This window comes from Triticum aestivum, chromosome 1D (assembly GCF_018294505.1).
Source record: "Triticum aestivum cultivar Chinese Spring chromosome 1D, IWGSC CS RefSeq v2.1, whole genome shotgun sequence".
Taxonomy (NCBI): Eukaryota; Viridiplantae; Streptophyta; class Magnoliopsida; order Poales; family Poaceae; genus Triticum; species Triticum aestivum.
Window position 1 is genome coordinate 123192237 of NC_057796.1, and position 72089 is coordinate 123264325.

Genomic DNA, 72089 nt, shown 5'->3' on the forward strand with positions numbered 1-72089 from the left:
GCATCTTGGACAAGACCGCCGACAATGCGGTTCTTCGCTCTCAAAGAGTAAAGAAGCCCAACCTTGCTCTAAAGGCCAAGGCTAGTATGGAGGAAGAGGATGAAGAGGAAGAAGAGGAGGGCAACCTCGAAGATACGAAGTATGCCTATCATGAACACATGGCTCTTGCTTCAAGGCAATTTTGGAGCAAGAAGAACACGAGGCCAAACTTCAACAAAAGCAACTCAAGTGGCGCAAAGGGCAAGCAACGGATGAGGACTTGCTTCAATTGTGGCAATGTGAGCCACTTTGTTGCGGAGTGCCCTTACGAGAAGAGGGAAGACAATGGTGGCAAGCTCATTAGAAAAGACAAGGCCAAGTCGTTCCCCAACAAGAGCAACTTCACCAAGAAGACTCCCTTCAAGGCGTTGGTGGTTCAAGAAGAGTACAATGAGGATGATGACGATGATGAAGATAGTGAGTCGGTTGCCATGGCCTCCGTTGCCATTGCGAAGACTCCACGGGTGTCTCTCTTCGACTCACCCAATGAGAACATCACCGCCAAGTGCCTCATGGCTAAAGCCACCAATAAGGTAACCTCCAACATCAAAACTACCATCATTAATCATCCTTCTTCGACGGATAGCATTGATGAACATGAGGGAACAAATGTGGAGGAAAATGAGTTTGAGATCTTTATGAGTAAACTCAAGGGTAAATCCAAGAAGCACTTCGTTGCTCTCTTGGAACAACTTGGTGAAGCCAATGACATGATCGAGGCTCACGAAGATACCATCTCTAAGATGGAGGGGCATAGTCGTGACTATGCCGATGAGATTTCGGATCTTTCCAATGCTCTTGACGAAGAGCGTGGTCTTCGTTTGGCTCTTGAGGAGTCATACAACGATGATCATGCTAAGTTAAAGAAGGATCTTGATCATGCTCTTGTTGTGTCTCGTGTGCTAAACTCCGAGAAGGCAAAACTTGGGGTTGATCTTGCTAGACTCAAAGAGGAGTTTGGCATTCTCGACAAGGCTCACAAAGTCTTGAAGGGTGTTCATGCTAGCCTCAAGGAGTCTCATGATCAACTCCAAGTGAAGCTAACAAAGGAGAAAGCCACCTTTCCTCATATGGTGTTAATTGATAATGCAAATGCTACTAACCCGTGTTGTGAGCATGTGCATCTTGTTGAGGAGAATGCTAAGCTAAAGGAGCAACTTGAGAAAGGCCTTATGTCATGCATACAAGGTGAGAAGAACCTCAACGACCTCTTGAGCAATCAAAAGGAAGTTGTGGCCAAGGAGGGGATTGGGTTCGCACCCAATCCCAAGAACAAGAAGAAGAATGACAAGACCAAGCGACCTCCTCCTCTCAAGCAAACTTTTGTGAAGGAGGGAGAGGGTGCTTCCAAGGAGAAGAAGAACAATGCGAAGGGTGGAGGTGTCAAGAAGAGCAATGCCACTCCTTCCAACAAAGCCGGCGACTTTAATCCTTCTTATGTGTTATGCCGTGCTAGTGATGGGCATGTTTATGCCAAATTCGTTGGTTCTCCTCATGAGTACATTGAATGGTCTATTTGGGTTCCTAAGACCCTTGTTGCTAACATCAAAGGACCCATTACAAAATGGGTACCTAAAACCAAGCATTGATCTCTTGTAGGTGTTTGCTTCCGGTGGGGGATCATGGTTGCTCGATAGTGGAGCTACAAATCATATGACCGGAAGCAAGGACTTGGTGGTGGACGTGCACAAGAATCCATCTATGCCCACCAATGTCGAGTGGGGTGATGCCTCGTCTTCTAAGGTACTGGGACTCGGCAAAGTTGCCATTTCTCATGATCTCACGATCGAGAAGGTCATGCTAGTTGAGTCCCTTGCATACAATTTACTTTCCGTTCGTCAACTTGCTATCATGGGCTTTGCCACCTTCTTTGATATTGATACCGTGGCCCTCTTGTGGAGCAAGACTCTTAAAGTAGCCTTTGTTGGGCATGTCGAGAACGGTCTCTATGTGATTAACTTTTCGGAGCAACCCACTAAGACCGCGACATGCCTAATGGCTAAAGTTGACGTGGGGTGGCTGTGGCATCGCCGTTTAGCCCATGTCAATATGAGATCTTTGCAAAGTCTTCTCAAGGGGGACCATGTCCGTGGACTAACGAACGTTAGTTTTGCCAAAGATCGTGCTTGCAGTGCTTGTATCGAAGGAAAGCTTCATGAGAAGGCTCACCCTCCCACGACTCTTATTTACTCGAAGAGGCCGTTGGAGCTCCTTCATTTGGATCTCTTTGGGCCTCCATCCTTTGATAGTCTTGGGGGTAGAAAGTACTGCTTGGTAATTGTGGATGATTATTCTAGATACACGTGGGTGTATTTCTTCAAGAGGAAGAGTGAGACCCAACAAACAGTCATTGACTTTGCAAATGAAGCCCAACGTCAACACAATACAAAGATCTTGACAATAAGAAGTGACAACGGCACCGAGTTCAAGAACTACACCTTGGATGAGTTTCTCAGTGATGAGGGGATCAAGCATCAATATTCCGCACCTTACACCCCTCAACAAAATGGTGTTGCGGAGAGGAAGAATCGGACGTTGATGGATGCGGCAAGGACCATGATGGCGGAGTTCAAGTCTCCATACAACTTTTGGGCCGAAGCCATCAACACCGCGTGTCATGCTTCAAATCGGCTCTATCTTCGCAAAGGCTTGAACAAGACTCCATATGAGATCCTCACCGGTAACAAGCCCAACCTCAAGTACTTTCGGGTGTTCGGGTGTAAGTGTTTCATTCTCAAGAAAGGTGTTCGTTTGTCTAAATTTGAGACTAGAGCTCATGAGGGCATATTTGTTGGTTATGCTACAAACTCCCATGCTTACCGTGTTCTCAATAAGTCCACGGGACTTATTGAGGAGACGTGTAACGTGGAGTTTGATGAAAATAACGGCTCCCAAGTGGAGCAAAGTGGTACTTGTGATGTAGGTGATGAAATTCCTCCCCAAGCCATAAGAAGAATGGGTATTGGTTATATCCTACCCATTGAGGAACCCCTTGTGGCCGAAGGAGAAGGACAATGCTCCACTCAAGTGGAGCCATCACCAACCCAAGACCCACACGCTTCCGAAGAACAAAGTGAAGGCCCTCAACCTCATGAACAAGATCAAGGGCAAGATCAACCTCAAGATGGTGGTGATCCACCAAATGATGCCCAAGGTCAAGTTCTTCCCCTCGAGCTAGTTCAAGATCAAGAACAAGCTCAAGACGATGCTCAAGATGATCAAGTTACCCCTCCTCACTTCACTTCCGAGGAGGAATTGGAGCGTCGTGCCGCTAAGATCGCTTCCAAGCTCACCACCAAAGGTCATCTCATGGAGAATGTGGTTGGAAGCCTAAGAAAGGGGGTAAGCACTCGTAGACAATTAGCAAACTATTGTGAACATCATGCGTTTGTTTCTTGTGTCGAACCCCAAAAGGTTTATGAAGCGCTTGAGGACCCGGATTGGCTCAACGCCATGCATGAAGAACTCAACAACTTCGAACATAACCAAGTGTGGAAGTTAGTGCCAAGGCCAACCGGGAATCATAATGTCATTGGAACCAAGTGGATATTCAAGAACAAGCAAGACGCTCATGGAATCATTGTTCGCAACAAGGCTCGTCTGGTGGCACAAGGCTACTCCCAAGTCGAGGGTATCGACTACGGTGAAACCTTTGCCCCCGTTGCTCGCCTTGAATCTATTCGTTTGTTGATTGCTTATGCTTCTCATCATAATTTCACTTTGCAACAAATGGATGTGAAGAGTGCCTTTCTTAATGGTCCCATAAATGAGTTGGTATATGTCAAACAACCCCCCGGGTTCGAAGATCCCTATTTCCCCGATCATGTGTATCAACTCCACAAGGCGCTCTATGGCCTTAAACAAGCCCCACGTGCGTGGTATGAGCATCTTACGGAGTTGTTACAAGATCGTGGATTCGAAATCGGGAAAATCGACCCCACTCTTTTTACTAAGAAGGTCAAAGGGGAGTTGTTTGTGTGCCAACTATATGTTGATGATATTATTTTTGGTTCCCCTAACAAAGCTTTCAATGAAGAATTTGCCGCTCTCATGACCTCAAAGTTCAAGATGTCTATGATGGGAGAGTTGAAGTTCTTTCTCGGATTCGAAATCAAACAAAGAAGAGAAGGAACCTTCATCAACCAAGCCAAATACACTCAAGACATGCTAAAGAGATTCAAGCTAAGTGATGTCAAGCCGGCTTCCACTCCAATGCCCACCAAGTGCCAACTTGACATTGATCCCAATGGTAAAGCGGTGGATCAAAAGGTATATCGCTCTATGATTGGATCCTTGCTTTACCTTTGTGCATCTAGACCGGATATCATGTTGAGTGTGGGAATATGTGCACGGTTTCAAGCCGCACCTAAGGAAAGCCACTTTGTGGCGGTCAAGCGAATCTTTCGATATTTGGCTCATACCCCAAACTTTGGCCTATGGTACCCAAGAGGAGCAAACTTCAAGCTTGTAGGTTTTTCGGACTCCGATTGGGCGGGAGACAAAGTGGATAGGAAGTCCACTTCCGGAGGGTGCCAATTTCTTGGTTGCTCTTTGGTAAGTTGGTCTTCCAAAAAGCAAAGTTGTGTGTCTCTCTCGTCCACCGAAGCGGAGTATGTGGCGGCCGGAAGTTGTTGTGCACAACTCTTATGGATGAGGCAAACTTTAAAGGATTACGGTGTCATTTGTGACAAAGTGCCTCTTTGGTGTGACAATGAAAGTGCTATCAAGATTTCTCTCAACCCGGTGCAACACTTCAAGACAAAGCATATTGAGATTCGGTATCACTTCATCCGGGATCATATTAGGCGAGGGGAGATCGAGCTCAACTATGTCAACACTCATGATAACCTTGCAGATATTTTCACGAAGCCATTGGATGAAGCAAGATTTCGCGAGTTAAGGCATGAGCTAAATATCATTGATTCGAGCAATGTGGTTTGAACCTTTGCACACCCCTCACATTCATTGTGCTTTCTTGTCTAGGTGTAGGCATGGACGTAGGGGGAGTGTTGTTCTCTCAATGAACTTTCCCTCCCCCCACAATGCATAAACTGATCTCACTCTTTCACATTAGCCATTTTTGATGGTACTTGTGCTTCATAGACGAGCTTTGGTCATGGGCCCAAGGATAATTCTTCGCGGTGCCATACCAAGTGACTCAAACATAGGTGGCCTCGGCCACCGCCCTCTCGTATAGAGGTGTGTGATTCTTGTTCTCTTGCTAGTGCTCTTGTTGGTCTTCTTGCCGTTGTTTCCCGTCTTTCGTTTTGCACCATGTGTGTTGAGTCTGGTTTGTGTTGCGCTGGGCGGTACTACCGTTGTGAAGGAGCGGTACTACCGCTGGAGCGGTACTACCGCTCAACAGAGCGGTACTACCGCTTATTCGGCTAAGCGGTACTACCGCCCCTCACCACGGTACTACCGCTGAGGGGCGGGGCCAGGGGGTTAAGTCGTGGGCAGGGGTGGTTTCCTCCACCCCATACCCATTTGCTTCGTCCCCTGGTTCCTCTTCCTCTCTCCAGCGCCATCTCGCCGCGGGAAGGCTCCGGCGGCCCTCCGTCTCCGGACCATTCCTCTCCATTTCCTTCGGTGGAGTCGATCCCCACCTCGTCCTCTTGCCATGGATGCCGGTATTGCCCCCGTTCCTCTTCTCTTCGTGTCTAGTTTTCAGATCTTGCGTTTTAGGGGCAATAGTAGTTGCATCTCTAGATTTTTGGCCAAATCTAGGCTTGAGTAGGTTGGAGAAGGCAACTAGACTCTTTGGATTGATGTTTGGTAGGTTTATTTTTGAATTTGGCATCCCCGGTAGTGCCGGATCTGACCACGGCAGTAGGGATCCGCCGTGCCCCGTCTCGAGAGGTACTACCGCCCATATGGCACGGTACTACCGCTGGAGCGGTAGTACCGCTCCACGGAGCGGTACTACCGCTTATGTGGATAAGCGGTACTACCGCTGAGCAGGCACGGTACTACCGCTGGATGCCCAGTTCCATTGTTTCCTACCACATGTTGATCCATCTTTGTTGTGTTTATTTGGTTTTGATCGTTTCTACTGGTTGTTTCTTGTGTCCGTGTGTTTGGTTCCAGGTGATGAACATCCTGAGCAGCAAGTCCGTCGTGTCAACCCCAGGCGTTCAACGTCGAAGTGGTACCGCTCATCTGAGACTGCAGGTGGTTCTTCCAGTGCTCCACAGCCGGCAGGGGGTGCTTCCTCAACTGCTAATCCTCCTCGCACGAAGAAGATTGCGAGCCGACCAAAGCCAAGTGGCAGGAAAGTGACTGAGATGTCTAGCAGGGAATTCTGGGACAGGCGTCGGCGCAACCCCTATGAGGAAGAACAAGAACCCAATCTTGTCAACCGCCCGTTCTGGAACCGGTTTCAGTATTCCACATACTTTGATGTGATCAAGGCTAAGAAGAATCTCTTTGTCAATGTTCATTCCATCAACACGGATGCTATGGAGAAGGACCCTGAGTACTTTGGTGATGCTCTACAGATGTGCTCTCAGTTGAACATTCTCAGGATCATGCAGTTCAACAAGGACTTTGATGCAGATTTGCTGGCACAGTTCTTTGCCACTGTTCACCTAGGGACTGACGCAGACAGGACTCTGACTTGGATGACAAATGGAAAGGTGCTAGCTGTCAAGTGGCAGGCCTTCATGGGGCTGCTTGAGGTGGAAGATCAAGGGCTCGAGACTCCAGTTGGTTTTCGTCCTCACCAGAATACCACCTCCACTCACAAGCAAGCCCTCTGGCCCTACTGTACTCGGAAGGTCCACCCTGAGACCAGGAAGGAAACCTATGAGTTGTCTACCTATTTGGACATCCTTCACCGCATCTTCCGCGAGACTCTCTTCCCTCGTATTGGGAATCTGGACATGGTGCACTCTTACCTTGTGGACATGCTTCTCTTCTGCCAGCGTGAGAAGGACGCAAACACCGGCGAGTCTCTGGACATCTCTCATGTCATGTGGTCTGAGCTTTTGGCGGCTGTTTCTGAGCGCAAGTGCCCAATTTATGGTCCGTTCATCATGTTGCTTATTGAGAGGGCCTGGAGACGTACCTATCCTGATGAGCAGCTGGAAACTGGAGAGTTGGTCTCTCATGAGATCAAACGTCTGAGGAAGAAGGATAATTGGGGTAGATCTGGAGCTCCATCTTCTGCTGCTGCCATGGAGACCGAGGACGAGGCTGATGCCGGGGATGATGATGAGGAGTATGTGCCACCTGGGACAGAGCCTTCTGCAGCAGAGCCCTCTTGGGCAAAGAAGCTGAAACGCAAGATGAAGAAGCTGTTCTGCATGGAGTCTCATGGTCAGTACATGACTCATGTGGCTGAGAAGAAGGCAAGAGGACGACACAAGGAGCTGATGCGTCAGATGGGTGCGACGGTCACCAGCGGCTCAGAGGGTCAGATTACTGAGGAGGAGGAGTGGATCCAGCAGCACTGTCCATGGACCGACTCAGATGCCGAGCAGTTTCCGGGCGCGGACGGTAGTGCAGATGATCACGCAGAGTCCTGATGTTCGAGATCCTCAGCATGCTCTCACCTGGAGCCGTAGGTTAGCTCTTTGCCCCTTTTGGTGTCTCGATGCCAAAGGGGGAGAGAGTTTAGGGATTTGCGTCGTTGTGTTGCGAGTGTGTCTTTGCCTTTGTGCTTTCGTTATGTGCTACTTTGTGCTTTGCTTGGAACTTGCGCTTTGCTTGGTTTTGTGTTCAGTAAGGCTTTAGTTCGCGTCATATGGTGTGAGACATATGCTACCCTATCATTATAATATCTTTATCTTTGTCTCTAGTCATTTGATATCTCTTGAGTTATATGCTTCATTGATATCTCTTGAGTTATATGCTTCATTATGTTATATATCCTGCTATCTTGTTTCTCGCTTAGGTTGTTGGTCTCTAAAATACAGGGGGAGTGTTGATCCTAGTATGTGTGTCGTGCAGCTCAAAGCACCTATCTTGATGGCACACATCTAGGGGGAGCCCGTCTATATTTTAGAGACTTGGGGTTTGCTTATGCCCTTTGTTTTTTCCCAGTTGTGCAAATCCCGTATTGTCATCAATCCACCAAAAAGGGGGAGATTGTAAGGGCATATTTATCCCTAAGATGTTTTGGTGATTGATGACAATGCTTTTGCGGACTAATCGTGTGCGTTGAGTGTTTTTCAGAGATTCATTCTTTTGGGCACGAGACGATATCCTCCCCTCGGAGCTTAAAGCGAAGACGGTGTAGTCCTTTCGGATTAGTTTGGTGGACTAGTTTCATAGGGATCACCGTACTATCAAGAGGGGGTCCGTTTTGGAAAGGCTAGGGCGGAATCATCACGTACACTTCCTTTGCCCCTCCCTCCGAGCCTTTCCGTTTCGATGATGGGCTTGGTTCTCCTTTCTTTGTGCCCTCTCTGGTCCCAGCGGTAGTACCGCGGGCCAGAGCGGTAGTACCGCTTGGGTGGTACAAGCGGTAGTACCGCTCTGGAGCGGTAGTACCACCCAGAGCAGTAGTACCGCTAGTAGCTCCGTGTGTGTGCTATCTCTGGTCCCAGCGGTAGTACCGCGGGACGGAGCGGTAGTACCGCTTGGGTGCCACAAGCGGTAGTACCGCTCTGGGCGCGGTAGTACCGCTCCAGAGCAGTAGTACCGCTGGTGGCCCCAAGCCGTAGTACCGCTCTGGTCTCGTGCTAGTACCGCCTCGATTCAAGGGCTCCTTTTTCGTGTCGGGTTTTACGGTACTGGCCGCGGCTGTGGGGGGCCGTAGTACCGCTCTTGTGCGGTAGTACCGCCCTCCCTCCGCGGTAGTACCGCTGTGGACCAAGCGGTAGTACCGCGCTTTTGGGCGGTAGTACCGCTTATTGTTGCAAGCGGTAGTACCGCTGGCACAGCGGTACTACCGCTCTCTTCGGGGCAGAGGGGGGTAACGGTTGGTTTGTTCCCCCCACTATATAAAGGGGTCTTCTTCCCCAAAGTTGACTTACCTCTTCCCCCAAAAGCTCCATTGTTGCTCCAAGCTCCATTTTCGCCCGATCTCTCTCCCTAGCCAATCAAACTTGTTGATTTGCTCGGGATTGGTTGAGAAGGCCACGATCTACACTTCCACCAAGAGAAATTTGATTCCCCCCACTTATCCCTAGCGGATCTTGTTACTCTTGGGTGTTTGAGCACCCTAGACGGTTGAGGTCACCGCGAAGCCATAGTCCATTGTGGTGAAGCTTTGTGGTGTCGTTGGGAGCCTCCAATTAAGTTGTGGAGATTGCCCCAACCTTGTTTGTAAAGGTTCGGTCGCCACCTTCAAGGGCACCAATAGTGGAATCACGGCATCTCGCATTGTGTGAGGGCGTGAGGAGAATACGGTGGCCCTTGTGGCTTCTTGGGGAGCATTGTGCCTCCACACCGCTCCAACGGAGACGTACTTCCCCTCAAAAGGAAGGAACTTCGGTAACACATCCTCGTCTCCACCGGCTCCACTCTTGGTTATCTTGTTCCTTTACTTTCGCTAGTTTACTTGTGTTATATCTCTTACTTGCTTGCGTGCTTGTTGTCGTTGCATCATATAGGTTGCTCACTTAGTTGCATATCTAGACAACCTATTTTGATGCAAAGTTTAATTTGGTAAAGAAAAGCTAAAAATTGTTAGTTGCCTATTCACCCCCCCTCTAGTCAACTATATCGATCCTTTCAAGCTTGACCACCTTCCTGAAATTAAATTCAGGTCTATATAGGGGCCTAAGTTCCTCCAAACCATCAAGATAAAACACTACCTCATTGCATTTTGAGATCAAAACTTTCAGTTTATATATATTAAGCTGCCATTTTTTAAGAGCTCCTCTCAGACATTTAAACTTATCTGCAATCTGAGCAGTGATGTGAGACTTATGGGATGGTTTCTGCCAAGATTTTTTTTAACACAATCCATAAATCCCTCTAACTCAACACAACAATTTTCAAATCTATAGATTTTAGATTTTGGGATGAAAGTTTTGATGGTCACTACACATGGCACATGGTCAGATGCTGTTCTGGCTAAAGGCAAAACTTCAGTCATAGGGTATGAGCAGATCCAATCAGCAGATGTGAAAAACCAGTCCAGCTGCTCTAAAAGGGGATTATCCTGCATATTAGACCATGTATATGCCCTCCCCTTTAGAGGCAGTTCCAGCAGCCCAAGATGTGCAATGATTTCATTGAATATAAACATATCATTCAAGTCCCCTCCAGGCAGGTTTCTGTTATCAATTGATCTGAGGAAATTAAAATCACCAAGCACAAGCCAGTTTCCCCCAATGGAATCTGCATATTATATAGCCAACTACAAAATTATCCCTGGCTTCACCTTGACATGGGCCATAAACAGAAGTTAAAGTCCACTGTTCATTATTTTGCTTGGAGGTGAATTGAACTATAACCGCAAATTGTTGGACTTCAATCAGATTTCCCCGGAAAACAAAGGAATTCCACACAATTAAAATACCCCCAGAAGCACCCACAGAGGGAGAGAAAGCAAAGATATCAAATCTTTTAGGGCAAAAAGATCTAATAGACCTAAAATCAAAAGAAGAGCAATTGGTCTCTTGCAAACAAGCAATGGCACACTGACTTTCATCCAGCTTCTGCCTGACAGCCCTTTGCCTAGCATCAGAGTTCAGACCCCTCACATTCCAACATAGCACACTCCAATTCTTACATGCATTACTCATTAAAACAAGTCTGAGAAGAGAACTGAGTCTGATGACATACAATGCCACTAATAGAACACAAACCACATGTCCAGCATGACTTAATCAAATTATTACAGGGTACTGCATAAGGCAAAAGCCCTGCCAAAATAAGAGTAAAAGATAAACCCTGCCCCCCCCAGAAAACCAACTGGCAACTAAACATTAGCACCAGTGTTAGTGGGAGTAGAAGGATCAGCCATAAGCTTCTCCACAGTGATCAAGTCTTCAGTAATTCCCAACTCATGACCAATTTGCTGCAGCTTGTTGATGGGAGTTGGAGGTGGCAGATCATCCATTTGCTCATCTTGCAAGTTCTCAGATAGAGTAGCTGTAAAAGGTTTTGCCTTTGGCTTCCTCCTCTTGGACTGCATTGGTAATTCCACAAAGGTGGGCTTAAAACCATCCCTCTGCACAGAGCCATGAGTGCACCTTCTAACTGAAATTTCCACTACAGGTGTATGCGCCAAAGTCTTCCTGGGCTTCCTAGCCTTTCTCTGTTCATTGGCAGTGGAGGAAACATTAAGTTCAGTGTCCTCAATGGGCTGCTGTGTCACTGTATCATGGCTGTCAATAGTCTGCATAGCTGGAAAGAGGGCCCTAGCCACTGGTCGATGCACCTGCTCTGTAGTGTCATTGTGTGTCAACCTTAGGACTTCAAAACCTGAATCCCAACTTCTTTTGGAGAGCAATGCTGACTGAACAGGAATCATCTGTATGGGCTTAGGAATGTCATATATAAAGTCAGAATGGAGAATATCCTCAAAAGCCCTCCTGAAAGCTATCTCTGGTGGCAATTCAGGTCCACAAAAAACCTTGCTAGCCTTGCTATTGGAGGCCATTAACAAGGAATCCTCAAGTTCTTCCACAATAGGAAAATCCTCCAAAACAGGCATTGCAGGTTGATAAACCACTAAGGACCAATCATCAGGGTTGTAGTTTGGAGCATGTTGGACAACCTGGTTCTGGTGATGATCCTCAACTGCAGGCTGATCATTCTTCATGAGGCATAGCTGGATTATCCACATCATAAACAAGCACAAAATTTGGCTGGATGTTCTGCTGCTCATCAGAAACAAAGTGAACTTCAGAATGATCAAGCACCATCGATTCTTGCTCAACCTCCTCCTCTTCCTGATGTACTTCTTCCTCACCCCAAACAACATTTCCCCTGTTATTGTCTCCCATGTCAGGGTGCTCAGGTGGAGGTGGTGGAACATCATTCCAGCCCAAAGCAGGGTATGGTTCTTAGATAATCTTTCAAGTATTTGATCAATAAAAGGCAAAGGGTAATGATCTTTTCTAGTAGCTTTATTTATTTTTCTAAAATCAATTACCTTTCTATAGCCTGTAACAATTCTTTGTAGGATAAGTTCATTCTTATCATTAGGAACAACAGTAATACCTCCTTTCGTAGGGACACAATGAACATGACTTACCCATCTACTATCAGCTATAGGATAGATTATACCTGCTTCCAGAAGTTTTAATATTTCCGTTCTTACCACCTCTTTCATCTTCGAATTTAACCAACGTTGGTGATCAACAACTGGTTTAGCATCAGGTTCCATATTAATTTTGTGCTGACATAGAGTGGGACTAATGCCCTTTAAATCATCAAGAGTATATCCAATAGCAGCTTGGTGCTTCCTTAGAACTTTCAATAGTCTTTCTTCTTCATGTTCTGAAAGGTTAGCACTAATAATAACAGGATATATCTTCTTTTCATCAAGATAAGCATATTTCAAAGTGTCTGGCAATTGTTTTAATTCAAACATAGGATCACCTTTAGGTGGAGGTGGACCTCCTAGAGTTTCAATTGGCAAATTGTGTTTAAGCAGAGGACGTTGTTCAAAGAAAATCTTATCTATTTCATTTCTTTCATGCATATGTAAATCATTTTCATGGTCTAGCAAGTATTGTTCTAAAGGATCAGTAGGTGGCACAGCAATAGAAGCAAGACCAATTAATTCATCCTTACTAGGCAATTCTTTTTCATGATGATTTCTACTAAACTTGGAAAAATTAAACTCATGAGACTCATCACCAAAGCTAACACCAACAGTTTGTTTCTTGCAATCTATCTTAACATTAACTGTGTTTAAGAAAGGTCTACCAAAGATAATGGGGCAGAAGTCATCTTGTGGGGAACCAGGAACAAGAAAATCAGTAGGGTATTTTATTTTCCCACACAAGACTTCAACATCTCTAATAATCCCACAACATGATATGGTGTCTCTATTTGCAAGTTTAATAGTAACATCTATGTCTTCTAACTCTGTAGGTGCTCTGTCTTTCCTAATTTCTTGATACAAAGTGTAAGGAATAGCACTCACACTAGCACCCATGTCACATAAACCATGATAACAGTGATCTCCTATTTTAACTGAAATGACAGGTAGGGCAACAACTGGTCTATTTTTATCCCTTTTTTCGGGTTTAGCAATTCTAGCAGCTTCTGCACAGAAGTAAATAACATGCCCATCTATGTATTCTTCTAAGAGATCTTTAACCATAGCAACATTAGGTTCTACTTTAATTTGTTCATCTGGTTTAGGTGTTCTAACAAAACTTTTGTTAACCACAGTTGAAACTTTAGCATGTTCCTTTATCCTAACAGGAAAAGGTGGTTTGTCAATATAAGCAGTAGGAACAACTGGATCAACATTATAGAGTATAGTTTCTTCTTTAACTGGTACCGGTTCTTTAATTTCTTCTTTAATGGGTGGGTGATATGTAAACCACTTCTCTTTAGGAAGTTCAACATGAGTAGCAAATGATTCACAAAAGGAGGCTACTATCTCAGATTCAAGTCCATATTTAGTGCTAAACTTTTGAAAAGCATCGGTATCCATAAAAGATTTAACACAATCATACTTAAGCTTTATACCTGACTCTTTACCTTTGTCGAGTTCCCAATCTTCAGAGTTGCGTTTAATTATTTCCAAAAGATCCCACTGGAATTTGATAGTTTTCTTCATAAAAGAACCAGCACAAGAAGTATCCATCATGGTTTGATCATTATGAGAAAGCCGAGCATAAAAGTTCCGAATAATAATTTCTCTTGAGAGCTCATGATTGGGGCTTGAATATAACATTGACTTAAGCCTCCCCCAAGCTAGAGCGATACTTTCTGCTTCACGAGACCAAAAATTATATGTATAATTCCGATCACGATGAACTAGATGCATAGGATAATTTTTTTGGTGGAACTCCAATTTCAAATGATTCCAATTCCATGATCCAATATCATCGCATAGCCTATACCATGCCAATGCTTTTCCCTTCAAAGATAAAGGGAAAACCTTTTTCATCACCTCATCTCTAGGTAAACCTGCAAGCTTGAACAATCCACAAATTTGTTCTACATATATCAAGTGCATATCAGGATGTTCTGTTCCATCTCCTGCATAAGGATTAGCTAGCAGTTGTTCTATCATACCCGAAGGAATTTCATATTCAATATTTTCAGTAGGTGCAGTAGGTTGAGGGGTAGCTAATTGTGGTTCCGGACGAGGTGAAGATACCCCGAACAAACCCCTTAAAGGATTGTTTTCCATAGTAACAAGTGACAATAAATTTCAGCACACTATATAAATGTTTCCTTACCGAATTCCACTTACCAAAGGCGCTTCACTCCCCGGCAACGACGCCAGACAATAGCCTGGATGACCCACAAGTATACGGGATCAATTGTAGCTCTTTTCGATAAGTAAGAGTGTCAAACCCAACAAGGAGCAGAAGGAAATGACAAGTAGTTTTCATTAAGGTAATGTCTGCAAGTGCTGAAATTGTAAGTAGCGAGTAGTTTGATAGCAAGGTCATTTGTAATGAGCAAGTAATGATAATTGAAACAAGTATGCAGAAAGGTAGCCCAACCCTTTTGAGGCAAAGGACAGGCCAAAACGGTCTCTTATAATAATCAAAGTGTTCTTGAGGGTACACGGGAATTTCATCTAGTCACTTTCATCATGTTGGTTTGATTTGTCTTCACTACTTTGATAATTTGATATGTGGGTGGACCGGTGCTTAGGTGTTGTTCTTAATTGAACAAACCTCCTACTTATGATTAACCCTCCTGCAAGCATCCGCAGCTACGAGAAAAGTATTAAGAATAAATTCTAACCATAGCATTAAACTCTAGGATCCAATCGGTCCCTTACGGAATAGTGCATAAACTAGGGTTTAAGTTTCTGTCACTCTCACAACCCACCATCTATTTACTACTCCACAATGCATTCCCTTAGGCCCAAATATGGTGAAGTGTCATGTAGTCGACATTCACATGACACCACTAAGGGAATCACAACAAACATACCATCAAAATATCGAACACATATCAAACTCACATGATTACTTGCAACATGATTTATCCCATGACCTCAAGAACGAAAGTAATTCCTCACAAACAATAAACATGCTCATGATCAGAGGGGTATTAATATGCATAATGGATCTGAACATATAATCTTCCACCAAATAAACCATATAGTAATCAACTACAAGATGTAATCAACACTACTAGTCACCCCCTAGCAACAATTTATAGTTCTGGTCACAAGATTGAATACAAGAGATGAACTACGGTTTGAGATGAGATGGTGCTGGTGAAGATGTTGATGGAGATTGCCCTCCCCAAAATGGGAGAGTTGTTGGTGATGATTGTAACACCCCGGTGTAATGATGCTACAGTAACCCTGGGGTTAAGTTAATCATTTTGCTTAACAAGTGTTTGATCACCCTTGGTTCTCTCTCATTTCAAATTCCAGTTGAATTCAATTTCAAATTCTGAGTGAAATTCAAAATTGCTCAAACATGAAAACTAAAATGTTCATCATGTGAAACATATTCTTCTGGTAATATTGGTGGTGAACCAACATTTTTGCAAAGGGTTTAAGTGGACTAAAATACGTAAAACAGTGACCTAAGCAATAAATTAAATGCCTTTTTAATTTATAAAATTGGCAAACTATTTCAAAAGTCTCACAATATTTTTGTGGCAGTGCACTTTAATTCTTTGAAATTGTTTTGGCCAGTGGCATAATTTTGCAAAGTCATTATTGGCTAAAAAGAAAATGCAAAAGCTGCTGAAAATAAAAAGAAAACAAAAAAGGAAAAAGGAAAAGCAGAGAGAGAGAAAGCCCCTGCCCCACTTGGGCTTCGGCCCACCCGAGCCAGCTGGCCCAGCAGGCCGGCCCACTCCCCCCTCACCGGTCGCTCCCTCCCCTTCCTGTTCCTCTGCTTCGTGTCGCTACAGGGGCGAGGTCGACCCCGACCACCTCGCCGGCCTCGCCGGGAGAGGATAAGGGCGACGCCTCGGGCTCCCCTCGTCTCCCCTCACCCACTTGCCCTCTCCACTTCCCCTCTTCCTCACTCCCACTCTGCCGATCTGGAGAAAGGGGCCGACGCTTTCGTCGCCGTCGCCGCGCCACCATCGCGGCCACTGCCGTCCCCGGGCGCCTCCGGCGTGTCCACCTGCCTCGCCGGCCTCTGCTACGCCCTCCCCGACCACGGGCTCGGGTCGGAAGCCACCAGGGAACCCACTGCCTCCCCGTCTTCAACCTCCGTCCGCCACGGGCGCCGCCATCTTCCTCCTCTCCGGCGACCCCTGCTGCTACTAAACCTATCACCGGCCTCCGTGTGCCGCTCGGTGAGCCCCTCATCCTTCTCCCTCTCCTTGTTGACTTTGGCGCGCCCCCTAGCTGCTTTCCCCACGCGCGCCCGAACGCAGCGCCGCGGAGCTCGTCGCCGGCGGGTCTCCGGTGACCAATTGGTCATGGGCGTATGCCCGTTAGCTTGACCGCATCGTGCAGCACCCGCCTAGCTGGTTAGTTTGGCCGCTCGCGCGCTCTAACGCCGCACCCGCTCGAGCCCGAACTCCGGCGCCGCTTCTGCTCGTCGCCGGTGTCGTTCCGGTCGTTCCCGGCCCAAGCCATCGCCTCCATCTTGCGTGCGACGTCGAGCCGCGTCGAACGCATCTAGCTACGACCCCGGAAACCCCCTGTGCGCGGAACCCGACCCCTCTCCCGACGTGCGCCGCCGCGGGAGGCTCGCCGGAGCAACTCCGGTAGCCAGCGCCGACGTGGCCGGCCGGGGCCACTCCCCTGGTCACTGCCTCGTAGGCCCTGGGGGCCCCGTTGACTGGGTCGACCCAGTCAACGTGCTGACTGGGCAGGCCCCAGCCACTGACGTGCGGGCCCCACCACTTAAATAACTAATTAAAACGATTTTATAATTAAAAGTAATTAGTTTAGCTAATTAGTCACTGACATGTGGGACCCAGCTGCTAATTAACCACGTTTAATTAAAATAACCCACTGTTAGCCCTCTGTCTATGACATGTAGGACCCACTGGTCAGTTTGACCTGGTCAGCGAGTCTGTTGACTGCTGACGTCATCAGCACGTCATGCTGACGTCATTTTATCTTTTCTGTTAATTTAAATAAATCCAGAAAATGGTTTAATCTTTGAAAATTCATAGAAAATAAACCGTAACTCGGATGAAAATGTTTTCTATATGAAAGTTGCTCAGAAAAATCCAACGAATCCGAATACGCGGTCCATTCATCAGTCAGATGCCTCTAACTATCTGAACATGGAACATTCCCCCTCCGGTCATCTGTGTGACACAGGTCCGGAACCGGGAAAACATTCACGGTTGAATTCCCCCTTCACCTATATCATGTAGCCTTACGTTAGGTCACACCCGTCACCGCATATTGCCATGTTATGCTTTGTGATGCTTTGTCTGCTTTATATTTACTGTTTCTTCCCCCTCTTCTCTCCGGTAGACCCCGAGACTGATGCCGCCCCTGTGATCGACTACGTCGACGACGACCCCTCCTTGCCAGAGCAACCAGGCAAGCCCCCCCTTTGATCATCCCGATATCGCCCATTCCATTCTCTCATGCTTGCATTAGATTTTGCTACTGTTATTGTTTGCTCCTATTCTGATGCATAGCCTGCTTTTGTAACCTGCTCATTGTATCTTACCTGCTTATCCTAAACTGCTTAGTATAGGTTGGTTAGTGATCCATCAGTGACCCCCACCTTGACCTTGTTGCCCCTGCTTCATCATCGAAGACCCGATCAACGGGATCGAAGACCAGGCCCCGGCATCGCACATCACTTTCTCCTTAGTTGCTCGACACTGCTGGGTTACTATCGAGTGCCGAGGGTGAGACCTCTACAGCACTTCTGATGTTAACCCTGTAGTGTAGCTATTCGGTCGTGGTCATCGAGGGTGATTCCGCCTTAACCACTTCCGATACGACTCTGTCGTGCAACCCCTCAAGTGTGAACCTCGGGGGTGATTCCTCTTACGTTCACCTTGATGATTACATCGAGTGGAATTCACCGGGGGTGATTCCTCGGGTTTTCCCCTTGATGTTTGGACACACAGTTACTATGGTTACTATGACTTTACACTGAACCACGTTACTAGAGACGGGTCGGCCCTGAGGGGTACCCGCGCGAGCTTAATTGCGAGTGATGTGGAGTCGGGTTGACCTGGAAGGTGCCCGCGAGATAATTACGAGGCGTGGCCGGGCATTCCTAGCCCTTGCCGCAATTCCTCGAGACGGGGCGACGGGGTCACATCTTTCGTGAGTCTCTGCTTGTTACCGCGCGTTCCTAATCCACTACGATTTGGATATTTGATCCAAGGGGCCTCTGGCCTGATTAGCACTAACCATCACGTGGGCATAGTATGGGCGTTCTGCGTCGTATGCATCAGCCGAAGCTTAATAGACGTCAAGCGACTGAGCGGCGCGCGCCGGGTTGGACTGGTAAGCTCCTACCTTTTTAAGGAGGTAGCTAGGTCTGCTCACCGGCCGCCCACGCAACGTGCAGGAGTTCCCGGGGCGATGGCCCATGACCCCTGGGGGCATAGGTTTAGTCCGGCGTGCTTGACCTCTCTATTAAGCCTAGGTCGGGTTGCGGCGTATTGTTTGGCCGAGGCCGGGCATGACCCAGGAAAGTGTGTCCGGCCGGAGTTAATCGAGCGTGGTGGGTAAGTTGGTGCACCCCTGCAGGGAAGAAAACATCTATCGATAGCCTGTCCTACGGTAACGGACACTTGGAGTTGTATCCCGATCGATACAACTAGAACTGGATACTTGTGATGAGACTTGGATATGAGATTGGATTATAATTGGAACTGGATAGTATGGCTCTGGGATTGCTTTCTCGCAGGGAGTCGAGAAAGGATCTCTGGCCGAGGTTGATAACACTACTACTACTTTAGTTATGCTACTCTACTCCCTCCTGTTGCTGCAAGATGGTGGTTTCTAGAAGATGCTAGTCTTCGATAGGACTAGGCCTTCTCTCTATTCTGGCATTGCTGCAGCCCAGTCCACATATACAACCTTCCTTTGATAATGTTGCATATGTAGTGTAGATCCTTGCTTGCGAGTACTTTGGATCAGTACTCACGGTTGCTTTGCTCCCCCTTTGCCCCTTTCTTCTTCTTTCCGGTTGATGCAACCAGATGTCGGAGCCCAGGAGCCAGATGCCACCGCCGATGCCTGCTACTACGTGGAGACCGCTGACGACCAGGAGTAGTTAGGAGGCTCCCAGGCAGGAGGCCTTGCCTCTTCGATCGTGTTGCTTTTGTGCTAGCCTTCTTAAGGCATCCCTGTTCAACTTATGTCTGTACTCAGATATTGTTGCTTCCGCTGACTCTTGTGTAATCGAGCTCATGTATTCGAGCCCTCGAGGCCCCTGGCTTGTAATATAAAGCTTGTATTATTTTAATTTGTGTCTAGAGTTGTGTTGTGATATCTTCCCGTGAGTCCTTGATCTTGATCGTACACATTTGCGTGTATGATTAGTGTACGATTGAATCGAGGGCGTCACAAGTTGGTATCAGAGCCGACTGCCTGTAGGTAGCCCCCTTTCCAACTCCTTGGCCGAAGTTGAGTCTAGTCACTGAAAAACTTTTACTAACATTGGCTGTGTGGCTTACGGGCCCACGTCGCCATTGGGTGGTATTAGGATCTTTTACTCCTCATCTATACTCTGGGACTCTGATCTCTCTTCCATTCGGGTTAAACGAATTTACTAACTCTAACATTAGGATCCCGTGACCACATTCACCCCAAAGTTGGATAAGCCATAGTTATTCCTTAGAATAGTATTCTGAATAGTACACACACTGTCGTGTTGACTACGAAGTGGTATCCATCGTACCTCTTTCATTATGCATGTTTCATCATGAATGGTCCTTGTCTTTGCAAATGCTCAATGCTGAACTACCCCCCTGTTACATGTTAGCAGGATGGTTAGACCCGCTGGTCGTGGCCGTGGTGCCAACGATCCACCACCGCCCGAATTCTTTGCCGGAATGATGCAACAATTTGAGCTGAACCGCCAGTTCATGGAAGGAATGATGGCTCAGTTTCCTCGTCCGAATATGAATCAACAGCCAACCCCAGTAACTCTGCAGGACTTCATGCGCCTCAACCCAACTATCTACCGCAGCTCAACTCAACCCCTTGATGCTGATGACTGGCTCCGCGACATCACGTATGAAATGGAGTCTGCTAGTGTTGCCCCTGCCAGCTATGTCACCTTCGCATCCTTCTTCCTCAAGGGTCCTGCTGCTCAATGGTGGGACAGCCACAGGCGTACCCTACCTGCTGGAACGGTCATCACTTGGCCGGATTTCCAAGCTGCCTTCCGTGCCCGCTTCATTCCTCAGGGAATCATGGACAGGAAGAAGCGAGATTTCCGTAACCTCACCCAAGGCAACAAGTCTGTAGATGCTTATCAACGGGAATTTCTGGACTTGTCACGTTATGCTGAAGAAGACATTGCAACTGATGCTCGTAAGCAAGAGAAGTTTCGTGATGGACTTCACCCTGATATCAAGCTAGCACTGCTCGTTCATGACCTTGCCGACTTCGCCACCTTGGTGAACAAGGCTATTCAGGTTGAGACTGGTCTTCAGGAACACCAGGGATCCCTCAGGCGCAGCCGTGACGCTGGCTCATCTTCGGGCCCGTCCGCGCAGAAGCGTCGGATATGGATCCCCCACAGCATGTATCGTCCAACTGCACCCGCACCAAGACAGTCCTATGCTGCACCTCGTCTGCCTCCTCCACCGCAGAGGCGGCCTCTTCGAGATGTACCATCCCAAGCTCCTGCTCCCGATCCCAATGATGGTATGTGCTTCAGATGTGGCCGCCCAGGCCACCTTGCTAAAGAATGCAATCAGAAAAAGAGCCAGTTGGCTCTGCCTTCAACTGGCCGTAACAATCAGCCCCATAACAACAATGCCAGACCTTATGGTCGTGGTCAGGCTAATCATGTTGATCTGAATGAAGCTCAAGACCAGCCTGCCACTGTGATGGGTACTCTTCTCGTTAATTCAGTACCGGCTTCTGTTTTATTCGATTCAAGAGCATCGCATTCATTCATGTCAGAAAATTTTGCATACGCACACGACATTCGATGCGAGCCCATGAACACCCCGATAGTGGTACGCACCCCTGCGGGTCAGTGTCGAACTACCATGATTGGTCGTGACGTCCCCGTTGAAATTGAAGGGTTGGAATTCCTTGTTTCTCCCATTATCCTGGAGTCTTCCAATATTGACCTCATTCTGGGAATGGAATGGTTGAAAGCGCATACTGCCTCTACCGTTTGCGCCACCAAGGTCGTTCACCTCCTACATCCTTCCGATGAGATAGTAACCTACCATGCTCAGCTTGTTCAAAACGTTGAAGCACGACTTTATGCTTTGAATGTGTTGAACGCAGCACCTCTTGAGGGAATTGAAAAGATTCCAGTCGTTCGTGACTTCCAAGACGTATTTCCAGAAGAACTTCCAGGAATACCCCCTGCCCGGGCTGTCGAGTTCGTCATCGACTTGAAACCAGGCACCGTTCCTATTGCCAAACGACCCTACAAGATGCCACCTCATGAACTCCTTGAACTTAAGGAGGAAATCGACAAATCTCTTCGCAAGGGTTTCATTCGTCCAAGTTCCTCTGCTTGGGGAGCACCTTCTCTCTTCGTCAAGAAGAAGGACGGAACGAACCGTTTGGTCCAAGACTACCGTCCTATCAACCAAGCTACAATTCAGAACAAATATCCCCTTCCTCGGATCAATGATCTGTATGATCAACTGGCTGGTTCATCGATTTTCTCTAAACTCGACTTGAGGTTGGGTTACCACCAGATCCGTGTTCGTGAAGAGGATATTCCAAAGACCGCATTCGTCACTCGTTATGGTTCTTACGAGTACACCGTCATGTCTTTTGGCTTGACCAATGCTCCAGCTACATTCTCCCGTCTGATGAACTACATATTCATGGATTACCTCGACAAGTTCGTCGTAGTCTATCTGGATGATATCCTGGTATATTCGAAGAACAAAGAAGAACATGCTGAACATCTTCGACTTGTTCTAGAGAAGCTTCGAGAGCATCAACTTTATGCCAAGTATTCCAAGTGTGAATTCTGGTTACCTGAAGTCACCTACCTTGGTCATGTCATCTCCAAGGATGGTATTGCCGTCAACCCAGAGCGCGTTCAGGCTATTCTTGACTGGACCCCTCCGAAGACTGTCAAGCAAGTCAGAAGCTTTCTCGGACTTGCCAGCTATTGTCGCCGCTTTGTCGAGAACTTCTCAAAGATTGCCAAGCCACTGACCAATCTGCTTCACAAGGGCGTTAAGTTCGATTGGACAGACAAATGTTAGGAAAGTTTCCAGGCACTCAAGGACAAGCTGACTTCTGCCCCAGTGCTTGCTCCCCCTGATTCTCGCAAGGACTTCGTTATCTATTGCGACGCTTCACGTCAAGGATTAGGCTGTGTCCTAATGCAAGAGCGCAAAGTAATTGCGTATGCCTCCCGTCAAGTGCGTCCTCATGAAGAGAACTACCCAGTTCATGATCTCGAGCTTGCTGCGGTTATCTTTGCACTGAAGCTATGGCGACAATACCTTCTCGGTAATCGTTGTGAGATTTTCACCGATCATCAGAGTCTGAAGTACCTGTTTACTCAGCCAGATCTGAACCTCCGTCAGCAGCGATGGATGGAAGCTATTGCTGACTACAACTGCGGTATATCCTATACCCCTGGCAAGGCTAATGTAATGGCCGATGCCCTGAGTCGTAAGTCTTATTGCAACAATCACATGGTCTTCAAAGCTCAACCCCGCCTTTATGAAGAGCTATGCAAGCTGAACCTTCAACTAGTTCCACAGGGTTCTCTGAATAACCTTGTCTTGGAACCAACTCTTCTGAAAGCAATCAAGTCTGCTCAAGCCAAAGATGCACATGTTGATCTGATGAAAAAGGATCTTGCATTAGAGAAATCCAGAGATTTCTCACTTGGTGAAGATGGAACCTTATACTTCAGAGATCGCATTGTAGTACCCCGGTTCGAGCTTATGACAGAGAAGGTGATGAAAGAAGCGCATGACACCCCTCTCTCTATTCATCCGGGAAGTACCAAGATGTATCTAGACATCCGTCAGAAGTACTGGTGGTCTAATATGAAGCAAGACATTGCTCGATATATTGAAGAATGTGACGTTTGTCGTCGCGTCAAAGCAGAACATCAGAAACCGGCTGGACTTCTACAACCACTTCCGATTCCTGAATGGAAGTGGGATAAGATCCAAATGGACTTTGTCACTGGCCTTCCCAAGTCTCAGAAAGGTAACGATGCTATCTTTGTCGTCATCGACCAATTCTCGAAGGTTGCTCACTTTCTGCCAGTCAAGGAGACTATCACTGCTAGTCAATTAGCAAACTTGTATATCTCCAGAATTGTGTCACTCCACGGCATTCCGAAGGAGATCAGTTCAGATCGCGGCAGTATATTCACTTCAAAGTTCTGGGATAGTTTCCAAGAGGCAATGGGAACTCATATTACCTGGAGCACTGCTTATCATCCCCAATCCCAAGGCCAAGTCGAGCGAGTCAATCAAATTCTTGAAGACATGCTTCGGGCTTGTGTTATTTCTTTCGGCAAGAAGTGGGAAGAATCTCTCCCTTATGCGGAGTTCTCTTATAACAACAGTTATCAAGCCAGCTTGAAGATGGCACCCTTTGAAGTGCTCTATGGACGTAAGTGCCGAACCCCTCTGAATTGGTCAGAAACTGGGGAACGGACGCTCATTGGTCCAGACATTATTCAACAAGCTGAAGAGCAGGTTCGCATTGTCCGGGATAATCTCAAGGCGGCCCAGTCCCGCCAGAAGAGCAACTATGACCGGAAACACTGGGGTTCAACTTATCAACCTGGTGAACAAGCTTATCTGCGTGTCACTCCTTTGAGAGGCACTCATCGGTTCGGAGTCAAGGGCAAGCTAGCTCCGCGCTACATTGGTCCTTTCCGCATTCTGGCCCGTCGTGGGCTGGTGGCTTATCAACTTGGAGTTGCCACCTCAGTTCTCTCACGTCCATGACGTCTTCCATGTGTCACAACTTCGTCGTTGCTTCAAGGATCCGGAACGTGAAGTGGATCTGGAATTGATTGAAGTTCAAGATGATCTCACATACAAAGAGCATCCGATCTGCATTCTTGAAGAAGCTGAACGTCGAACACGCCAGAAGGTTACCAAGTTCCTCAAGGTGCAATGGTCGAATCATACTAAAGAGGAAGCCACTTGGGAACGCGAAGATAACCTCCGGGCTGAATACCCCGACCTGTTCCCTTCTACCTCTTAATTCTCGGGACGAGAATTTCTTTTAGAGGAGGAGAGTTGTAACACCCCGGTGTAATGATGCTACAGTAACCCTGGGGTTAAGTTAATCATTTTGCTTAACAAGTGTTTGATCACCCTTGGTTCTCTCTCATTTCAAATTCCAGTTGAATTCAATTTCAAATTCTGAGTGAAATTCAAAATTGCTCAAACATGAAAACTAAAATGTTCATCATGTGAAACATATTCTTCTGGTAATATTGGTGGTGAACCAACATTTTTGCAAAGGGTTTAAGTGGCCTAAACTACGTAAAACAGTGACCTAAGCAATAAATTAAATGCCTTTTTAATTTATAAAATTGGCAAACTATTTCAAAAGTCTCACAATATTTTTGTGGCAGTGCACTTTAATTCTTTGAAATTGTTTTGGCCAGTGGCATAATTTTGCAAAGTAATTATTGGCTAAAAAGAAAATGCAAAAGCTGCTGAAAATAAAAAGAAACAAAAAGGAAAAAGGAAAAGCAGAGAGAGAGAAAGCCCCTGCCCCACTTGGGCTTCGGCCCACCCGAGCCAGCTGGCCCAGCAGGCCGGCCCACTCCCCCCCTCACCGGTCGCTCCCTCCCCTTCCTGTTCCTCTGCTTCGTGTCGCTACAGGGGCGAGGTCGACCCCGACCACCTCGCCGGCCTCGCCGGGAGAGGATAAGGGCGACGCCTCGGGCTCCCCTCGTCTCCCCTCACCCACTTGCCCTCTCCATATCCCCTCTTCCTCACTCCGACACTGCCGATCTGGAGAAAGGGGCCGACGCTTTCGTCGCTGTCGCCGCGCCACCATCGCGGCCACTGCCGTCCCCGGGCGCCTCCGGCGTGTCCACCTGCCTCGCCGGCCTCTGCTACGCCCTCCCCGACCACGGGCTCGGGTCGGAAGCCACCAGGGAACCCACTGCCTCCCCGTCTTCAACCTCCGTCCGCCACGGGCGCCGCCATCTTCCTCCTCTCCGGCGACCCCTGCTGCTACTAAACCTATCACCAGCCTCCGTGTGCCGCTCGGTGAGCCCCTCATCCTTCTCCCTCTCCTTGTTGACTTCGGCGCGCCCCCTAGCTGCTTTCCCCACGCGCGCCCGAACGCAGCGCCGCGGAGCTCGTCGCCGGCGGGTCTCCGGTGACCAATTGGTCATGGGCGTATGCCTGTTAGCTTGACCGCATCGTGCAGCACCCGCCTAGCTGGTTAGTTTGGCCGCTCGCACGCTCTAACGCCGCACCCGCTCGAGCCCGAACTCCGGCGCCGCTTCTGCTCGTCGCCGGTGTCGTTCCGGTCGTTCCCGGCCCAAGCCATCGCCTCCATCTTGCGTGCGACGTCGAGCCGCGTCGAACGCATCTAGCTACGACCCCGGAAACCCCCTGTGCGCGGAACCCGACCCCTCTCCCGACGTGCGCCGCCGCGGGAGGCTCGCCGGAGCAACTCCGGTAGCCAGCGCCGACGTGGCCGGCCGGGGCCACTCCCCTGGTCACTGCCTCGTAGGCCCTGGGGCCCCCGTTGACTGGGTCGACCCAGTCAACGTGCTGACTGGGCAGGCCCCAGCCACTGACGTGCGGGCCCCACCACTTAAATAACTAATTAAAACGATTTTATAATTAAAAGTAATTAGTTTAGCTAATTAGTCACTGACATGTGGGACCCAGCTGCTAATTAACCACGTTTAATTAAAATAACCCACTGTTAGCCCTCTGTCTATGACATGTAGGACCCACTGGTCAGTTTGACCTGGTCAGCGAGTCTGTTGACTGCTGACGTCATCAGCACGTCATGCGGACGTCATTTTATCTTTTCTGTTAATTTAAATAAATCCAGAAAATGGTTTAATCTTTGAAAATTCATAGAAAATAAACCGTAACTCGGATGAAAATGTTTTCTATATGAAAGTTGCTCAGAAAAATCCAACGAATCTGAATACACGGTCCATTCATCAGTCAGATGACTCTAACTATCTGAACATGGAACATTCCCCCTCCGGTCATCTGTGTGACACAGGTCCGGAACCGGGAAAACATTCACGGTTGAATTCCCCCTTCACCTATATCATGTAGCCTTACGTTAGGTCACACCCGTCACCGCATATTACCATGTTATGCTTTGTGATGCTTTGTCTGCTTTATATTTACTGTTTCTTCCCCCTCTCCTCTCCGGTAGACCCCGAGACTGATGCCGCCCCTGTGATCGACTACGTCGACGACGACCCCTCCTTGCCAGAGCAACCAGGCAAGCCCCCCCTTTGATCATCCCGATATCGCCCATTCCATTCTCTCATGCTTGCATTAGATTTTGCTACTGTTATTGTTTGCTCCTATTCTGATGCATAGCCTGCTTTTGTAACCTGCTCATTGTATCTTACCTGCTTATCCTAAACTGCTTAGTATAGGTTGGTTAGTGATCCATCAGTGACCCCCACCATGACCTTGTTGCCCCTGCTTCATCATCGAAGACCCGATCAACGGGATCGAAGACCAGGCCCCGGCATCGCGCATCACTTTCTCCTTAGTTGCTCGACACTGCTGGGTTACTATCGAGTGCCGAGGGTGAGACCTCTACAGCACTTCTGATGTTAACCCTGTAGTGTAGCTATTCGGTCGTGGTCATCGAGGGTGATTCCGCCTTAACCACTTCCGATACGACTCTGTCGTGCAACCCCTCAAGTGTGAACCTCGGGGGTGATTCCTCTTACGTTCACCTTGATGATTACATCGAGTGGAATTCACCGGGGGTGATTCCTCCGGTTTTCCCCTTGATGTTTGGACACACAGTTACTATGGTTACTATGACTTTACACTGAACCACGTTACTAGAGACGGGTCGGCCCTGAGGGGTACCCGCGCGAGCTTAATTGCGAGTGATGTGGAGTCGGGTTGACCTGGAAGGTGCCCGCGAGATAATTACGAGGCGTGGCCGGGCATTCCTAGCCCTTGCCGCAATTCCTCGAGACGGGGCGACGGGGTCACATCTTTCGTGAGTCTCTGCTTGTTACCGCGCGTTCCTAATCCACTACGATTTGGATATTTGATCCAAGGGGCCTCTGGCCTGTTAGCACTAACCATCACGTGGGCATAGTATGGGCGTTCTGCGTCGTATGCATCAGCCGAAGCTTAATAGACGTCAAGCGACTGAGCGGCGCGCGCCGGGTTGGACTGGTAAGCTCCTACCTTTTTAAGGAGGTAGCTAGGTCTGCTCACCGGCCGCCCACGCAACGTGCAGGAGTTCCCGGGGCGATGGCCCATGACCCCTGGGGGCATAGGTTTAGTCCGGCGTGCTTGACCTCTCTATTAAGCATAGGTCGGGTTGTGGCGTATTGTTTGGCCGAGGCCGGGCATCACCCAGGAAAGTGTGTCCGGCCGGAGTTAATCGAGCGTGGTGGGTAAGTTGGTGCACCCGTGCAGGGAAGAAAACATCTATCGATAGCCTGTCCTACGGTAACGGACACTTGGAGTTGTATCCCGATCGATACAACTAGAACTGGATACTTGTGATGAGACTTGGATATGAGAATTGGATTATAATTGGAACTGGATAGTATGGCTCTGGGATTGCTTTCTCGCAGGGAGTCGAGAAAGGATCTCTGGCCGAGGTTGATAACACTACTACTACTTTAGTTATGCTACTCTACTCCCTCCTGTTGCTGCAAGATGGTGGTTTCCAGAAGATGCTAGTCTTCGATAGGACTAGGCCTTCTCTCTATTCTGGCATTGCTGCAGCCCAGTCCACATATACAACCTTCCTTTGATAATGTTGCATATGTAGTGTAGATCCTTGCTTGCGAGTACTTTGGATGAGTACTCACAGTTGCTTTGCTTCCCCTTTGCCCCTTTCTTCTTCTTTCCGGTTGATGCAACCAGATGTCGGAGCCCAGGAGCCAGATGCCACCGCCGATGCCTGCTACTACGTGGAGACCGCTGACGACCAGGAGTAGTTAGGAGGCTCCCAGGCAGGAGGCCTTGCCTCTTCGATCGTGTTGCTTTTGTGCTAGCCTTCTTAAGGCATCCCTGTTCAACTTATGTCTGTACTCAGATATTGTTGCTTCCGCTGACTCTTGTGTAATCGAGCTCATGTATTCGAGCCCTCGAGGCCCCTGGCTTGTAATATAAAGCTTGTATTATTTTAATTTGTGTCTAGAGTTGTGTTGTGATATCTTCCCATGAGTCCTTGATCTTGATCGTACACATTTGCGTGTATGATTAGTGTACGATTGAATCGAGGGCGTCACAATGATGATGATGATGATTTCCCCCCCAGGGACGGAAGTTCCCCCGACAGAATCGCTCCACCAGAGGGCTAAAGAGCTCCTGCCCAAGTTCCGCTATGGATGGCGGCGCTCCGTCCCGAAAGTCTTCTTCTATTTTCTGTAGGTCAAAATGACTTATATACCAGAAAATGGGCACCGGAAGTGGTTCGAGGAGGCCACAACCCACCAGGGCGCGCCAGGGGGGTTGTGCCCACTTGGTGGCCCCCTCTGGTGTTTATTGGCTCCAGTATTTCTTAAATATTCCACAAAAAATCCTCGTGGAGTTTTAGCTAATTTGGAGTTGTGCAGAATAGGTGGCCTGACGTAGCTTTTTCAGGTCCAGATTTCCAGCTGCCGGAATTCTCCCTCTTGGTGTGTACCTTGCAAATTATGAGAGAAAATGCATTAGAATTACTCCAAAAAGCATTATTATGGATAAAAACATTATAAATAACAGTAAGAAAACATGATGCAAAATGTACGTATCAACAACCAGTTCAGTATCAGTGCTAATTTGGATCCGAAATTGGAAAGCGCGCTCATCGAGTTCATCTGTGAGAACCGGGACATCTTTGCATGGAAACCTTCAAACATGCCAGGTGTACCGAGGGAACTCGCTGAGCACACTCTCAATGTTGATCCAAAGTTTAAACCGGTCAAGCAATTCCTTCGTCGTTTTAATGAAGAGAGGCGCAAGGCCATTGGTGAAGAAGTGGCCCGACTCTTGGCGGCTGTGTTTATTGTGGAAGTTTTTCATCCTGAGTGGTTGGCTAACCCGGTGCTGGTACTTAAGAAGAATGGCACTTGGCGTATGTGTGTGGATTACACAGACCTTAACAAGGCCTATCTGGCTGACCCTTTTGCTCTCCCCCGTATTGATCAGATCATTTATGCTACGGCGGGTTATGAGCGTTTGAGCTTTTTGGATGCTTACTCTGGTTATTATCAGATCAAGATGGCAGTTAAGGACCAGGAGAAGACATCTTTCATCACTCCCTTTGGAGCCTTCTGCTATGTGTCTATGCCTTTTGGGCTCAAGAGTGCCTAGGCGACTTATCAGCGGTGTATTCAAAATTGCCTTCATGACCAGATTGGGTGCAATGTTCACGCTTATGTGGATGATATTGCTGTGAAATCCAGGAAGAAGGAGACATTGATAGATGATTTGAAAAAGACCTTTGACAATCTTCGGGTCTACAAGATGATGCATAACCCGGCCAAGTGTGTCTTTCGTGTGCCAGCAGGCAAGCTCTTGGGTTTTTTGGTTTCTGAAAGAGGCATTGAAGCTAACTCGGAGAAAATCAAGGCTATTATTTCTTTGGCTAAACCGGCATGTATTCAGCGTCTGGCGGGTCGTATTGCGGCCTTAAGCCAATTTATAAGCCGTTTGGGCGAAAAGGCTATCCCTCTGTATCAGATGATGAAGAAGACAGATCACTTTGTCTGGAGTGATGCTTCCTATCAGGCGTTTGAGGCATTGAAAAAGCAGTTGGTTGAGCTGCCAATCCTTGATGCACCTATTGATAAGGAGCCCTTACTGTTATATGTGGCTGCTAATAGCCGAGCCGTCAGTGTGGCAATTGTTGTGGAAAGGAAGGAATCAGGCAAGGAGTATCCGGTTCAGCGGCCGGTTTACTATGTCAGTGAGGTACTCATTGAATCTAAGCAGAGATACCCACATTGGCACAAGCTGGTTTATGGGGTGTTCATGGCTAGTTGTAAATTGAAGTAGTATTTCTTCGGTCATCCCATCACTGTGGTCAGTTCTGCTCCTTTGGAGGATATTATTCAAAACAGAGAAGCCACAGGTCAGGTAGCCAAGCGGGCCATTGAGCTTGGACCCCATGGTTTGAAGTATATGCCTCGGACAGCTATCAAGTCTCAAGCACTTGTGGATTTCATTAATGATTGGACCGAGTTGCAGATGTCTAAGGAGAAGCCGGATAGCACATACTGGACTATTCACTTTGATGGATCCAAGCAGTTGAGAGGCTCGGGGGCTGGAGTTATTTTGACTTCCCCACGAGGTGATAAATTTTGCTATGTTTTAAGGTTGATGTTCCCTTGTACTAACAATGCATCTGAGTATGAGGCCTTGCTCCATGGTCTTCGGATGGCTAAAGAGATGAATTTCAGCCGGGTGAGGTGTTTTGGTGACTCTGATTTGGTGGCTCGGCAAGTTTCAAGCACTTGGGATTCCAAAGATCCACTCATGGTGGCTTATCGCCGAGAGGTTGATGCTATTGCTGGTCATTTCAAAGGTTATCAAGTGGAACATGTTGATCGCAGGAAAAATAAGGCGGCTGATGCTTTAAGCCAGCTAGGGTCCCAGCGCAAGCCGGTACCACCTAATGTTTTCCTTGATATTATGCATAATCCTTCAGTTAAATTGCCTACGGAGGAAGATCTTGTTGTTCCTGACCCAAAGGCGCGGTTGGTAGCGGCTCTTCATGCTATTCCTGATTCGACCGTTCCATACTTGGCTTATATGACCCGGGGCGAGTTACCTGAAGATGAAACTCTGGCCAGGCAGATAACACGGCGGTCTAAGTCAATGACTATTATCAATGGTGAGTTGCACTGATGCAGTGTCACAGGGGCGTTTCAACGTTGTGTTTCTCCTGAGGAAGGTCGTGAGATTCTACGAGAGATTCATGAAGGAGATTGTGGCCATCATGCCGGCTCTAAATCTCTCGTGGCTAAGGCTTTTCGTCATGGGTTTTATTGGCTAACGGCTCATACTGATGCAGAGGATTTGGTCAGTAAATGTGTTGGTTGTCAGAAATTTTCAAGACGAGCTCATGTGCCGGCTCAAGAATTGAGGATGATTCCGATTACTTGGTCGTTTGCAGTCTGGGGGCTGGATATGGTTGGACCTTTAAAAGATCCAAGGATAAAAAGACCCACCTTTTGGTGGTGGTTGACAAGTTTACAAAGTGGGTTGAGGCAGAGCCGGTCAGCAAGTGTGACGCAGCGACGGCGGTTCAATTCATCAAAAAGGTGATTTTCCGGTTTGGCTACCCTCACAGCATCATCACTGATAATGGCACTAATCTGTCTAAAGGTGCTATGAAAGAATTTTGTCAACATGAACATATTCGTCTTAATGTTTCATCTGTGGCCCACCCCCAGTCCAATGGTCAAGCTGAAAGAGCCAATCAAGAAATCTTGAGAGGCATAAAACCCCGGCTTACGGTCCCTTTTCAGAGGACGTCGGGTTGTTGGGTGGAGGAGTTGCCCTCAGTGTTATGGAGCATCAATACTACCCCCAACAGATCTACGGGTTACACGCCTTTCTTCATGGTTTACGGAGCAGAGGCGGTTCTCCCTAGTGACATCCATCACGACTCACCCCTTGTGGCGGCTTATGTTGAAGCCGATAATGAAAAAGCACGTCAGGATGCTATTGACCTTTTGGATGAGGAGCGTGACCTTGCGGCGGCTCGTTCGACGATTTATCAGCAAGATCTGCGTCGTTATCATAGCCGTTGGGTTAAAACCCGGACCTTTCAAGAAGGAGATTTGGTCCTCCGGCTCATCCAGGATCAAACTGACATGCACAAGTTGTCCCCACCTTGGGAAGGGCCCTTTGTGGTTAGCAAAAATCTGAACAATGGGTCCTACTACCTCATTGATGTTCGAGAGCACAAGGACTCATGCAAATCCGAGGACGAGACTCGTCGACCATGGAACATTGCTCATCTTCGGCCTTATTACACCTGAGCCACTGGCTCTAGTGATGTACATACTTCTACCAATGTATATATTATGATTAGTATAATAAAGCCGGCATCCCTGATAATTCAGGGCCTCTGTCATTTCATTTATGAGAATCTGAGTCTTTATTGTCACTTCATAAGGTCACTTGGGGGATTCCTGCTCATTGAGCATAGCTATGACTACCCTCTTGATTCGGCTTGTACGCCTTGTTTGCAAATAACTTAGGGGGCTTCCTGCTCATTGAGCATAACTATGATTACCCTACTGATTCGGCTTGAACGCCTGGATTGAAATATTATTTGGGGGCTTCCTGTTTAATGAACCGAGCTTTGTTTACCCTTTTAATTGGCTTGGATGCCAGGTGTATTCACCAGAAATCTGGGTTATCCTGCCTTTGTATGCCAGCCACTCCGACCAGGTAATCTTGGAATGACTCGCCGTACTCTTGACAGACAATCTTATAAAGACCCTGAACTTGTCAAAGTTAAAATGGCAATTGGTCATGTGAGGCCCGACTTATACGTTTGAATTAAGGATTAACTCAGTGGTTGTGTGACCCTTGAATAGCACTTGGTATTGAGGCTTGGCAGCCTATGAAGGCCTTGTTTTTCTGGTTTACATTTCCTTTGAACATTGTTTGGGTTCATCTTTTGTGCTGTATTGATATATGGTTGGAAATTGGTTAGGGCCATGTCGCCTTGATCTTTATGATTAATATTTGTATCTATCCGGAGTTTTGTTAACCCGGCCTAGCTTCGGACAATAAGTCGCCAGTGTGTGTTGATTATGCGCTTGGAGTTTTGCGCTCTAAGTTTTTGGGATGTTACCCTTGCTGCATATGGCGTTTTAAGCCGGCAGTATGAATAAATTGCACAGGGCGCTGTTCACTAAGTCTTTGGGCTGTTACCCTTACTGCATATGGCATGGTAAGCTGGCAGTATGAACAAATATCACAGGTATGATATTTACTTGTTATGAATATATGAGGTTTTGATAATCCCGCCCTGGTTATGGACTATACAATCACCAGTGGATTTTCTGTGGGGTATTATGACCCGCCCTGGGGTAAACATCCAGGGCACTTGTTATCTGCTTGTGTGCAGGGAATATGATAAACATGGTTTGCATGATTGATGACATTATAAGCATAAGTGGCTGATAACCCACAAGTATAGGGAATCGCAACCGTTTTTGAGGGTAGAGTATTCAACCCAAATTTATAGATTTGACACGAGGGGAGCCAAAGAATATTTGAAGGTATTAGCAACTGAGTTGTCAATTCAACCACACCTGGAGATTAATTATTTGCAGCAAAGTGATCAGTAGCAATGTAGTATGATAGTTTTGATAATAGTAGCAGCAGCAACGGTGACGGTAACAATGATAGCAGTAATTTTGTAGCAAGTGCGACAGTAACGATAGCAGTAGTAACTTAGCAAGAACAATATAAGATAAATTCGTAGGCATTGGATCGGTAATTTGTTGGATGATATTCATCATGTGACAGTCATAACCTAGGGCGATACGGCACTAGCTCCAGTTCATAAATATAATGTAGGCATGTATTCCGTAAATAGTCATACGTGCTTATGGAAAGAACTTGCATGACATCTTTTGTCCTACCCTCCCGTGGCAGCGGGTCCATATTAGAAACTAAGGGATATTAAGGCCTCCTTTTAATAGAGAACCGGAACAAAGCATTAACACACAGTGAATACATGAACTCCTCAAACTACGGTCATCACCGGGAGTGGTCCCTACTATTGTCACTCCGGGGTTGCCGGATCATAACACGTAGTAGGTGACTATAACTTGCAAGATCGGATGTAGGACATGGATATAATGGTGATAACATAAATGGTTCAGATCTGAATTCATGGTACCCGGTCCCAAGATGACAAGCATTAAGCATGGCAAAGTCATAGCAACATCAATCTCAAAACATAATGGATACTAGGGATCAAGCCCTAACAAAACTAACTCGATTACATGATGAATCTCATCCAACTCCTCACCGACCAGCGAGCCTACGAAGGAATTACTCACTCCCGGCGGGGAGCATCTTGGAATTGGTGATGGAGAAGGGTTGGTGATGACAAAGAACGAAGATACCCCTCTCCGGAGCCCCAAACGGACTCAAGATCTGGCCTCCCGATGAAGAACAGGAGGTGACGGCGGCTTCATCTCGTGGATCATGATAATTCGTTCTCCCTGATTTTTTTCTGGGAAAATAGGATTTTATAGTGTCGGTTTCAGGGTCTGCGGGGCCACCAGGTGGGGACAACCCACCTGGGTGCGCCTGGGAGGGCAGGCGCGCCCTGGTGGGTTGTGCCCACCCAGGTGCCCTCCTCCAGTGTCTCTTGGCTCCAGAAATTCTCTTTTATTGTATAAAAAATCCTCGCAAAGTTTCGTTCCATTCCGAGAACTTCTATTTCTGCACAAAAACAACACCATGGTAGTTCTGCTGAAAACAGCGTCAGTCCGGGGTTAGTTGCGTTCAAATCATGCCAATTAGAGTCCAAAACTGGAGGAAAAGTGTCAGGAAAAGTAGATACGTTGGAGACGTATCAACTCCTCCGAGCCTAAACCTTTGCTTGTCCTCAAGCAATTCAGTTGATAAACTGAAAGTGAAAAAGAAAAACTTTTACGAACTCTTTTGCTCTTGTTTGCATAGATAAGGTTAAACAACACCCAGGTTTTCAGCCAACATTATAACTAACCATGCCGGCAATAACTCTTAAAAATTATATTAACGCATATCAATAACATAATCAGCTAGCGAGCAATAATAAGATATCTCAAACGACAACACGTTATCAAGACAACCATTATATAATATGACAATAGTGGTATCTCGCTAGCCCTTCCTGAGACCGCAAAATATAAATGCAGAGCACCTCCAAAGTTCAAGCAGCGACTAAACATTGTAATTCATGCTAGAAAAGATCCAGTCATGATGCACCCAACATTATCTACACACAATGCATAAGCATGACAGCAGTGCTCTCAGGTTCTGGCGCTTATTTTAGAAGGTGATGACTCAACATAAAAGTAAATAGATAGTCCCTTCGCAGAGGGAAGCAGTGATTTGCAGAGGTGCCACAGCTCAAGTTTTTAAACAGAGGTAAATGATATTTTGAGACATGCACCCTTATCATTTACTTGACGACCATCAGTTATCAATATCTTCCATGCTAAGCAAGCTAGTGGCGGTTCCCAAGCGATAAAAGTAAAGGTTTTGACTCCATTGGGAGTTTTTGTTTGATTATTTGTAAGCTTTTTCTGTTTGCAGTTTGGGACTGGGCATCCCTAGTACTGCCCTTTTCTCGTGCGATGGTGTGTGAATAAACACTCGACCTGAGAATAACCCGCTTAGCATGGAAGTTACCAACCACCTCATGTCATTCCATGAACGATCTAGGCACACAAAAAGGATATTTATTAGAAGTTTTTAGAGGTGGCACATGCAAATTTACTTAGGACGGCAGGGTAATACCGCATATAGGTAGGTATGGTGGACTCGTCTGGAATAACTTTGGGTTCAAGGTTTTTGATGTACAAGCAGAATTCCCACTCAGTACAGGCGAAGGCTAGCAAATAGGTTGAGAAGCGGCCAGCTAGAGAGCAAAAACGGTCATGAACATGCATTATGCATAAGTAACATTGGACACTAGCATGAGTAGGTTATGAACACCATGAACATAAATATCATAGAGGCTATGTTGGTTTTGATTCAACTACATGCATGAACATGTGCCAAGTCAAGCCACTCGACCATTCAAAGGAGGATACCATATCATCATACTACATCACAATCATTTTAACGCAATGTTGATATCCAAGATAAATCATTATCCACTCCCAGCTACTTATGCATGGCATGAGAAACTATAATCTCTAATTGTCATTGCAAACATGTTTAATCATAATTGGCTGAATCATGGATACTAGGTTAAACATATTTACAAAAACAGAACAAGTCAGGTTCATACCCGTTTCTCTTTGCCATGGCTAGTTCATCGAATATCGTCATTATTGCCTTTCACTTGCACGACCGAACGATAGGGGAATAATAGTAGTGCAAGAGTGCCGTGGACTAAGCTGGAATCTGCAAACATTTTATTCAACAGGATAAGACAAGGTAAAATGGGCTCTTTATTAGGTCAACAATTATTCTTATGAGAGCCACTCAACATTTTCATCGTGGTCGTCTCCTTGGTATGTCTCGAAGAAAAAGAAATTCAGAGAAACACACTGAAATATTTTTGGAGTTTTTAGTTTTCTTGAACAAGCAAATAAAGGAAAACGCAAAAACGAGAAAAAACTATTTACGCGGGAAAGCTCCCAACAAGCAAAAGAAGAAAAAAGAAATATTTTGGATTTTCTTTTAAGTATTACAACTAAGCATGCAAAGAAAGTAAACTAACTACAACTAATTTTTTGTTTTTCTAAGGTTTTTCAAACACACAAGAAGAAAGCAAGAAAATAAATTTAAGCATGAATTATACAATGAAAAAGTGTGAACACCGACAACTGGAATGATATGTGTGAACATGAATGTAATGTCGGTGAGAAACACGTACTCCCCCAAGCTTAGGCTTTTGGCCTAACTTGGTAATCGATCAGTAGCCTGGATAGTAGTCGGAGTGGTAGCTCACGGAGGCTCTAGGTGTGGATGCCTCGGCCTGCCGTGCTGCCTCCACTGCCGCGTTGTGAGCTCGGGCCTCGCTCCCAAGAACAAAATATCTTCCTTTGCTGTGATAGTCAAAAAGAGCAGGCGCAAGCAAATATGTGTGCACAACAGATTCTTGGTTAAATAGCAGATTGTAAGTGAAATTATGATTTTTCCTTTGAGGATCTTATGAATTTTCAAAGCATCAAAGTATAAATACTGCGTAGGTAGGATAGGGTCAAAGGGCAAAGGTGAACCACCCAGCCCTCGTGCTAAATGCGTGGCATAAATTCCACCATAGAAATAGCCACTATTAGTGTTATGCTGCAGTCTGCGTGCAACAATCACTCCAAGATTATAACTCCAATCACCGGTGAGAGCGGTGTGTATGAGGCTCAAGTCTGGAGCACAAAGTGTGCTACAATCTTGTTTGCCTACAATACATTTCCCATTAAATAAAGCAAAGTACTGAATTGCGGGAAAATGAATGCTCTTTATTCTACCTTGTGTCACTCCCCTCGTCTCACCGTAGCAAAGACTAGTCAAGAATGATTGGTACTCAGCGCTTGGCGGTTCATCAAGCGAACCCCAGAATGGGAGTTTGCAGTGGTGAGCAAAATTCTCTAATGAAATGGTAAATGGATTTTCATAAAGTTTAAATGACACCCTAGACTCACGGGGATGGAATTTAAATCCTTTGACAAATGATTCAGTGAGGGTGTGGTGTTGCTCGCACTTATCTGAAATGTAGGGACCGAGACCAGCATTGTGAACATATTGCTCAAATTCCTCTTTAATTCCCACACGCATCATATAGTCATCGCAAGGCCATAAGCATGTTTTGGTGGCTGCATCTCGAACGGAACTTTCACTTGGTTCGACATAAGACCGGCGAGCAGAGTTGTCACTAGAAGATGCCCCGGAGGATCTCCTCCTCGAAGAACTCCTTCCAAATAGGTTCATCATGTTTGCGTACAAATTTCTGAAATTTTTTGGGTGAAAAAAATTTATCAACAAAACTTTATACAATTAATAGCAACTACTCAAAGAGATACATAAAGGCCATAGCAGGCATTCAAACTACTTAGAACTCTAAGAATTCAGCATGCAAGCTCATCTACAGCAGCACCAAGAGTAGCTAATTATTCAAAATATAAATCACTAAAACAAAAACTAATTGGGCAAACGGTGGAGTCACATACCAAGGAACAATCTCCCGAAACAGTTTCGGGAATGAAGCTTTGAGCAAAGAGATCGAAATCTGCGGGTTTGAGAGCAAGAACACAAGAGAGAGAGAGCAATGGAGAATTTTTCTGGAGGTAAGTGATGATGTGGTGTGAAGGGATAAGTGAGGGGGCCCACGTGGGGACCATAACCCACCAGGGCGCGCCTGGGGGTCCTGGCGCGCCCAAGTGGGTTATGCCCACCTGGTGCACCTCCATCTGATATTATTTGCACCAGAAATTCTTAAATATTCGGAAAAAATAGTATTAAATTTTCAGAGCATTCTGAGAACTTTTATTTTTGGGTCATTTTTTATTGCACGAGAAATTCAGAAAACAGACAAAACATGGAATTTTATTTTATTTAACTAATAAAAACAAAAAACAAAAGATAGGGACAGAAGGTAGTGCTTACTAAATTCATCAACTTCATACCTCTCAAAAATGATCCATTACTAAGGTTGATCAAGTCTTATTAACAACCACTTTCGATTAGCATGAAACAAAAGAACTTTTGTAAATCACTAAGTTACCTCAACGGGGATGTGAATATCCCCAACAATAAGCATTTCATATTTCTTCATAGCAGTAGGTAGAGGTAGTTGAAAACTTCCAATAGTGATTGTCGGAGATTTTTCAATAACATTAATACCATTCACTTGGAATTGTTTCTCAGAAAGTGCACCGTATGCTCATTACCATTGATATGAAAAGTGACCGTGCTTTTATTGCAATCAATAACAGCCCCTGCAGTATTCAAGAAGGGTCTACCAAGGATAATCGACATATTGTCGTCCTCGGGCATCTCAAGTATAACAAAGTCAGTCAAAATAGTAACATTAGCAACAACAACGGGCACATCATCACAAATACCGATAGGTATGGCAGCTGATTTGTCAGCCATTTGCAAAGATATTTCAGTAGGTGTGAGCTTATTCAAATCAAGTCTTTTATATAAAGAGAAAGGCATAACACTAACACCAGCTCCTAAATCACATAAAGCAGTTTTCACATAATTATTTTTGATAGAGCAAGGTATAGTTGGTATTCCCGGATCTCCAAGTTTTTTAGGTACTCCATCTTTAAAAGTATAATTAGCAAGCATAGTGGAGATTTTAGCTTCCGGTATTTTTCTTTTATTGGTGATGATGTCTTTCATCTACTTTGCATAAGGAGACATTTTATGGATATCAGTCAAGCGAGTATGCAAAAAGACTGGCCTCAGCATTTCAGCAAAGCGTTCAAATTCTTCATCATCTTTCTTTTTACTTGACTTGGGTGGAAAAGGCATAGGTTTTTGAACCCACGATTCTCTTTCTTTACCGTGTTTCCTAGCAACAAAGTTTCTTTTATCATATTGTGTATTCTTAGGTTGTGGGTTATCAAGATCAACTGGAGGTTCTATCTCAACATCATTATCTAGTTCTTTTTCATTTGTTCGAGTGTCTTCATGAACATCAGCATTATCTTTTTCATTATCACTAGGTGAATGTTCATTACTAGATTGAGTTTTAGCATCACAGATAGAAACATCATTATCATTATCAGGAGGTTTTTCTATTTCAGGTTCACTAGGGGCATGCAAAGTCCTATCTTTTTCCTTTTTCTTCTTCTTTTTAGAAGGACTACGTGCAGTGGTGTTGTTCCTTTGTGAATCATGTTCAATTCTTTTTGGGTGTCCCTCGGGATAAAGTGGTTCCTGAGTCACTTTACCTTCTCTAGTTGCAACTCTAATAGCAAAGTCATGTATATTATTATTCATTTCATCAAGCAACTCTCTTTGAGATTTAGCAACTTGTTCTAACTGGGTTTGAACCATAGAAGCATGTTTTCCAACACCTCTAACATCATTTGAGATTCTAAATAACAAGTCACTCAAGTGAGCAATCATATGAGAATTGTATTCCAATTGTTTCCTAACATTTGCATTGAAGTGATCTTGTTTTATAATGTAATTTTCAAACTCATAAAGGCATTGGCTAGGGTGCATATTGTGAGGATTTTCATTATCACTGAACTTCATTAGAGAATTCACCTCTACCACCTTAGGCGGTGGTGGCGTATTAAGCCCGAGTATCTCTTCAATAGGTGGTAGATTCTTAACATCTTCAGCTTTAATACCTTTTTCCTTCATAGATTTCTTTGCCTCTTGCATATCTTCAGGACTGAAATATAATATACCCCTCTTCTTCGGAATGGGTTTAGGTGGTGGTTCAGGAAGAGTCCAATCATCATAATTTTTCAATATGTTATCAAGAATTCTTCAGCCTGTCCAATAGTTCGTTCCCTGAAAACACAACTGATAACCCACAAGTATAGGGGACCGCAACAGTTTTCGAGGGTAGAGTATTCAACCCAAATTTATTGATTCGACACAAGGGGAGCCAAAAAATATTCTCAAGTATTAGCAGTTGAGTTGTCAATTCAACCACACCTGGATAACTTAATATCTGTAGGAAAGTATTTAGTAGCAAAGTAGTATGATAGTAGCGGTAACGGTGGCAAAAGTAACAGTGATAGTTTTGTAGTGATTGTAACAGTGGCAACGGAAAAGTAACTAAGCGGAGAACAATATGTGAAAAGCTCGTAGGCATTGGATCGGTGATGGAGAATTATGCCGGATGCGATTATTCATGTAACAGTTATAACATAGGGTGACACAGAACTAGCTCCAATTCATCAATGTAATGTAGGCATGTATTCTGAATATAGTCATACGTGCTTATGGAAAAGAACTTGCATGACATCTTTTGTCCTACCCTCCCGTGGCAGCGGGGTCCTATTGGAAACTAAGGGATATTAAGGCCTCCTTTTAATAGAGTACCGGACCAAAGCATTAACACATAGTGAATACATGAACTCCTCAAACTATGGTCATCACCGGGAGTGGTCCCGATTATTGTCACTTCGGGGTTGCCGGATCATAACACATAGTAGGTGACTATAGACTTGCAAGATAGGATCAAGAACTCACATATATTCATGAAAACATAATAGGTTTAGATCTGAAATCATGGCACTCGGGCCCTAGTGACAAGCATTAAGCATAGCAAAGTCATAGCAACATCAATCTCAAAACATAATGGATACTAGGGATCAAACCCTAACAAAACTAACTTGATTACATGATAAATCTCATCCAACCCATCACCGTCCAGCAAGCCTACGATGGAATTACTCACGAACCGCGGTGAGCATCATGAAATTGGTGATGGAGGATGGTTGATGATGACGATGGCGACGGATTCCCCTCTCCGGAGCCATGAACGGACTCCAGATCAGCCCTCCCAGGAGAGATTAGGGCTTGGCGGCGGCACCGTATCGTAAAACGCGATGAATCCTTCTCTCTGATTTTTTCTCCCCGAACACGAATATATAGAGTTGGAGTTGAGGTCGGTGGAGCTCTAGGGGGCCCACGAGGCAGGGGCGCGCCCAGGGGGGCAGGCGCGCCTCCCACCCTCGTGGACAGGGTGTGGGCCCCCTAGCCTTGATTCTTTCGCCAATATTTTTTATTATTTCCAAAAATAATCTCCGTGAAGTGTCAGGTCATTCCGAGAACTTTTGTTTCTGCACAAAAATAACGCCATGGCAATTCTGCTGAAAACAGGGTCAGTCCGGGTTAGTTCCATTCAAATCATGCAAGTTAGAATCCAAAACAAGGGCAAAAGTGTTTGGAAAAGTAGATACGTTGGAGACATATCAACAACCAGCACAACTATCTAGAAGTCCCTAGAAGCATTAGTTAGTCCATTATAGAAGATGTCAAGTATTTCATTTTTCTTCAGAGGATGATCAGGCAAAGCATTAAGTAACTGGTAAAGCCTCCCCCAAGCTTGTGGGAGACTCACTTCTTTAGTTTGCACAAAGTTAAATATTTCCTGTAAGGCAGCTTGTTCTTATGAGCAGGAAAATATTTTTTAGAGAAGTACTAAATCGTATCCTGGGGACTACGCACACAACCAGGAGCAAGAGTATTGTACCAAGCTTTAGCATCACCCTTTAATGAGAATGGAAATAATTTGAGAATAAAATAATAATGAGTCTTCTCATCATGAGTAAAAAGGGTGGCTATGTCATTCAACTTAGTAAGATGTGCCACAACAGTTTTAGTTTCATAACCATGGGAAGGATTAGATTCAACCAATGTAATTAACTCTGGGTCGACACAGAACTAGCTCCAATTCATCTATATAATGTACGCATGTATTCCGAATATAGTCATACATGCTTATGGAAAAGAACTTACATGACATCTTTTGTCCTACCCTCCCGTGGCAGCGGGGTCCTATTGGAAACTAAGGGATATTAAGGCCTCCTTTTAATAGAGTACCGGACCAAAGCATTAGCACTTAGTGAATACATGAACTCCTCAAACTACAGTCATCATCGGGAGTGGTCCCGACTATTGTCACTCTGGGGTTGCTGGATCATAACACGTAGTGGGTGACTATAACTTGCAAGATAGGATCAAGAACACAAATATATTCATGAAAACATAAAGGGTTCAGATCTGAGATCATGGCACTCCGGCCCTAGTGACAAGCATTAAGCATAGCAACGTCATAGCAACATCAATCTTAGAACATAGTGGATACTAGGGATCAAACCCTAACAAAACTAACTCGATTACATGGTAAATCTCATCCAACCCATCACGGTCCAGCAAGCCGACGATGGGATTACTCACTCACGGCGGTGAGCATCATGGAATTGGTGATGGAGGATGGTTGATGATGATGATGGCGATGGATTCCCCTCTCCGGAGCCCCAAGCGGACTCCAGATCTGCCCTCCCGAGGAAGAATAGGGCTTGGCTACGACTCTGTATCGTAAAACATGATGAATCCTTCTCTCTGATTTTTCTCTCCCCGAATGTGAATATATAGAGTTGGAGTTGAGGCCGGTGGAGGTGCAGGGGGCCCACAAGGTCGGAGGGCGCGCCCCGGGGTGTGGGCGCCCCCACCCTTGTGACCAGGGTGTGGGCCCCTTTTTGTTGATTATTTCGCCAATATTTTTTATTAATTCCAAAAGTTATCTCCGTGAACTTTTAGGTTATTCCGAGAACTTTTTATTCTGCACAAAAATAACACCATGGCAATTCTGTTGAAAACAGCGCCAGTCCGGGTTAGTTCCATTCAAATCATGCAAGTTAGAGTCCAAAACAAGGGCAAAGGAGTTTGGAAAAGTAGATACGATGGAGACGTATCAACTTCCCAAAGCTTAACCCATTGCTTGTCCTCGAGCAATTCAGTTGACAAACTGAAAGTGATAAAGAAAAACTTTTACAAACTCTGTTTGATCTTGTTGTTGCAAGTATGTAAAGCCGGCATTCAAGTTTTCAGCATAGATCATGAACTAACCATATTCACAATAACATTTAGGTCTCACATTTACTCATCTCAATGGCATAATCAACTAGTGAGCAATAATAATAAATCTCGGATGAAAACACTTTCTCAAAACAATCATGATATGATATAACAAGATGGTATCTCGCTAGCCCTTTCTAAGACCGCAAAACATAAATGCAGTGCACCCTGAAAATCAAGGACTGGCTAGAAATTGTAATTCATGGTAAAAGAGATCCAGTCACAGTCATACTCAATATAAATTAATAATAATGCATACAAACGACAATGGTGCTCTCTAACTGGTGCTTTTTATAAGACGATGATGACTCATCAGTAAAACTAAATAGATAGGCCCTTTGAAGAGGGAAGCAGGGATTTGCAGAGGTGCTAGAGCTCGAGTTTTGAAATAGAGATAAATAATATTTTGAGCGGTATGCTTTCATTGTCAACATAACAACTAAGAGATCTCGGTATCTTCCATGCTACATACATTATAGGTGGTTCCCAAATAGAATGGTAAAGTTTATACTCCCCCACCACCAACAAGCACACTCCACGGCTAGTCTGAAACAACGGGTACCGTCCAACTAACAACAGTCACGGGGGAGTTTTGTTTGCAATTATTTTGATTTGATTTGAGCATGGTACTGGGCATCCCGGTTACTGGCCATTTTCTCGTGAATGATGAGCGGAGTCCACTCATCGTGAGAATAACCCACCTAGCATGGAAGATATTGACAGCCCTAGTTGGTACATGAGCTATTCGAGCATACAAAACAGATTATCATTTGAAGGTTTAGGGTTTGGCACATGCAAATTTACATGGAACGGCAGATAAATACCGCATATAGGAAGGTATGGTGGACTCATATGGAACAACTTTGGGGTCTATGGAAGTGGATGCACAAGTAGTATTCCCGCTTAGTACAAGTGAAGGCTAGAAAGAGACTAGGAAGCGACCAAATAGAGAGCGACAACAGTCATAAACATGCATTGAGATTAACCAACATTGAGTGCAAGCATGAGTAGGATATAAATCACCATGAACATAAATATCGTAGAGGGTATGTTGACTTTGTTCCAACTACATGCGTGAACATGTGCCAAGTCAAGCCACTCGAATCATTTAAAGGAGAATACCATCCTATCATACTACATCACAACCATTTTAATTTCCATGTTGGCACGCAAGGTAAACCATTATAAACTCCTAGCTAATTAAGCATGGCATGAGTAACTATAATCTCTAATTGTCATTGCAAACATGTTTCATTCATAATAGGCTAAATCAGGAACGATGAACTAATCATATTTACAAAAACAAGATAGGTCGGGTTCATACCAACTTTTCCTCATATCAATCATTTCATCATATATCGTCATTCTTGCCTTTCACTCGCACGACAGAACGGTGTGGGTAATAATAATGGTGCACGTGCATTGGACTAAACTGGAATCTGCAAACATTTATTCAAAGGAGAAGACAAGGAAACATGGGCTCTTTGTTAGATCAACAATAATGCATATGAGAGCCACTCAACATTTTCATCGTTGTCTTCTCCTCTCGACCCCCAAAGAAAAGAAAAGAATTTCAAAGATACACACTGAAATATTTTGGGAGTTTTTGTTTTTCTGAAGAAAGTAAAACAAGAACGAGAAAGACTATTTACACGGGAAAGCTCCCAACAAGCAAAAGAAGAACGGGAAATCTTTTTCGGTTTTCTTTTAATATTACTATTAAGCATGCAGAGAAAGTAAACTAACTTTTTTTTTTGGTTTTTCTTAAGGTTTAATCAAACATAGAAGAAGAAAGCGGAAAAAGAAATAAGCTAATCATGGATATTACAATGAAAAAGTATGAACACCGACAACTGAAATGAGTGTGTGAACATGAATGCAATGTCGGTGAGAAATACGTACTCCCCCAAGCTTAGGCTTTTGGCCTAAGTTGGTCTATGGCCACCACTGGCCTGGATGATATCTGGAATCATAGTTGGGTCGTACTGTGCTGCAGCAGCTACCGCTAGGCGAGCTGCCTCCTGAAGACGAGCGGCCTCCCTTGTCCTCTCATACTCGTTTGCTTCCTCTCTAGTTATAAAATATCTCCCATTTGCCTGAAAGTTAAAGAAAGCAGGAGTAGGAAGGGTAACATAGACGGCACGCCGTCTGTCAAATATTAGTCGATACTGGAGGAACTGGTCATTCGTCTCAAGAAACTGGTAGCGTACCATAGCCTCATAATCTAGAAAAGCAGGTGGCAACTCAATATCATATCCTCTCATGGGTACCCACTACTGCAGGATGCTGCTAACGCGACACTACGATCAGAGACCCTTCGAGAAACTATGTGCAATGCAATAATCGCAAACGATGGTGTATGAAAACCGTCAGAAATGATGCAAAACGTTTGCGATGAATGATACATCAAACACGGTTCAGATTATAGTTGCGTGTGCGATGAGGGGCATATGGTTGATCTATACAAACTGTTTGCGATGAGACAGAACAACAGAAACGGGCAGCCAGATCAAGGTGTGTGCGATATACGACATACAGTTCACTCTGATGAACCATTTGCGATGAGTGAGGTGAATACAAACAATTCGGTGTAACAAGATGTGTGTGATACCCAGCAAACAGGTCGGTAATAAGAATTGTGTGCGATCATTATAGACAGCCCATACGGTCTTTTTTTGTGAATTGTGTGCTCGTCAGGGCACACAGTTCAACAAACCAACCTATTGGCGATAATGTAGAAGATCTCTGTCGAATACATATTACTAACCGTCTGCGATGAGATTGACAGGATAAACAGAGATATATACAGTCTGCTTAATTTAGTCCTTCTTCTTCTTGTTGTTCTTGTTGGATGGCCCCGCGACATCGTCTTGGCGAGGACGCTTCTTGCCGCTGACCGTTGGCTTTTCATCGCCGTCGCCGTCATCATTGTCGTTGCTGTCGTCATCCTCCTCCTCCTCGTTCGACCATTCCTCCTCATCATCGTCGTCCTCTTCTTTGTCTTCCGATGGCTCCTCATCCGTCTGGTTGTCATCTGACGACTCCGGAGGCGGCGTCCCTTCCATGAACCAGATATAATCGAGGTCTGGGCTCGACGCCGGACTCATGGAAGACGAGCGGGATGATTCCGATGTTGACCTATCATAGGGCGCCAGACTGCTGGCCGAACTGTCGTCCTCGCTATCGCTCGACATGGCTGTAGAGTGTGTGCCAGTGTGTAGCGCGGCCTGCCGGGGACGATGAAGATGGTGGACACTTAAGCGGGGTATGCAGAGAAGAGGAACTTCCAATTGAAGCGGGGATTGAAGCGGGGGTTGACGTATTATCTAACCGCTGATATAATCAACCGTAATTATTTGTACCCAGTCGCTCCAAATTCCCGGGGTTGCGTAGGACTCCTATTGGCTATTTGGCTGGTTTCCTTTTTCAGGACAAAAACAAGGAACGAGTTTTGGGATTATGCACCGGTACCAGTACGAACAGAGTAGGACAGTTGGCAAGCAATACACTGAGCTCTTCTTATTGATAAAGCCAATAATAATCAAACTAGAAAGGAAAAGAAAAAAGACAAAGAAAAATATCTGCACGAATCTTCGCGTAACATCAATGGCATATATAGGATCTAGATGTGCATTACTTAGAGCACATCTAGATGTGCTTTAGCAATACTGTCAAACAAAACCCCTAATATTGATTGCAAACAGCGCACAGAACATGGCTAATGCGACAACCACAACTACATATGCTAGTTCCTTCTTGTCTCTTGCTTTCATCTGTTGCCTGTGATTGATTCTTTCTTGCTTCATCATACTGATTGTACATTCCAGATCAGCCAGTTTCTTCTTCAGCTTTACGTTATCTTCTGCGAGCATGGTGATAACACTCCGAGCCCTACCATGCCATTCTTCATCCAGCCAGTTAACAAAGGCACAAGCCTCATATCCCTGCCAATGTTAAATAGTATTCTGGATGAGCGGTGGCATTAAATGAAGTAAAATAACGAACTTAATTAGCACTAACCTCTAAGGGCAACTGAGAAACCGCCTGCCAATGTCGAATCCATCCCTGCATACACGTCGAGCGGGAGTGTGCCCGTGCACACAACTCAGCTTTTGGTACTTCTCGGCGGCGCAAAACTCGGAGTCGAACTCGTGTTGCGGGAGTCTGGAGTCAAGCTCCGGATCCGGCGGCAGATCGCTTTCCTGGGTGGGGGGGTCATTCAGGACGGATTCAGCAAGGAGCCATACTTTGGACATGGTAAAAAAAGATCGGGATGGATTGGAACCTGACAGGACGATTCGGATTCGTAGTACACCTGCCTTCTGATGACCTTAGGCAAGTGCTCGGCGGCGACCGCCGTCGTGGCCGCGATACGAGCAGGAGTAGCCGCACCGAAACCATCAACACCACTCGTCCGCATTCCCCCAATGTCAGCGCCACGCGAGGGAATTTGGAGGCTATGTAGGGATTTGGGGGAAATGGGGAAACCGTGGAGATAAGCTAACGGTCGGGAACTACTAATGACACTATATAGTTGTATATGGCACACTGTTTGTACATGTCGTTTGTGTTAGATATTACAACGTCACACACGCTTTCCGCACCCAACCGTGTGAGAAGACAACGTAGGTTAGACACGGGTGCCGTTACATAACCATATGTGATGTACTACCTGTCCATATAATTGAGTTACGGTGAGATACCGTGTAAACAGCCGCTCCGCGGATATCCGTAAAAAAACAGCCGCTCTGCGTATAGAGATGGCGGCGGCGGCCTAGGCAGCGGCTACCAGAGAAGAGGTCAATCCTCGGTCGGTGGGCGATGGCGGCGTCATAGGAGGTCAATCCTCGCTCTGCGGTGGGAGATAGGAGGAGCTCAACCATCGAGGTCGGTGGCGGCGTGATTCGAGCACATCCATCGCGGTCGATGGCGGGATAGTGGAGGTCGAACTTCAGGCGGCAGCCGCACTAAGCTTTGCTCCTCGACCCTGCTGTCTCGGTGTGCCGCCGCATCGCGCTTGTCTGTCTGCTGGGTGGAGGTTGCCGCGTGGCTAATTAATTAAGGTATTCTTTTCGTGAGTGGCTAAATTTAGGTATTCAATTCCTAAGTGTAGTGTTGTACTATTACTCTGTATGTGAATTGACTGGCCATTAACTTTTGTCATAGCACGTCTGGATAACAACATGGAGCGCCCTCAGGAATTATTAAAATAAAACCTTGTGATTTATGCATGCATCTTTGGACAGTAGTTAATCTATGTATTAATGTTGTTGTTTTGTTTTTAATTACCATTCGTGTGCTGTAGATGGAACGATCTCGATGGATGAAGAGTCGGAAAACCGCAGATTTTATCAGTGGCGTGATAGAGTTCATGAATTTGGATAAAAGTACAAAGAGGAGAATTGGTGATGCGGATTACATCATGTGTCCATGTACTGATTGTACCAATACAGAGTCACATGAAGTTGCAGATGTCCAGATGCACTTAGTCTCTAGGGGATTCATGGATGGATATACACGTTGGACCAGACACGGTGAAGAGGAGGTCATGGATGAAGATACCCTGGGCAGTGAGATGCCAAACCCCGATCCGTGTCACATGGATGTTGAATCTAACATCGGGGCACAGGCGTCAAGCTACCAATGGAACACCGAAAAGCCGAAACGCCCACTGGAAAACCAAGACGTCGACGCAGATGACGACGTTCTTGATATGCCAGATTTTGCTGCTATGATTGCAGATTTCGAGGGCCCAGATAAGCATATGATTGGGTACAAGGATTTGCCAACCATTGATGCGGACTCCAAGAAAGAATTTTATCCAGGTTGCAAAAAGAAATATTCCAGGTTGAGTGCCACCTTGGCGCTTCTCAGATTTAAAGCAGCAAACGGTCCATCAAACAAGGGCTTCACAGAGATGTTAGGTCTTTTGAAAGAAATTCTTCCGGAAGATAATGTGCTCCCCATAAGCACGAATGAAGCGAAGAAAATTGTTTGCCCATTGGAACTTGAAGTACAGAAGATACACGCTTGTGTGAATGATTGTATATTGTACCGTGGTGAGTACAAAGATTTTCGTGCATGTCCCACATGCAAGCATGCACGATACAAGTGCAGGAGAGAAAAGGACAAGTACAAATTGGACGACGAGATCAAGACAGGAGTCCAATTCAAGGTTGTTTGGTACTTGCCTTTAATTCCAAGGTTAAGGCGTTTGTTTGCAAACCTTAGAGAGGTAAAGAGGTTGCGGTGGCATCATGATGAGCAAATTGCGGATAGGTATATGAGGCACCAGAAAGATGGGGCTTGTCGGTGGAAATGACACCTATGGGATCACTGGGATCCCTTCTACGGTTGGCGGGCGCGGGGTGTGCAAAGAGCGGGTCTAGAAGCCAGCATGAGGATCGTTTACCCAGGTTCGGTCCGCGAGGATGCGTAATACCCTAGTCCTGCTTTGGTGTATATTTGAGTGTTCTTGAGCTCTTGAACTAGCTACGGTGTGTGCGTCCTCCAAAAGATCCGAATCCTCCCTTAGTATGCCTCGGGCCTCCTTTTATAGTCAAAGGGGCCGCCACAGTGGCACACAGGAGGTGGAAAGGTATGTACAGTGTACAAGCTTATCGTCTGTTATTACGGGACAAAACGCATTAAATGCGCACCTGAGGTGTCCCCCTGCTTTATCGGGGACGGTAACGAGGCCCGTCCCGTCTGTCGCCGCTCCTTCTTGCTTCGACACGCGTCTAGGCCAACGAGGCGTCGAGCACCATGTAGGCTGGCAGGCTGCTGAGTTGGCGTGGTGGTAGGGTCTTCATGAAGATCTGCATGCCACCACGCAGGTGCTTGGCTAGTTGGATTAGTACCCACGTACTGCCACGTGGGTACTTGCTTTAGTTGGTAGGTTGGCCGCTGTTCGGGGGCGGCGATGGGGCGGCAAGGGCTTGCCGCGGTCTTGTGTTTTTTTCCCGGCAAGGGTCTTGCCGCGACCCTGTGAGCGCCCTCGGCAAGAATCTTGTTGGGGCCTTGCGGGTGTCTTTGGAAAGGTGCCTTGCCGGGGCCTCGTGGGCATCCTCGGCAAGGAGCCTTGCGGTTGCCTTGTCTTCTGGTCCTCATCTAGGATTTGTAGGCTCTCTGTCTTCAGAAAGATCTACATGCCACCATGCAGGCACTTCTCGAGCCTTGGTTCCAACGTTGTCGATGGTGTCGGAACTCTCAGGCTCAAGGGTGGCTGCAATGCTGGCGTTGGGGCAACTTGCCCCGGCAAGGCTCTTGCCGGGGTTGCGTAGGCCGCCCTGGCAAGGGTCTTGCCAGGGGAAAGCCCATCCTGTTGCTCTATCTTCTGCGCCCTTGGTTGGAGCGCCGCTTTGGTAGTCTTGTACTTCTGCTTCCCTCCTCTGCCCAGCTAAGTGTGGCCGCAGGCGCGGCTCTGACTGCCCACGCACAAGTGAAGGGGTATAAAAGAGAGCCCCTACTTTTGTACACCGACAGGAGCCCCCGGGCCTGGGCCACACATAAGCGCAATGCGTTGTTGGGCTGGGCCCAGAACGGTGCGCGGGCATGTGGGGCGGAGTTTTACTGCGGTAACTTCTCCACTGGTTGCGCTTCCCCACGATTTGCGTTGAATGCGCGACGTGGGGGTCGTGCGTGACGTGGGGGTCATGCGTGGGGCGGTTGCTGCCCTCACGCGTCACATCGTAGTAAATGGTAAAGAGGCGGCCCGCGCCTTCCGCATGAAGAATAGAGGAAGCCGCAGGGGCGCGGTTCATTTACTAAGTGGACTCGGGTCGTGGCCATTATGGCACCCACGCCCCACGATCACGGGGCGCGAAACGACCGTTCTTCTTGCCATCTGGGTCCTGGCTCGCCCGCCACGTGTCCTCCATGCGTCGGGAAGGGCAGGCGGTGGACACAGACGGCATGGGCTTTAATGCCGGGGCGGGGGGCCGGGCGCCGCTGATTGGGGCAGCGGGTCGTCCCCGTCCCCTTGTGCCTCCGGCGACTGGATTGGTCGATTGGGGCGGTCGCGTTCAGGCTCGTTCGGCCTCGTCCCTCTATATAAGGGAAGAGGGACAGCGCCTTCTCGCACCCATCTTTTCTCAGTCTGATCCCTTCTCTTCCCTTCGTCATGGCGAGAGGGCATGGTCGGGGCCGTGCCCCTGCGGAGGCGACCAGGTCTTCCTCCCGCCAGAGGGCGGCGGTGGTCAAAGAAGAGACGGACGCCCAAGATGAAGGCCACGCTAGAGGCAGAGGCGCCGGCCGGGCCGCGGTCGGCGAGGTGGTCGAGGCAGAGGCGGGCGTGGACGGGGGACACCCGCGTCGTCATCGTCTCCATCTCCATCTCCTCCACCGTCTCCTCCCGCTTCATCAAGCGGCCATGTCGGGGATACCGCGCTAGAGTTCATTCAGCAACTGCGCGAGCCGCCGCGCAGCCGCCTCCGTCTTCCTGAAGCGTTCGCATGAAGGGGTGTTGCCATGGCGCCATGTGGGCGAACACAAGGTTCCCCGCCCCTCATGTAATGCTCCTCCGTCGGGGCTGGAAAACCTTCGCGCGTGCCCACTGCTTGATGGAGGGGCACGTCCTCTGCTTCAAGTTAGCGGAGAGCGACCTGCTCTCCGTCAAAGTCTTCGGGCGCTCGGGACACAGGCTAGGGTGCTGCGCGGAGAGATCGTCCGATGACGAAAGCTTCTCCTCGAGCGACAGTGACCGGGAGGACAGCGACAGCGACGACGAGGGCAGCGGGCAGCGGGCGGGAGGATGACGGGTTGATACGTCTCCAACGTATCTATAATTTTTTATTGTTCCATGCTATATTATATTCTGTTTTGGATGATTAATGGGCTTTGTTATACACTTTTATATTATTTTTGGGACTAACCTATTAACTGGAGCCCCAGCCCAGAATTGCTATTTTTTGCCTATTTCAGAGTTTCGCAGAAAAAGGATATCAAACGGAGTCCAAACGGAATGAAACCTTCGGGAACGCGATTTTCGGAACGAACGTGATCCAGAGGACTTGGAACCTACGTCAAGACATCAACCAGGAGGGCACGAGGTAGGGGGCGCGCCCTCCACCCTCGGGGGCCCCACGTTGCTCCACCAACGTACTTCTTCCTCCTATATATACCTACGTACCCCCAAACTACCAGATATGGGGCCAAAACCTAATTCCACCGCCGCAACCTTCTGTACCCGTGAGATCCCATCTTGGGGCCTTTTCCGGAGCTCCGTCGGAGGGGGCATTGATCACGGAGGGCTTCTACATCAACACCATAGCCTCTCCGATGATGTGTGAGTAGTTTACCTCAGACCTTCGGGTACATAGTTATTAGCTAGATGGCTTCTTCTCTCTTTTTGGATCTCAATACAATGTTCTCCCCCTCTCTCATGGATATCTATTTGATGTAATCTTCTTTTGCGGTGTGTTTGTTGAGACCGATGAATTGTGGGTTTATGATCAAGTTTATCCATGAACAATATTTGAATCTACTTTGAATTCTTTTATGTATGATTGGTTATCTTTGCAAGTCTCTTTGAATTATCAGTTTGGTTTGGCCTACTAGATTGATCTTTCTTGCAATGGGAGAAGTGCTTAGCTTTGGGTTCAATCTTGCGGTGTCCTTTCCCAGTGACAGTAGGGGCAGCAAGGCACGTATTGTATTGTTGCCATCGAGGATAACAAGATGGGGTTTATATCATATTGCATGAGTTTATCCCTCTACATCATGTCATCTTACTTAAAGCGTTACTCTGTTCTTATGAACTTAATACTCTAGATGCATGCTGGATAGCGGTCGATGTGTGGAGTAATAGTAGTAGATGTAGGCAGGAGTCGGCCTACTTTTTTCGGACGTGATGCCTATATACATGATCATACCTAGATATTCTCATAACTATGCTTAATTCTGTCAATTGCTCAACAGTAATTTGTTCACCCACCGTAATACTTATGCTCTCGAGAGAAGCCACTAGTGAAACCTATGGCCCCCGGGTCTATTTTCCATCATATTAATCTTCCAACACTTAGCTATTTTTATTGCCTTTTATTTTACTTTGCATCTTTATCATAAAAATACCAAAAATATTATCTTATCATATCTATCAGATCTCACTCTCGTAAATGACCGTGAAGGGATTGACAACCCCTTTATTGCGTTGGTTGCGAGGATTTATTTGTTTGTGTAGGTGCGAGGGACTCGTGCGTGGCCTCCTACTGGATTGATACCTTGGTTCTCAAAAACTGAGGGAAATACTTACGCTACTTTGCTGCATCACCCTTTCCTCTTCAAGGAAAACCAACGCAGTGCTCAAGAGGTAGCAAGAAGGATTTCTGGCGCCGTTGCTGGGGAGTCTACGCAAAAGTCAACATACCAAGTACCCATCACAAACCCTTATCTCCCGCATTACATTATTTGCCATTTGCCTCTCATTTTCCTCTCCCCCACTTCACCCTTGCCATTTTATTCGCCCTCTCTTTTCCGTTTGCCTCTTCTTCGCTTGCCTCTTGTTTGCTTGTGTGTTGGATTGCTTGCTTGCCACTATGGCTCAAGACAATACTAAATTGTGTGACTTCACCAATACCAACAACAATGATTTCCTTAGCACTCCGATTGCTCCTCTTACCGATACTGAATCTTGTGAAATTAATGCTGCTTTGTTGAATCTTGTCATGAAAGATCAATTCGCCGGCCTTCCCAGTGAAGATGTCGCTACCCATCTAAATAGCTTCGTTGATTTGTGTGATATGCAAAAGAAGAAAGATGTTGACAATGATACTGTTAAATTGAAGCTATTTCCTTTTTCGCTTAGAGATCGTGCTAAAGCTTGGTTTTCGTCTTTGCCTAAAAATAGTATTGATTCTTGGAATAAGTGCAAAGATGCTTTTATCTCTAAGTATTTTCCTCCCGCTAAGATCATCTCTCTTAGAAATGATATTATGAATTTTAAGCAACTTGATCATGAACATGTTGCACAAGCTTGGGAGAGGATGAAATTAATGATACGTAATTGCCCTACACATGGTTTGAATTTGTGGATGATTATACAAAAAATTTATGCTGGATTGAATTTTGCTTCTAGAAATCTTTTAGATTCGACCGCGGGAGGCACTTTTATGGAAATCACTTTAGGAGAAGCTACCAAACTCCTAGATAATGTTATGGTTAATTATTCTCAATGGCACACTGAAAGATCTACTAATAAGAAAGTGCATGCGATAGAAGAAATTGATGTTTTGAGTGGAAAGATGGATGAACTTATGAAATTATTTTCTAATAAAAGTGTTTCTTCTGATCCTAATGATATGCCTTTGTCTACTTTGATTGAGAATAATAATGAATCTATGGATGTGAATTTTGTTGGTAGGAATAATTTTGGTAACAACGCGTATAGAGGAAACTTCAATCCTAGGCCGTATCCTGGTAATTCCTCTAATAATTATGGTAATTCCTATAACAATTCTTATGGAAATTTTAATAAGATGCCTTCTTAATTTGAGACTAGTGTTAAGGAGTTAATGAATTCACAAAAGAATTTCAATGCTTTGCTCGAAGAAAAATTGCTTAAAGTTGATGAATTGGCTAGGAACGTTGATAGAATTTCTCTTGATGTTGATTCTTTGAAACTTAGATCTATTCCACCTAAGCATGATATCAATGAGTCTCTCAAAGCCATGAGAATTTCCATTGATGAGTGCAAAGAAAGAACCGCTAGGATGCGTGCTAAGAAAGATTGCTTTGTGAAAGCGTGCTCTTCTAATTTTTATGAAAATAAAGATGAAGATCTAAGAGTTATTGATGTTTCCCCTATTAAATCTTTGTTTTGCAATATGAATCTTGATAATGATGGGACTAAATATGATCCACCTTTACCTAGAAGGCGTTCCAAAAATTCAGAGTTTTTAGCTTGATGCAAAAATTGGTAAAAGTGGGATTGAAGAGATCAAAACTCTAGATTTTAATGAACCCACTATTTTGGATTTCAAGGAATTTAATTATGATAATAGCTCTTTGATAGATTGTATTTCCTTGTTGCAATCCGTGCTAAATTCTCCTCATGCTTATAGCCAAAATAAAGCCTTTAGTAAACATATCGTTGATGCTTTGATGCAATCTTATGAAGAAAAACTTGAGTTGGAAGTTTCTATCCCTAGAAAACTTTATGATGAGTGGGAACATACTATTAAAATTAAAATTAAAGATCATGAATTCTATGCTTTGTGTGATTTGGGTGATAGTGTTTCCACGATCCCAAAAACTTTGTGCGATTTGCTAGGTTTCCGTGATTTTGATGATTGCTCTTTAAACTTACACCTTGCGGATTCCACCATTAAGAAACCTATGGGAAGAATTAATGATGTTCTTATTGTTGCAAATAGGAACTATGTGCCGTAGATTTTATTGTTCTTGATATAGATTGCAATCCTTCATGTCCTATTATTCTTGGTAGACCTTTTCTTAGAACGATTGGTGCAATTATTGATATGAAGGAAGGAAATATTAGATTCCAATTTCCGTTAAGGAAAGGCATGGAACACTTCCCTAGAAAGAAAATAAAATTACCTTATGAATCTATTATGAGAGCCACTTATGGATTGCCTACCAAAGATGGCAATACCTAGATCTATCCTTGCTTTTATGCCTAGCTAGGGGCGTTAAACGATAGCGCTTGTTGGGAGGCAACCCAATTTTATTTTTAGTTTTTTGCTTTTTTGCTTCTGTTTAGGAATAAATATTTGATCTAGCCTCTGGTTAGATTTGTTTTTATGTTTTAATTAGTGTTTGTGCCAAGTTAAACCTATAGGATCTTCTTGGATGATAGTTATTTGATCTTGCTGAAAATTCCAGAAACTTTCTGTACACGAAAACAATTTTTAAAAATCACCAGAACGTGATAAAATATTGATTCCAATTGCAGCAGATCAATAAACAAATTATTTAGGACTTCCTATTTTGGCTGAATTTTTGGAGTTCCAGAAGTTTGCGTTAGTTACAGATTACTACAGACTCTTCTGTTTTTGACAGATTCTGTTTTTCGTGTGTTGTTTTCTTATTTTGATGAATCTATGGCTAGTAAAATAGTTTATAAACCATAGAGAAGTTGGAATACAGTAGGTTTAACACCAATATAAATACAGAATGAGTTCATTACAGTACCTTGAAGTGGTGTTTTGTTTTCTTTCGCTAAAGGAGCTCACGAGATTTTCTGCCAAGTTTTGTGTTGTGAAGTTTTCCAGTTTTGGGTAAAAGATTTGATGGATTATGGAACAAGTAGTGGCAAGAGCCTAAGCTTGGGGATGCCCATGGCACCCCAAGATAATCTAAGGACACCTAAAAGCCAAAGCTTGGGGATGCCCCGGAAGGCATCCCCTCTTTCGTCTACTTCCATCGGTAACTTTACTTGGAGCTATATTTTTATTCACCGCATGATATGTGTTTTGCTTGGAGCATCTTGTATTATTTGATTCTTTGCTTTTTAGTTTACCACAATCATCCTTGCTTTACACACCTTCTGAGAGAGACACACATGATTCGGAAATTGTTAGAATACTCTATGTGCTTCACTTATATCTTTTGAGCTATATAGTTTTTGCTCTAGTGCTTCACTTATATCTTTTAGAGCACGGTGGTGGATTTGTTTTATAGAAACTATTGTTATCTCATGCTTCACTTATATTATTTTGAGAGTCCTACAAAACAGCATGGTAGTTTGCTTTAATTATGATAGGCATTCAAGATTAGTAAAACAAATTTTCTTATGAGTGTGTTGAATATTATGAGAAGTTTGATACTAGATAATTGTTTTGAGATATGGAGATGGTGATATTAGAGTCATGCTAGTTGAGTGGTTTTGAATTTTAGAAATACTTGTGTTAAAGTTTGTGATTCCCGTAGCATGCACGTATGGTGAACCGTTATGTGATGAAGTCGGAGCATGATTTATTTATTGATTGTCTTCCCTATGAGTGGCGGTCGGGGACGAGCGATGGTCTTTTCCTACCAATCTATCCCCCTAGGAGCATGCGCGTAATACTTTGCTTTGATAACTTGTAGATTTTTGCAATAAGTATATGAGTTCTTTATGACTAATGTTGAGTCCATGGATTATACGCACTCTTCTTCCTTCCACCATTGCTAGCCTCTCTAATACCGCGCACTTTTCGCCGGTATCATACACCCACCATATACCTTCCTCAAAACAGCCACCATACCTACCTATCATGGCATTTCCATAGCCATTCCGAGATATATTGCCATGCAACTTACCACCGTTTTGTTTACTATGACACGCTCCATCATTTTCATATTGCTTCGCATGATAATGTAGTTGACATTGTATTTGTGGCAAAGCCACCGTTCATAATTCTTTCATACATGTCACTCTTGATTCATTGCATATCCCGGTATACCACCGGAAGCATTCACATAGAGTCATATTTTGTTCTAAGTATTGAGTTGTAATTGTTGAGTTGTAAGTAAATACAAGTGTGATGATCATCATTTTTAGAGCATTGTCCCAAGTGAGGAAAGGATGATGGAGACTATGATTCCCCCACAAGTCGGGATGAGACTCCGGACTAAAAAAAAGAGGCCATAAAAAAAGAGAAAAGGCCCAAATAAAAAAATAAAAAATGAGAGAAAAAGAGAGAAGGGACAATGTTACTATCCTTTTACCACACTTGTGCTTCAAAGTAGCACCATGATCTTCATGATAGAGAGTCTCCTATGATATCACTTTCATATACTAGTGGGAATTTTTCATTATAGAACTTGGCTTGTATATTCCAATGATGGGCTTCCTCAAAATGCCCTAGGTCTTCGTGAGCAAGTGAGTTGGATGCACACCCACTTAGTTCCTTTTTGTTGAGCTTTCATATACTTATAGCTCTAGTGCATCCGTTGCATGGCAATCCCTACTCACTTACATTGATATCTATTAATGGGCATCTCCATAGCCCGTTGATACGCCTAGTTGATGTGAGACTATCTTCTCCTTTTTTTGTCTTCTCCACAACCACCATTCTATTCCAAATATAGTGCTATGTCCATGGCTCACGCTCATGTATTGCGTGAAGATTGAAAAAGTTTGGGAACATTAAAAGTATGAAACAATTGCTTGGCTTGTCATCCAGGTTGTGCATGATTTAAATACTTTGTGTGGTGAAGATAGAGCATAGCCAGACTATAAGATTTTGTAGGGATAACTTTCTTTGGCCATGTTATTTTGAGAAGACATAATTGCTTAGTTAGTATGCTTGAAGTATTATTATTTTTATGTCAATATTAAACTTTTGTCTTGAATCTTTCGGATCTGAATATTCATACCACAATTAAGAGAATTACATTGAAATTATGCCAAGTAGCTTTCCACATCAAAAATTCTGTTTTTATCATTTACCTACTCGAGGACAAGCAGGAATTAAGCTTGGGGATGGTTGATACGTCTCCAACGTATCTATAATTTTTTATTGTTCCATGCTATATTATATTCTGTTTTGGATGATTAATGGGCTTTGTTATACACTTCTATATTATTTTTGGGACTAACCGATTAACCGGAGGCCCAGCCCAGAATTGTTGTTGTTTTGCCTATTTCAGAGTTTCGCAGAAAAATGATATCAAACGGAGTCCAAACGGAATGAAACCTTCGGGAACGTGATTTTCGGAACGAACGTGATCCAGAGGACTCTGACCCTACATCAAGACATCAACCAGGAGGGCACAAGGTAGGGGGCGCCAACCCCCCTGGGCGCGCCCTCCACCCTCGTGGGCCCCACGTTGCTCCACCGACGTACTTCTTCCTCCTATATATACCTACGTACCCCCAAACTACCAGATACGGGGCCAAAAACCTAATTCCACCGCCGCAACCTTCTGTACCCGTGAGATCCCATCTTGGGGCCTTTTCCGGAGCTCCGCCGGAGGGGGCATCGATCACGGAGGGCTTCTACATCAACACCATAGCCTCTCCGATGATGTGTGAGTAGTTTACCTCAGACCTTCGGGTCCATAGTTATTAGCTAGATGGCTTCTTCTCTCTTTTTGGATCTCAATACAATGTTCTCCCCCTCTCTCGTGGAGATCTATTTGATGTAATCTTCTTTTGCGGTGTGTTTGTTGAGACCGATGAATTGTGGGTTTATGATCAAGTTTATCTATGAACAATATTTGAATCTTCTCTGAATTCTTTTTTGTATGATTGGTTATCTTTGCAAGTCTCTTCGAATTATCAGTTTGGTTTGGCCTACTAGATTGATCTTTCTTGCAATGGGAGAAGTGCTTAGCTTTGGGTTCAATCTTGCGGTGTCCTTTCCCAGTGACAGTAGGGGCAGCAAGGCACGTATTGTATTGTTGCCATCGAGGATAACAAGATGGGGTTTATATCATATTGCATGAGTTTATCCCTCTACATCATGTCATCTTACTTAAAGCGTTACTCTGTTCTTATGAACTTAATACTCTAGATGCATGCTGGATAGCGGTCGATGTGTGGAGTAATAGTAGTAGATGTAGCCAGGAGTCGGCCTACTTTTTTCGGACGTGATGCCTATATACATGATCATACCTAGATATTCTCATAACTATGCTCAATTCTGTCAATTGCTCAACAGTAATTTGTTCACCCACCGTAATACTTATGCTCTCGAGAGAAGCTACTAGTGAAACCTATGGCCCCGGGGTCTATTTTCCATCATATTAATCTTCCAACACTTAGCTATTTTTATTGCCTTTTATTTTACTTTGCATCTTTATCATAAAAATACCAAAAATATTATCTTATCATATCTATCAGATCTCACTCTCGTAAGTGACCGTGAAGGGATTGACAACCCCTTTATTGCGTTGGTTGCGAGGATTTATTTGTTTGTGTAGGTGTGAGGGACTCGTGCGTGGCCTCCTACTGGATTGATACCTTGGTTCTCAAAAAATGAGGGAAATACTTACGCTACTTTCCTGCATCATCCTTTCCTCTTCAAGGGAAAACCAACGCAGTGCTGAAGAGGTAGCACGGGTCCGACCAGGCGTCGGACATACCGTCCCTGGGCGACGCCGACAGCACCATCATCTACATCGCTAGCTCCTTGAACTTCTCTGGGTCGCCTCCTTGGGCGGCTGGCGTGGGAAGGCCGGAGAAGGCGAAAAAGGCGGGTGGCGCGCCGTCAAGTCGGAGTACGCGGGCACCGATGCCTTCATCGCGTATTGCCGGCCCGCTGCCTCATCTTTCGGCTCTTCTCCCGGCACCATCATCACCAGCCCTCTTCGGGACGGCCACCGGGATGTTCTCCTGGTGTCTCCTGCCGCTCGTACCTCGCCTAGGCACTCCTTTTGCCCTTCCGCCTTCTTGTTCTATTTCCTGAGGAGAGGGACAAGAAAGGGATTACGGGCACCTTATCTCTTTTCAGTTTTTAAGCCTACGGGCCTTTGTAAGATTTAAACCTTGTAACCCCCTTGCTCACGTATGCATTCCGTATGAATTGTACTCGTTAACAACGTATTAATGAAGAGAAGGGTGTTTGCCGGGTTTCTTTTGTGCGTGGGCGAGGCCCGCACCAAGGAACGAGTCCTCGTTATCTTAAGATAAACATTGTAACCCGGCAACAGACCTTGCCGTCCTGCTGCTCTATAGCTCGACTACACTCACGCCCTTGGTGGAGATAGGGGCAAAGTAGGATTGGGCCCTTCGCCCGCTCCCTTCCCACTGCGCTACGACCAAGTTCCGGCCCAAAGTAAGGTTTTTAGACACGGGAAAGAGGGAGCATGATGATATAAGAGTGAGCGAAGTCTCGTACGTTCAAGTTTCATATGGAAGTAGGGAGTGGGGGATGAAAGACATCTAATTTTGTAGCCCCCGGCAATCTTGGCTTGCCGTGGTCGGATCTTTGGATCTGCAGCCCCCGGTAACCTTGGCTTGCCGGGGTTGGGGCGCCGGCCTATTCTCTTTCCTCCAAACAGCTCGGCAGAAACGTCCATGCACCCTGCAAACCAAAAAGGACGGGAAGGAACAGAGGGACACACACTCAACCTCTATGCTAGGGGTTAGTCGCTGCTAAGCACTATCAACCCTACCCGAGAGAGAGACTCAACCTAGCATGCATGCTAAAACTTAGGGCGCCAGCGCTTCATTTATTTATGCTCAGGGTCTGCGCCTGGCTTTGTACAAAGGGTTACATGCCTTGCCGGCAAGGCTTGTACAAAAAGGTGGTCTGTCGGGGGGGCCAGCAACCGCGCCTTACGGGTAAAACTTGCGAAGATGTTCGATGTTCCAGGAATTGCTTATTGGAATACCATCTTCAGTTTCCAGGCGGACTGCGCCGGGTTTGGTGACTCGTATTACCCGATAAGGGCCTTCCCACTTCGGCGTCAACTTGTTGGAATTCTTGGCCGACTGAACGCGCCGAAGAACAAGGTCGCCTTCCTCAAAGCTTCGGGCATGAACCTTGCGGCTGTGGTAGCGGCGCAAGGCTTGCTGGTAGGGTGCTGCTCGCACAGCCGCCCGAAGACGATCTTCCTCAAGGAGTGTTGCGTCATCTTGCCGCAATTGCTCTTTCTCAAGCTCATCATAAGCAAGCACTCGGGGTGATTCGTATGTGAGTTCCGTGGGGAGAACTGCTTCTGCCCTGTAAACGAGGGAGAAGGGTGTCTGGCCGGTGGCTCGATTTGGTGTCGTTCTGATTGACCAAAGAACCGCTGGTAATTCATCAATCTAGCGCCTTCCGCACTTATGTAGCCTGTCAAAAGTCCTTGTCCGGAGGCCTCGCAGTACTTCAGCATTTGCCCTCTCCGCCTATACGTTGCTCCAAGGATGCGCAACAGAAGCAAAACTGACCTTGCTGCCGAGGTCTTGAATGTATTGCATGAAGGTGCGGCTTGTGAGCTGCGTGTCGTTGTCGGTGATGACTCTGTTTGGTACACCAAAATGGCAGACTAGCCCCTTGAAGAACTTGACGGCTGATTGTGCTATCACCTTTCTCACTGCTTCCACCTCTGGACACTTTGTGAACTTGTCGATTGCGACGTACAAGTACTCAAAGCCCCCGACAGCACGGGGGAAGGGCCCCAGTATGTCGAGCCCCTAGACAGAGAATGGCCAGGAAACAGGGATTGTTTGGAGAGCTTGAGCTGGTTGATGAAGCTTCTTTGAATGGAACTGACACGCTTCACTCTTGGTTACTAGTGTCGTTGCATCCTGGAGGGTAGTGGGCCAGAAGAAACCTTGCCGGAATGCCTTGCCGGCAAGGGCACTTGACCCTATGTGGGAGCCACATACGCCTCCGTGTATCTCTGCCAACAGCTCCAGTCCTTCCTCCCGGGGAATGCACTTCAATTTCACACCGTTCGGTCTTTTTCTGTACAGAACGTCATCGACGAACTGATACATGGCAGACCGACGGGCTACTTTTTCCTCTTCTTCCTGCTCCTCAGGGAGTTCTCCTATTTGGAGAAAACGAATGGTATGTTGTGCCCATGCTGGAGCCGGAGGCTCGACGGCAAGGACTAAATGCATCTCCTCTGCCATGGGGGCGGCTGTCTCCACGGCTAGGGCTTGACGCCCTGCCGAAGTCTGTTGCCCCATGGCAGGCTCTGCGTCCCCAGCAACATTTCTGGCGGCGGCTCCTGGGAGCTTGGAGGAAAAGTACTTGTCGGGACCTGATTTCCTCCGCTTGTTCTGCTCCGTCGATGGCTCAATGGATGGTTGAGTTAGTCGAAGCACAAAGGTACCTGGTTCCACAGGTAGTTTGAGGGCAGCGCGTTTCAACAAGTAGTCAGCGATGCCGTTCTCCACTCGAGGAACATGCTCCGCTTGTATACCATTAAAATGCTCCTCCAGCTTCCTCACTTCATCTACGTAGGCCTCCATCAACGGGCTCTGGTAATCCTTGTTAACTTGCTTGACGACAAGCTGTGAATCACCCATGATGATGAGCTTCTTGATTCCGAGGTCTGCCGCAATCCTGAGACCGGCAAGCAACCCCTCGTATTCGGCAGTGTTGTCTGTTGACATCTCCCTGGGAAAGTGCATCTGGACTACATACTTGAGGTGCTCTTCGGTGGGTGCGACGAGCATCACACCAGCACCGGCGCCTTGCAGCGAGAAAGCCCCGTCAAAGTACATAACCCAGTCGCGACTTGTTTCCTTGCCGGGGAGAGAGGTCTCCTGGATCTCTTCGTCGGGCGTTGAGGTCCATTCTGCAATGAACTCTGCCAAGACTCTACTCTGGATTGTCGAAGTTCTTTCAAACTTCAAACCAAAGCTCGACAGTTCCAAGGCCCATTCCACAATCCTCCCGGTTGCGTCTGGGTTATGCAATATCCGTTGCACCGGGAGGCGGGTGATGACAGTGATCTCGTGTGCTTGGAAGTAATGATGCAGCTTCCTCGAGGCCATAAGGAGGCCGAAGAGCAATTTCTGCATACCGGAGTACCTTGACCTAGCCCCCTGCAAGAGGGAGCTGACAAAGTAGACCGGGTGCTGCATCATCTTCTTCTTCTGCACTACTTCATTTGGTTGTGTCGCTTCTGCTCCGGTGGCGTCAGATTCTACCGGGTGCTCTACCTCACCACTGGTCAGCCCTGCCGTTGCTATCACTTTCGCATTGACCTCCCTTTGCGCCACTAGCGCAGCACTGACCACTTGATTTGTTGCCGCTAGATATAGCAGCAACGGCTCTTGTGGTTTAGGTGCAACCAGTATTGGCGTGGAGGAGAGGTATTTCTTCAAATCCCGCAGCGCTGCCTCGGCCTCTAGGGTCCATTCCATTGGGCCCGCCTTTTTCAAGATTTTGAAAAAGGGAAGGGCGCGCTCAGCAGACTTGGAGATGAATCTGCTCATGGCGGCAACACAGCCAGCAAGCCGACGCACATCCTTGATCCGCCTGGGCGCCTCAATCTATTCAATGGCCTTGATCTTGTCTGGATTCGCCTCGATCCCACGCTGTGACACAAAGAACCCGAGAAGTTTGCCGGACGGAACACCAAAGACACACTTCTCAGGGTTCAGCTTGAGGTTGATTTTGCACAAATTCGCAAACGTCTCTTCTAAGTCTTGTATGAGTGTTGCCTTGTTCTTGGTTTTGACCACTATGTCATCCATATAAGCTTCCATATTTCTATGTAGCTGAGGCTCAAAACCAATTTGGACTGCTCTTGCAAATGTTGAACCAGCGCTCTTCAACCCAAAAGGCGTTCGTAAAAAACAATACGTACCACATGGGGTGATGAACGCAATCTTCTCTTCGTCTTCTCTTGTCATGAAGATCTGGTGGTATCCTGAGTAAGCGTCAAGGAATGATAGCAAGTCACACCCGGTCGTGGGGTCTACAATCTGGTCGATGCGCGGCAAAGGGAAAGGATCTTTTGGACAAGCCTTATTGATGTCCGTGTAATCAATACACAACCTCCATTTCCCATTTGCCTTGCGCACCACTACCGGATTGGCCAACCACGTTGGGTGGAGCACTCCTCTGACCAAGCCTACCGCTTCCAACTTTCTGATCTCCTCTGTGATGAACTCTTGCCGCTCTAAAGCTTGCTTCCTGACCTTCTGCTTAACGGGTCGCGCATGAGGACAGACAGCAAGATGGTGCTCAATCACCTCCCTGGGAACGCTGGGGATGTCGGATGCTTGCCATGCAAACACATCGACATTCGCCCGCAGGAAGGTGACGAGCGCGCCTTCCTATTTGATGTCGAGGGTGGAGCTTATAGTGAAAGCCCCTCCCATGCCATCCTCCTTGATGGACACCTTCTTGGTCTCTGGTGGTGTAGCTCTGGATTTCTTGCTCTTGCCGGTGGAGCTCTCTGGCACGTCCTCCACGGGAGCACAGCACTCCGAAGAGGTGCGCTTGCCGGAGTGGGTGCGAGAGGTCTTACCGGTCTTCTTCCCTCCCGGGGCTTCAGCGGCAGGAGCAAGTGCCTTGGCAGCAGTTGCTGCAATTGCCTCCCGGTAGAGTTGGTCAACGTAAATCAGCGCATCCTTCTTGTCAGAGGGGACGGTGATGATGGTCATCGGCCCAGGTATCTTCAGCGTGTTGTAGGCGTAATGTGCCGCCGCCATAAACTTGGCTAGTGCTGGGCGGCCGAGGATCCCGTTGTAGGGCAAGGGGATCTCGGCGACATCAAAAACAATCCTCTCTGTCCTATAGTTCAGCTCGTCTCCAAATGTCACGGGCAGCGTGACCTTACCCTTCGGTTGACTTCTTCCCGGGTTGACTCCTTGAAACGTGCCCGTCTCTTTGAGGTCTCCATCGGGAATCTGCAGACTTTTGATCACAACGGGTGAGATCAAGTTCAGACCGGCCCCGCTGTCAACTAGCATTTTTGTCACCTTGAGGTTGCGTATTGTTGGTGAAACCAACAACGGCAAGCACCCGACCGCAGTTGTGCGATCAGGGTGGTCCTCGGTGTCAAAAATGATAGGCGTGCTGGACCACTTTAGTGGCTTTTGAGCATCGAACGATGGTTCCGCTGCCGTGATCTTACGCGCCCACCGCTTGAGCTGGCGGTGAGAGGCGTGCAGCAAGGCGCCACCGTCGATGCACATGGCCTCTGTAGCTTTCTGGAACTCATGCTCGCCGGACTCGTCGTCCTCGTCATGATCATTGTCTTCTTGCTTCTTGTCGCGGCCTCGAGTGGGCCTTTCTTGTTGATTATCTTTGCCGCGGCGACCAACTTGGCCGCCACACTTCTTCCCGGATCCCTTAGCACCATCCTGGCCCTTCTCCTTGTCCCACCTTTCATATTCGGCTTTCTGCTTCTCTGCGAGCTGCTCGACTTGTTGGCAGTTCTGGAGGTCGTGGCCCTTTGTGCGATGGATCTTGCAGTACTGCTTGTCGGAGCCTCCTGGCTTGTCGGCAGCCGCCAAGGCCCGGCAGGCGGTGCACCCGGCAACTTCCTTGTCGGGGTCGTCTGCCTTGGTCTTCTTGGCAGCGCCGGCGTCGTCAGATCCCTCGACGGCAAGTACGGCTTTTCCCTTACGCTTCCTGTTGCAGCGTCGGCCCTTCCTTGCCGGGGTGACGGTGTCTTTGTCTGAGGAGTCGGTTTCCGCACTGGCGTCTTCGCCGGGGTATTTCCTTCCCTCTTCAGCCCGAGCACATCTATCGGCTAGAACATAGAGTTCTGCCACATCCTTGACCTTGTTCATCGCCAACTCTTCACGCATCTTGCGATTACGCACATTCTGATGGAATGCGCTGATGATAGCAGCGGGATGAACGTCCGGGATGTTGTATTGCACTCGGCTGAACCTCTGTATGTACTTGCGCAGGTTCTCGCCTTCTTTCTGGGGGATGATATGCAAGTCGCTTGCCTAGCCATGAGCTTTGTGGCCTTCCTTAAAGGCGCCAACAAAGTCATGGCACACATCCGACCAAGAAGAAATAGAATCCACTGGCAAGTGCATCAACCATGACATGATGTTGGGTTTAAGTGCCAACGAGAAGTAATTGGCAAGCACCTTGTCGTCGCGAGCTCCGACAGCTTGCATCACGATGGTGTAAATGCTAAGGAACTCTGACGGGTGAGTCTTGCCGTTGTACTTCTCACTGATGTCAGGCTTAAATGTGCGGTGAGTGGGCCACTGGAATTGCCGCGGCTCATGGGTAAAGGCTGGGCAACCCACCTCGGAAGGTAGGCCACCAGAGCCCCCTGGTGCTGGGTGGTCCATAGTGGGCCCCGCCCGCCTATCTGACTGATGGCGCGCGTCACGTCGTCGCTCGATGGTGGTTCGAGCGTCTTCATGGGCTCGCTCCCGAAGAACTTGGCGCTGATCACGGTGGGTCCGTGGGTCGGACGACGCTATGGAAATGTTATCACAAGCATCGTCCCGACGGACCGGCACCCGCGGTGACTGGCGTGGAGGAGGAGAATGCACCGTGGCTGCAGCACCTCCGGTCCTTCCACCACTGGCATGCGGTGGCTCGACAGAGCGTTGGCCAGAGGGCCCAGCTGGCCGCGGCTCATCTTGGTTGGCGATGCCGACGAGTCTTCGAATGGTGGCTCTCCACTCGTTGAGCTCTTCTGCAGCAGGAGGGAAGTCAAGGAGCAGCTGCGCGCGTGCCAAAGCTTCTGCTGGCGTGGGGTGGCGGCGATAGCTACGTGGACCGTGACGCACTCCGACTTCTAACCACGTTAGAAGGAGCTCTATCACGGCCTTGTGGCTGTGCACCATTTTCGCCAGCGGCTCGGCGTGCATGCTGGTCTGGTGCATCCCGTGAGTGGTGTACAGGACTCTTCCCACGGCGGCGCCTGGGGTCGCTAGCATGGTGGTGCTGCTCATCGCGCACGACTTGGGAACAGCGCGTTGCGGGCGCCGGCGTAGGTGTCCTGGAAGTCGTCGCGCCGCCCATAGGTGGCACGAAGCCGCCCTTGGAGGGCCCCACGCTGCCCGCGAGGGGCACGGCTGCGTCCTTGGATTTGGTGGCATGCAGCTCATTGCCTCGTGCACGAACGACGCCGCTCGCCAGGCTTTGGCTGCCAAAGCGATGTGGGTGCTCGCGGGCCGCGCCTCAGCCTCCGTCCGTGACCGCCCCATCGTTCGCCCGCAGTGGTACGGGCCGTTCGGCTCCAGATGAAACCGATCGTCGTGATCGTCTTCTTCTTGGGAGCCATGGTGATGAAGAACTGCTATACTAACTGCTAGACCGGATTCTCACAATTGCGCGCCCCCTACCTGGCGCGTCAAAGATGTCGGTGGAAACGACACCTATGGGATCACTGGGATCCCTTCTACGGTTGGCGGGCGCGGGGTTGTGCAAAGAGCGGGTCTAGAAGCCAGCACGAGGATCGTTTACCCAGGTTTGAGCCGCGAGGATGCGTAATACCCTAGTCCTGCTTTGGTGTATATTTGAGTGTTCTTGAATTCTTGAACTAGCTACGGTGTGTTCGTCCTCCAAAAGATCCGAATCCTCCCTCAGTATGCCTCGGGCCTCCTTTTATAGTCAAAGGGTCGCCACAGTGGCACATAGGAGGTGGAAAGGTATGTACAGTGTACAAGCTTATCGCCTGTCATTACGGGACAAAATGCATTAAATGCGCTCCTGAGGTGTCCCCTTGCTTTATCAAGGACGGTAACAAGGCCCGTCCCGTCCGTCGCCGCTCCTTCTTGCTTCGACACGCGTCTAGGCCAACGAGGCGTCGAGCGCCATGTAGGCTGGCAGGCTGCTGAGTTGGCGTGGTGGTAGGGTCTTCATGAAGATCTACATGCCACCATGCAGGTGCTTGACTAGTTGGATTAGTACCCACGTACTGCCACGTGGGTACTTGCTTTAGTTGGTAGGTTGGCCGCTGTTTGGGGGTGGCGATGGGGCGGCAAGGGCTTGTTGCGGTCTTGTGGTTTTTCCTGGCAAGGGTCTTGCCGGGACCCTGTGAGCACCCTCGGCAAGAATCTTGCCGGGGCCTTGCGGGTGTCTTCGGCAAGGTGCCTTGTCGGGGCCTCGTGGGCATTCTCGGCAAGGTGCCTTGTAGTTGTCTTGTCTTCTGGTCCTCATCTAGTATTTATAGGCTCTCTGTCTTCACAAAGATCTGCATGCCACCATGCAGGCACTTCTCGAGCCTTGGTTCCAACGTTGTCGATGGTGTCGGAACTCTCAGGCTCAAGGGTGGCTGCAATGCTAGCGTTGGGGCGACTTGCCCCGGCAAGGCTCTTGCCGGGGGAAAGCCCATCCTGTTGCTCTGTCTTCTGCGCCCTTGGTTGGAGCACCGCTTTGGTAGTCTTGTACTTCTGCTTCCCTCCTCTGCCCTGCTAAGTGTGGCCGCAGGCACGGCTCTGACTGCTCGCGCACAAGTAAAGGGGGTATAAAAGAGAGCCCCTACTTTTGTACACTGACAGGGCTCAGTGCGAATTAATTGACAAAAAGTTTGAAAATTTTGCCAAGGATCCTAGAAGTATAAGGCTCGGGGAGTGTACTGACGGGATGAATCCTTTTGGCGATATGAGCACCAATCACAGCACATGGCCAGTGCTTCTGTGCATATATAACCTAGCTCCTTGGTTGTGTATGAAGAAAAAATACATTATGATGTCAATGATTATCCAAGGCCCGAAGCAACCTGGAAATGACATTTTCAGCTACTGGTAGAAGAACTGCTGACAGTGTGGATAGATGCGCCTGTTGTAAAATGTTATGATGCTTACAGAAAGGAGATTTTCGATCTACATGCCATGCTGGTGCACACCATTCAAGATATGCCGGCATTAGGCAACACATCGGGGCAGAAAACAAGGGGAGAAGTAGGGTGTGTCACATGCATGGATAGGACAGCTAGCAGAAGACTTCCCAACTCACACAAAACAGTGTATTTACGTCATCGTAGGTTCTTACGGAAAAATCACCCATACTGAAAGATGAAAGCTGAATTTGATGGTACGGCAGGGGCAGCTGCAGCCCCAAGACCTATGAAGGGGTGGTGGTCCACAACATGGCTAAAACAATTAATGTTGTGCTTAGCAAGAACCACCCTTTGACGGTGAAAGTAACACCCAAGGATCAAGTGTTTAAGAAGAAATCGGTGTTCTGGAAATTACCTTACTGGGAGATTCTACGTGTACGTCACTGCATCGATGTCACGCACGTAGAGAAGAACGTATGTGAAAGCATCCTTGGTACTCTGCTCAAGATTAAAGGTAAAAGAAAGGATGGTGATGGTTCACGACTCGATATGCTTGCTGATCAATCACAACGCAAGAGTGAAGCAGAAGATGATGACAAATTCATCCAAGCTCACCAGAGTTACAATTTCAGTACAAAAGAAGCAACACAGTTCTTCACCTATTTGTTGTCAGTTAAGACACCCTCTTCCTACTCCACAAACATCAGAAGTCTCGTGGATGTGAGCTCAGGTAAAATGAAGTTGGGACACATGAAGTCACATGATTGCCACGTAATGTTGACACAAATCCTCCCGGTGGCCATCAGGAATCTGATGGACAAAGATATAAGAAACACACTCATTGACCTCTGTGATTTCTTCAACCAACTATGGCAGAAAGTTGTAGATCCCGAAGAGTTGGATCATATGCAAGATGATATTGCAAGAATATTGTCCAACCTAGAGATGTTTTTCCCACCGTCATTCTTTGATATCATGTTCCATCTCACTGTGCACCTTGTCGACAAGATAAAGTATTGTGGTCCTGTGTTTCTTCGCAACATGTATCCCTTCGAGCGGTTCATGGGAATCCTAAAGCGCTTTTATCGGAACCGAAACCATCCAGAGGCAAGCATCCTACAAGGTTATACCGCGGAGGAGGTGGTTGAGTTTTGCACCGAATACATGAAACAAAGACCTATAGGTTTGCCCCTCTCTCGCCACGAGGGAAGGCTGAAAGGTAAGCCAGCCCTTGCTGGCACGCAAATGGCTGCACCCGGAGAATTGGCAGAGAAAGCCCATTTGACAGTACTGCTTAACAGCCCAGTTCTCATCGCTTATGCCGAAGAACACTTGGTGGAGATACGCCAAAGATTCTTACCAATGGTGCCTTCATCAGAGGTGGAGATGAAGGAGCACACTAAGAACTACGCCGAATGGCTGAAGAATCGTTTGGCACAAGGATCCATCGATGACATTGCTACGTGGTTGGCACAAAAGCCATCACCTACGGTGCTGACGTACCAAGCATATGACATAAATGGATACATGTTCTACACTGAGGAATGTGATAAGAAGACCTCGTATCAGAACAGCTCTGTTCAAATAGAATGCATGACTGTAAATGAAGCTGGTGAAAGGGTATACTATGGAACCATCAAAGAGATTTGGGAGCTTGACTATGTGAAAGTTAAGGTGGCATTATTCAGGTGCGCATGGATCCCTCTTGGTCAGGTAAGGATTGATGAGTACAGGAAGACCTGTGTTAACAGGACAATGATGGCATATCACGCGGACCCATTCATTCTTGCCAGCGATGCTACCCAGATTTTCTTTGTGGAAGACCCCTTGCATAAGAACGGTCATTTAGCGATGCATGGGAAGAGAAGGGTACTGGGTGTCGACGGTGTTGCCGGTCAGGGCGAGTATGATGAATTTGATGAGTTGCCAGCCAAGGGATCACGCACCAGTGCAACAGAGAAGAAGTTTAAAATCATCAAAAACCCCAAGTTCATTCGGGGTCAACTTAATGATCTCATTTCCCCCATGTACATGGGAATTAAGCTATAAGACTAGACTTTATGCCTACCCTGCAACTTAATTCATTCAATTTAGAACTGTCGCGTGTACTGAATTTGTGAGTTATGCCCGGTTTTCTGTTGATGTAAGAACCGTTAATATGTTGACCTTGATATGCTCTCAGCTCAGGCAATGAATATGAACTGTTTTTTGTTATTATTATTATTATTATTGCTATTATTAGTATTATTATTATTATATGCAATCTGGTTTGCGAATAGCACACGGTTCATTGATGAAAGCCGTGTGCCGACCAAACCCCACCA